This window comes from Oncorhynchus nerka, linkage group LG24 (assembly GCF_034236695.1).
Source record: "Oncorhynchus nerka isolate Pitt River linkage group LG24, Oner_Uvic_2.0, whole genome shotgun sequence".
Classification (NCBI taxonomy): Eukaryota; Metazoa; Chordata; class Actinopteri; order Salmoniformes; family Salmonidae; genus Oncorhynchus; species Oncorhynchus nerka.
In genome coordinates, this window is record NC_088419.1 from 16,773,326 (window position 1) to 16,829,004 (window position 55,679).

General features: G+C 46.8%; 2 protein-coding genes across 2 annotated transcripts in view; both read left to right on the forward strand.

Annotated features, from left to right (window-relative positions):
• The window catches only part of ppp2r5a (protein phosphatase 2, regulatory subunit B', alpha isoform), a 76,538-nt gene extending 64,798 nt beyond the window's left edge, over window positions 1-11,740 (forward strand). Inside the window, exons 5-13 of the mRNA XM_029631010.2 lie at window positions 4,917-5,047; window positions 5,775-5,834; window positions 7,480-7,588; window positions 8,302-8,355; window positions 8,668-8,718; window positions 8,868-8,987; window positions 9,330-9,457; window positions 9,862-9,963; window positions 10,269-11,740. Of these exons, the coding sequence (XP_029486870.1) occupies window positions 4,917-5,047; window positions 5,775-5,834; window positions 7,480-7,588; window positions 8,302-8,355; window positions 8,668-8,718; window positions 8,868-8,987; window positions 9,330-9,457; window positions 9,862-9,963; window positions 10,269-10,521 (1,008 nt within the window). The 3' untranslated portion in view covers window positions 10,522-11,740. The remainder of the gene's footprint in view (window positions 1-4,916; window positions 5,048-5,774; window positions 5,835-7,479; window positions 7,589-8,301; window positions 8,356-8,667; window positions 8,719-8,867; window positions 8,988-9,329; window positions 9,458-9,861; window positions 9,964-10,268) is intronic.
• Window positions 11,741-20,814: 9,074 nt separating this feature from the next.
• Window positions 20,815-53,815, forward strand: opn8c (opsin 8, group member c). Its single transcript, XM_065008476.1, has 4 exons — window positions 20,815-20,935; window positions 26,413-26,706; window positions 51,666-51,997; window positions 53,459-53,815. The coding sequence occupies exons 1-4, from the start codon at window positions 20,815-20,817 to the stop codon at window positions 53,813-53,815; spliced, it is 1,104 nt and encodes a 367-aa protein (XP_064864548.1).
• Window positions 53,816-55,679: the final 1,864 nt, after the last annotated feature.

The window sequence follows — 55,679 nt, forward strand, 5'->3', positions numbered from 1 at the left end:
TTGTGTTTGGAGGACAAAGAATGCTGAGTTGCATCCAAAGAACACCATACCTACTGTGAAGCATGGGGGTGGAAACATCATGCTTTGGGGCTGTTTTTCTGCAAAGGGACCAGGATGACCGATCCGTGTAAAGGAAATAATGAATGGGGCCATGTATCGTGATATTTTGAGTGAAAACCTCCTTCCATCAGCAAGGGCATTGAAGATTAAACGTGGCTGGGTCTTTCAGCATGACAATGATCCCAAACACACCGCCCGGGCAACGAAGGAGTGGCTTCATAAGAAACATTTCAAGGTCCTGGAGTGGCCTAGCCAGTCTCCAGATCTCAACCCCATAGAAAATCTTTGGAGGGAGTTGAAAGTCTGTGTTGCCCAGCAACAGCCCCAAAACATCACTGCTCTAGAGGAGATCTGCATGGAGGAATGGGCCAAAATACCAGCAACAGTGTGTGAAAACCTTGTCAAACGTTTTCTGTAAGTCTTCACCTCTCTCATTGCCAACAAAGGGTATATAACAAAGTATTGAGAAACTTTTGTTATTGACCTAATACTTATTTTCCACCATAATTTGATAATGAAATGAATAAATTCATTAAATCCTACAATGTGATTTTCTGGATTTATTTTTCTCATTTTGTCTGTCATAGTTGAAGTGTACCTATGATGAAAATTACAGGCCTCATCTTTTTAAGTGGGAGAACTTGCACAATTAGTGGCTGACTAAATACTTTTTTGCCCCACTGTATATGTCAATTATGTGACGATCCGACCGCATTCTGTCCCCTATCAACAATTATTTATTTTGTAATATTTGTAAAACTTTTGGCGCCATAGAGAATTACATAAGAAAGTAATCAAGACGACTAGCTTAAGCTTCCGCCATGTATATCTCACTAGGTCAGGGTATTTAAGCCTCCATATATCCACTAATTCCAATATATCCATGACATTCATGATTTCCTTAAGTACCTGAGGGTGATAGTGTGATGTCCTTTATGGGTCCATAGAGGTATTTAAAACCATATTATATTCTCCCACCATAATAATAGACTTGTGTTGCTTGTAGGGTTGATAAATTGTTATATATATTTTCAAAGAAGCGTGGATCATCATTATTTGGACCGTATAGGTTAAGAAGCCATGGTCCAATAACATTTAAAATCATCTACCTTGAGGATCTGTTTGGAAAATTTGCACAATTTAATTAATATTACTGTTAATTAATATTGTCACCCCTTTTGAGTTTCTTTGCCCATGGGAGAAATATATTTCGCCCCCTGTCCTTTTTCCACAAAACTTAATCTAAAATTGTTGAATGAGTTTCCTGTAAACCAATAGATTATATATTCCTTCTCTTTTTGCCAGGTAAATACTGATAGTATTTTCTTATTATCTGCTAAGACATTACAATTATAACTGGCTATACTTATTTCACTAATTACCATAATGAGACAAGTTTCAATTCCATTTATCATAATATATGTTTGTAAACGTACCATGATGATTGTCTATATAGCTGTACCATGATAATTGCATTGCTACTATGTAAACCTCCAATTGGTCCCAACTATTCCACCTACTAAAACCCCTCCTCATTCCGAGTTGGGTTGTCATCCCAGTGACCGGTAGACCACCCATGATCCCATGGTCCCCGAGAGACCAGGACCCCTCCTTCGAAAAGAGCACAGTGCCACCCACAAAGCATAAGCAGATCAACCGATAAAACTCGCGGGCCATGGCAGAACACTGACATTCCTGTCTTGCAGGAAATCACGCACAGAACGAGCAGTATGGCTGGTGGCATTGTCATGCTGGAGGGTCATGTCAGGATGAACCTGCAGGAAGGGTACCGCATGAGGGAGGAGGATGTCTTCCCTGTAACGCACAGTGTTGAGATTTCTTGCATTGACAACGAGCTCAGTCTGATGATGCTGTGACACATTGCCCCAGACCATGACAGACCCTCCACCTCCAAATCGATCCCGCTCCAGAGTACAGGCCTCGATGTAATGCTCATTCCTTCGATGATAAACGCGAATCAGACCATCACCCCTGGTGAGACAAAACCACGACTCGTCAGTGAAGAGCACTGTCTGATCCAGCGACGGTGGGTTTGTCCCCATCCAGCGACGGTGGGTTTGTCCCCATAGGCGACGTTGTTGCAGGTGATGTCTGGTGAGGACCTGCCTTACAACAGGCCTACAAGCCCTCAGCCTCAACTCAGCCTAATGCGGACAGTCTGATCACTGATGGAGGGAATGTGCATTCCTGGTGTAACTCGGGCAGTTGTTGCAATCCTGTACCAGTCCCGCAGGTGGGGTGTTGGGATGTCCGTATCCTGTGCAGGTGTTGTTACACGTGGTCTGCCACTGCAAGGACGATCACCTGTCCGCCCTGTCTCTCTCTCTCGGTCTTAGGCGTCTCACAGTACCAACATTGCAATTTATTGCTCTGGCCACATCTGCAGTCCTCATGCCTCCTTGCAGGCTGACTACACTGCTCACATCGCGTGCATTTAGAAATCTATGTTATTCAATTATTGCACCCACACTGCTCGCGTGCACCAATGAGCGTCTGCGATGCCAAGGGCTATCCCATCTCCTCATTGGTTAGAAGCAGGTACCCACGTGCCATCACCTCATTGGTTATACCCACGTGTGTGACTGAAAGACGAATGAGGTCAGTGGCGGTAAGCACCTAATTTATGAAAGTTGCCAATTGCAATATAAAGTCAAGAGAAGAGAAGGAGGAGAGATGACTAGGAACGATTTGGTTGACCGTTTTATGTGTGGATTAATTGTCGGAGTAGAGGACCTTGTGCATTTCAGGTAAAATAACAACTCAATGTTTATATCACAGGACAAATTAGCTAGTAACAGCAAGCTAGCTAAATGGGACAAATTAGCTAGCAATTGCAAGTTGGTTTGTTTTTATGTTTTAACCTGCGTGTCGTGATCGCGTTTGGTATGGGGGGGACAAAATACCTTTATGCACTATGGCGCATGCGCGCAGACTGTTTGGGTTCTGTGTTAGGCACGTTCACGCAGATGAGCAGGGAACCTGGACATCTTTTGGTGTTTTTCAGAGAGTAGAAAGGTCTCTCTGGTGTCCTAAATTTTGTGACCTTAATTGCCTACCGTCTGCTGTTAGTGTCTTAACAACCGTTCCACGGGTGCATATTCATGGGAAACAGTGTTTTAAACCATTTACTATGAATATCTGTGAAGATAATTCGTAAAAATCCCAATATCTTTGAAAGACAGGGTCCTGAAAAAGGGACATTCTTTTTCTGCAGAGTTTATTTGTAATAATGTAGGTAGTTTATGCAAAGGATTGTTACCTCTTACCAGTATTGTCATTACAAAAGTTACATTTTGGCAAGCAATTATTATTTTAGCCAACAATTATTGTGATTCATCCTATATTGTCCCTCACATCTTTACAACAGTTGTGGGATACACACACACACACACACTCAACCTCTTTCTCCCACAAACAACCATATGCTCAACAGTTGCACCATCCCAGAGCCCAACTCGAGAAAGGTCTTGATTTACGAACGCATATACAGTTGCAGCTGAATGAGAAGGCCTGCAAAATTGATAAAAAACGTCCAGAAATGGGGAGATTTGGTTAACCATTGTCACATCCTAGGTGATGGAGGTCAGATATACCCCTTTCCCCTGAAACACCCACACATGTTCCCCCGTAGTGACCATATTCACAAGCATCTCTGTGCAGTCAGACCTTTGATTTTGTGCCACCACATGGCCACAATAATATGCCCCCTCTCTGAATGTTCGAGTGTGACCCCCTCCCCATGGGTTACTGCAGCTAGTGTTGCCAGCACTGCCACTGCCTGGGTGGGGGCACCCCACCGGAATCCCCACCGGCTAGGTACAAGGTTCTCATTAGCAGCTTTTGAGAATTTCCTTGTATATTATGCTCTCCCATCAAGGGGCTTTTTTGCTATCTATTTGTACTGTTCGTTTCTCTAGTTCATTTTTTAAGATGAACTCTTTTGACATAAATAGTTTTTGTTTTCAAGATTAGTATTGAATTGCATGGCCTCTAAAGGCACATGTGACATACAATATGGAAATAATCTGTTGTACCTATGTAGGAAAACATTAGTTGTAAATTATTTTGTCTTGGTTAAAACAATTTGTCATCCGGTAGACTAATTAAATTTCCAATATTCTCGCCCTATAAGAGTAATGTGTTTACCAATTATTTAATGGTCCGACCATTCTGTCCTCTATCAGCACTATTTAAACGTTTGTTGCCAGCGAAAATGACAAGGCAATCAAGACGACTAGCTTGATTGAACCTGCTCCATGTAGATCTCACTAGGTCAGGGTATTTAAGCCTCCATATGTCATGTCCACTAGTTCCAATATATCCATAATATTTGTAATTTCCTTAAGCGCGTGAGGGTGATAGTTTGTAGTGTGATTTACTTTACGGTCCATTGAGGTACTTGAAACCATATTATAATCTCCCACTATAATAATTGTATTGCCTGTAAGCTCGATAAATTATTATATGTATTTCTAAAGAAGTGTGGATCATCATTATTTGGAACATGTAGATAAATTAGCAAAATCTCTTTATAGTCCAATAGCATATGTAAAAGGATCTGCCTTCCTTTCGTAACGTTGTCAGGTAACTCATCTATTGACAATTTTGGTAAGAGGGCCTGGGTATGGCTTTGCTTTAGGTGCCTTTGCACCGCGCCTGTAAAATAGAATTGAGTTGAAACACCACTGTTACCATAGAGACACAGCCCAGTCAGAAACAAAACTTTCGATTCTAGGTTTGAAATGCTTTGAAATGACACTGGGAAGCAAGGAAATGACTTTTTGCTCTCTCTCCTCGCTCTCTCTCTCTCCCCCCCTCTTCTTTGACCTTGGCAGCTCCTGGAACTGTTTGACAGCGAGGACCCCCGGGAGAGGGACTTCCTGAAGACGGTCCTGCATCGGATCTACGGGAAGTTCCTGGGGTTGCGGGCTTTCATCAGGAAGCAGATCAACAACATCTTCTTGCGGTGAGTGAATAGTGAAGTGCCCCTCTCTTGTTCACAGGAGCAAACAGCGGGGCTTCCTTCGAAGACACACAGAACCACACAGGTATCCGTCAAACTGAGTTCAACCCCCCCTCCCACCGCAGCTCGGCACCTAAAAAGTCCATGGTCGTATTCATTAGGGCTTATCGTAGCAAAACGTTTTCGACTGGAATAGAAAAGTAGCGTTCCTCGTTGGACAAGATCATGATTAACCGCAACCTTCCCTGTGTTCCTGGGAGCCCACTCCTGTCAGTTGACTTCCCCTCTTCTTTGTCTATGCCCTGGCTGAGAAGGGAACTGTCCAGCTTTCTGTCTATTCCCTGGCTGAGAAGGGGAACTGTCCAGCTTTCTGTCAATGCCCTGGTTGAGAAGGGAAACTGTCCTGCTGTGATCGTTTCCCTGGCAGGCTTTCCTAACCAGGTTCTTTCAGGCAGCAGCAGCTTGGAGACAACTGCTAGATAGATGGGACATGATCAAGCCTACGTCAGAGCCACAGTACAACTGGTGTCAGTGGCTGAACACATTTCACAGGTTTTATACATGCTATGATTCGACTCTGAACATCGATGTTAGCAGAGGGGGCCATCCTCATGCACTGTCTCTATCCCTCTCTCTCTGCTCCGTTGTGTCCTATCAGAGCCAAATGCTCCACTACTCAGTGTGTAGTCATTTGTAGTTTGATTGTGATGGTGTGTTTGTGTTCTGGTAGGTTCATCTACGAGACTGATCACTTCAACGGAGTGGCCGAACTCCTGGAGATACTGGGGAGGTGAGTCCAGAGGTGGTGTGGTGGGACGCTGGGGAGGTGGTGGGACGCTGGGGAGGTGAGGAGGGTGGGGGACGCTGGGGAGGTGGTGGGACGCTGGGGAGGTGAGTCCAGAGGTGGTGTGGTGGGACGCTGGGGAGGTGGTGGGGACGCTGGGGGAGGTGAGTCCAGAGGTGGTGGTGGTGGGACGCTGGGAGGTGGTGGGACGCTGGGGAGGTGAGTCCAGAGGTGGTGTGGTGGGACGCTGGGGAGGTGGTGGGACGCTGGGGAGGTGAGTCCAGAGGTGGGGTGGGGAGGTGGTGGGACGCTGGGGAGGTGAGTCCAGAGGTGGTGTGGTGGGACGCTGGGGAGGTGGTGGGACGCTGGGGAGGTGGTGGGACGCTGGGGAGGTGAGTCCAGAGGTGGTGTGGTGGAACGCTGGGGAGGTGGTGGGACGCTGGGGAGGTGAGTCCAGAGGTGGTGTGGTGGGACGCTGGGGAGGTGGTGGGACGCTGGGGAGGTGAGTCCAGAGGTGGTGTGGTGGGACGCTGGGGAGGTGGTGGGACGCTGGGGAGGTGAGTCCAGAGGTGGTGTGGTGGGACGCTGGGGAGGTGGTGGGGACGCTGGGGAGGTGGTGGGACGCTGGGGAGGTGGTGGGACGCTGGGGAGGGTGGTGGGACGCTGGGGAGGTGGTGGGACGCTGGGGGGGAGGGTGGTGGGACGCTGGGAGGTGGTCCAGAGGTGAGTCCAGAGGTGGTGTGGTGGGGACGCTGGGGACGCTGGGGAGGTGAGTCCAGAGGTGGTGTGGGGGACGCTGGGAGGTGGTGGGACGCTGGGGAGGTGGTGCTGGGGAGGTGGTGGGACGCTGGGGAGGTGGTGGGGTGGGGCTGGGGGACGCTGGGGGAGGTGGTGTGGTGGGGCTGGGGAGGTGAGTCCAGAGGTGGTGTGGTGGGACGCTGGGGAGGTGAGTCCAGAGGTGGTGTGGTGGGACGCTGGGGAGGTGAGGTGGTGGGACGCTGGGGAGGTGGTGTGGTGGGACGCTGGGGAGGTGGTGTGGGACGCTGGGGAGGTGGTGGGACGCTGGGGGGAGGTGGTGTGGTGGGAGTTCAAGCATGCATCAACTGCATCAACATATATTGTTATCAAGCACCTTTGACTCTAGCAGCATTGCACAGCGAGCTCAAGGAACTAGGACATGCAACCATTTACACTCGTATGCCAGAATATCTCCATTTGAGCTAATATACTCACCACTACATCAGTAGGTCCCTTTAGTGTTGTTACAGGCTTTTCTGCTGTTAGCTCCCCATCCCCACAGAATTCTGGGAAACCCAGTCACACTGCTGACCTCTGCCTTTTCCACTTTTTGAGCTAAAGGACGCAAGTGGCTCTTCCTGTTTAGTTTTATTTGTAGAAAGTGTTCTTTTGTTCCAGCAGTGAAATGTCTCTCTGGCTCTAGTTATGAATAGTCATCTCTGCTTCTCAGACCGCCTACCCTGCTCTCTGTGTCCTCAGCTATTCTGGATATGGGGGGGGTTCTGTTGGCTGCATCATCCATACTCTGTGTGTGTGTATGTGTGTGTCTCTCATGCATGTGTGTTTGCTAATGCTTGCTTCTCAAGGCAATGATTGATTGAAGTGTTGAAGTGTTGTTTTTGTCTATCTGCAGCATCATCAATGGCTTTGCACTGCCATTGAAGGCGGAACACAAGCAGTTCCTGATGAAGGTGCTCATCCCCATGCATACTGCCAAAGGACTGGCCCTGTTCCATGCACAGGTAACCAAATGTGTAACTGATGCTCAATTAAGTTATGAATCCATACGTGTTAAGAGAAGAGGTAGAACTAGGATTGGAACTGGAATGAGCATCTCCACCCTCTCTTTGAAAACTACGTGCCGAATGTCCCCTCCACTTCCAAAATTCAAAATATGCTAAATCATGATTTGTCCAGAGCACCGGAACTAATGCTGTTGGTTATCTCACGCGGTCCGTCATATCACGACAGATCTATGGTACCATTTATGTTTACGTGGTCTGTCTACGAGAGATTACCAAATTCGTAATACCAGATTAATAAATATCCCATTTGAAAGGGGTTGATTTGAAATACTCACTCTCACTAGACAACAACTCTTCTCTTTTTAGCAGCTATCTAAATCTGAGAAATGTACCTGGCATAATGTAGGTTTTAAAAGGAATTCTAGGTATAAGTTCATACAATATTATGATATGGTAATTAGCCTAGCTATCCATTTTGTTCTCAGGTCAGGCTTTGTGAACAGTAGATGACCTAGATGCCTTGTTAAGCAGAACTCTCATGAGCTGAAGTGAACTGCGCTCTGAAAAAAAGCCTTGGATAACAGTGCCATCTAGTGGCCGTATAATGAACTTGAAAGCTCTAATAGTATTGTGTACAGGACATACCACATTGGGAACGTTTCTGTTAACAGTAAGTAAATAATATCACTACCTGTTCTGTTTCCTTTTAGCTGGCCTACTGTGTCGTCCAGTTCCTGGAGAAGGACCCCACCCTCACAGAGCCGGTACTCTAACCAACTAACATTCGTCACGTTGTTCTACCCTCGGGACACTAGGTTCTGCTCTCCCTTGGAGCTGTAGAAATGTTGTTGTGTGCTAGGAATCTGTGCACCTTTCATGTAGGGGACAAACAATGTTAGCTTTCTCTAACAAGTTTGAGTCCAAAATCATGAATAGTTCATATGGTACCTAGCTAAATGGCATGTAAAATGCTGCAGCACTATCGACCTATGTACAGTACTGTAGGTTTGTTGACTAAAGACAAAAACAACTATAGGTATTTCCTTGGAACTTAGTGTCATCTGTTCAATCCTCAGGTGATTCGGGGGCTGTTGAAGTTTTGGCCCAAAACCTGTAGCCAGAAGGAGGTATGTCTGTCTGTCATGACTGGTAGATGACACCCAACACGCTAACAGATGCTGTACCTTGTATACCATAAGTGTGGTTCTGAACAGTTTACCTGGTTCTCTTGAACATATGACTTCCTCATGTGTCTGTTGTTTCCCACCTGTCCTAGGTGATGTACCTGGGGGAAATGGAGGAAATCCTGGATGTCATTGAGCCCACCCAGTTCAAGAAGATCCAAGAGCCCCTGTTCAAGCAGATCTCCAGATGTGTGGCCAACCCCCACTTCCAGGTACAGTCTTGACTTCCTTGACCTTCAACTTACTTTTAGCTCCTAGTGGAGCAAATGGCATCAATAAAAGTGCGTCTCCAGCTAACCCTGATCTGGGACGTCTTCTTGAGTTTGTTTCAGGTGGTTCCTCATACAGTACATTAAGGCTATTTCTGCTCCTCCATTTACTGCTACATGTACTTTTTTCCCTTTCGTTTTTCATAATGACCTCCAAGGAGCTTTCCTGCACTTCTCTAAATGGGTTTTCAATCTGATAGTGGAGCTGTGAAAATGACTGCCCTATACGTAACATGTTCCTGTCATTTACTGCCAGCCTGGCTCATTTCTTGTTGATCCCAACAGGTAGCGGAGAGAGCCCTCTACTTCTGGAACAACGAGTACATCCTGAGCCTGATTGAGGAGAACATCGACAAGATTCTGCCTATCATGTTTGGTAGCCTGTACAGAATCTCCAAAGAACACTGGAACCCGTACGTATGCCAGTCTCCGGTTCTCAACTCATTTTTTATTTTTTATTTGAATTTTTTTATTTTACCTTTTATTTAACTTGGCAAGTCAGTTAAGAACAAATTCTTTGCCCCTCAGGGTAAAGCATTAACAAGCCATGCTTAATACTGAACTCTCTTTCCTATATTTGGCATAGAGGTTGGGGTCTTATGTTATCCCTCTCTAACTAACTATGTACGTATGACAAAATGGTCATGTCTCCAGATATCAATGTCATGTTTCCTCCAACATCATGTCACTGAAATACCAAAGGAATGTTTTTCCAGTTATTTAATCTCAACATTGCTACTGTAGGATTGACTGAGAGCCGGTAAATATCCTCTGGATGTATTTAAGTCAGATGCCATTGTCCCCTGTGTGTTTCCAGGACGATTGTAGCTCTGGTCTACAACGTGCTGAAGACCCTGATGGAGATGAACAGCACATTATTTGACGAGCTGACAGCCTCTTACAAATCAGACAGACAGCGGTGAGTGAGCTCCAGCTCTTATATTCATTCTTGTTCTGCCGCCCGAACAGTTATAGTTCACAAACTATTACAATAACTAGTATAATTTATGAATCGTGGAAACAAAGCTGCATGGTACAACACACTGGATTACATAAGTTCTGTTAGCTAGCGTTTTTCAAGGACAGTCGGGTCTGACAGCGTCTTGTGTGTGTCCGTGTGTCCGTGCGTGACGTGTGTCCGTGCGTGACGTGTGTCCGTGCGTGACGTTGCATCCGTATGTGATGTGTGTGACGTGCGCCCGTAACGTGCTTGTGTCTCTCCAGGGAGAAGAAGAAGGAGCAGGAGAGGGAGGAGCTGTGGAAGAAACTGGATGAGCTGAAGCTGAGTGAAGCAGCGTCTCTGGTGCAGAACAACAGCCACGGGCTCCAGAACGCTGCCCAGAACAACAACAGCAACAACAACAATCACCAAGAAAACCAGGAGAAGGGCACCGCTGTCATTGCAACAGACCATGAAGACCCTGTCGTCGCCATGGATACCGCAGAGAATGTCAAGGGTGTCAAGACTGCCAAATGACACAGGACTCCATTTTGTACTCTGTAACGGTTTCTAGGCCGTCTGAGAACTGTCAGGGAGGGGCTTGGGGGTGACGCGGAGGAGGGGCATGGGGGTGACGCGGAGGATGGGCTTGGGGGTGACAGGGAGGAGGGGCTTGAGAAACTAGCCACACAAAAAAAAAAAAAAGAGATAAACCTCATCAGTATGTTAAATCTATATACAGTAAAACTACTTCAAATGCCAGAAATTCTCCTTTGGCAGAAAACGTATATTTCAACTTAAGACTATTTTGGGATGTTAAAGTGTGACCACAGTATATTGGTAAACTTTTTTTGTCTGATCAAAGAATTTATCCTTTCATATTTAGTTTCTTAACTGAGAAAAGTTTTTTTTGGGGGGGGGGTGATATTCAATGTATGAAAATATAGGAGGGGGAGAAAATGACTTGAAAATAACCTTTCTGATTGTGCTGCACTTCGAGAAGCTAAATGGCTATTTTAAGATGTCTATTTTGTATGTGCTTTCATCACTGCTGCCAACATAGGGGTGCAAACTGTAAGGAAGAGGGGTTCGGGGGTGAGCTTTGGAGGGTGGGTGGGTGGGGGGCTATGAAGAGAGGACTGTGTTAATAGTCTCTACATAGGAGACCTGAGTGAATGTCACTATCATGAGGTCTTGTGTTTTCGGGTGTTTGGTATATGTATCTGAATACATGAAGCTTAATGTTATAGCCGTTATTATAGCACATTCAAGAACTGCAGCCATACAACCTATTTACAGTAAGTATTTGAAATGAGTTTAGTTTAGAGAAACGAACGATGAAACGGGCACAGATTTAAGTAAGTATAACATATTTTTCCAGTCTGAATAGAGAATTGATTAATAGATAATGCAGATGTAGAAAAAGGTAATGAAATGAGCCATATATTTTTTTCCAGAGTATTGTTAAAGGCAGAGATGTGGATTTTTGAAGCCAGATGGTGGCAGATTGCCGATAGTCTGGTTTCTGCAGATTTAAACGTGGCTGGATGAAGTGTGTGCGTATGTGGGTCAGGGGTGTTTGCTTTAACGTGTCTGTTCTCTATTGTAGGTCCAGTCTTTTCTGATGCCTTTTCTGTCAGAGTGTACCATTCCAATCTCTGTGACATGCAACTGTGTGGGGAACCTGTTTTGTAATAACTGACCTTATCTAGGTTTTAAATAAAAATAAAGTCTACCATATGTTTGTACTCTAAAACCACAGGACTATGGCTCTTTCTTTCGTATTGAGTAGCAGCGACACGTTGTCACCAGATTGCGCCAGAATTTAATATTAATCTTCTGTGGGAATTGTAGTACGCTTATTTGAAAACCTATCTATCAAAAGTTAAATATAGGCCTTTATTCTATCAGATCAAGCATTGACCCTCATTGGCAGACATCCACATAGCAGATGTTTTGGAGGTGTAACCGGTATGAACTGACCAATAGGTGAGTGGCTGCCCGTCCTTATTGGTCCGTGCTATCCGGACCGGGATCCTTGGGACATAACCCTAACCATTGTACATTTCAACTTCAATGCGGTAGGGACGTCCCAAGGATTCCAGATAGCATTTCCATATTATCCCTACAGCGTTAAAGATCAAAGCGGCGATCGAAAGTGTAGGCTAATGCATGTTTTCATGTTAATTTGGATGGGGGATTTATTGCTTCATTATAATTGATGCGTAGACAATAGACAAGTATACATTCAAGTGATTGAACTTGTAACACGGCTGAACGGGATTTGTCAGATTATAAAGTCGGGTGGTTTCGTTGCATCCAATGGCAGTGCATAGAGCTAGATAGAGGAATTGTCTTTGTATCTGTTTCATTACTGCAGTGGTTCACAACTCCGGGCCTCAAGTATCCCCAACGATACACATTTTTATTGTTTATTTATTTTTTATTTTTTTATTTCACCTTTATTTAACCAGGTAGGCTAGTTGAGAACAAGTTCTCATTTGCAACTGCGACCTGGCCAAGATAAAGCATAGCAGTGTGAACAGACAACACAGAGTTACACATGGAGTAAACAATAAACAAGTCAATAACACAGTAGGAAAAAAAGTCTATATACATTGTGTGCAAAAGGCATGAGGAGGTAGGCGAATAATTACAATTTTGCAGATTAACACTGGAGTGATAAATGATCAGATGGTCATGTACAGGTAGAGATAGTGGTGTGCAAAAGAGCAGAAAAGTAAATAAATAAAAACAGTATGGGGATGAGGTAGGTAAAATTGGGTGGGCTATTTACCGATAGACTATGTACAGCTGCAGCGATCGGTTAGCTGCTCAGATAGCAGATGTTTGAAGTTGGTGAGGGAGGGAGATTGTAGTTCTGGAACAGCACACCTGATTAAACTTGTCAACTAATCATCAGGCCCTCAATGAGTTAAATCAGGCACTTTTGTCTGGGGCTACAACAAAAATGTGTGCTGTTGGGGGTACTCGAGGACCGGAATTTGGAACCACTGCATTATAGCCTCTGTGACAGCATGGGCAGCACCATTTAGGCTATGCCATTTTGAAGTACTCAATTTTCTTGACTATTGGCTGATCCATCCTGATGACCCAGTTGGACATGACACCAAAAGGGTCACCAGGAGGGATCAGCCAATAAAGTTGGAAGTCTCACCCAGTTGACCACATTAAAATGGTGGAAGCCCTCAATGGCGCTGCCCATGCTAATATTGCCTTTTGTCCAATAGAGGCCTCTATCATTCTCTATGCGCGGATCTGATAGAATCTTGCCAAAGTATTCAAACCCAGCACAGGTTTAACATTTGATTGCCTTAAAGTTTCCTTAATCTATTAACTTTGGATTTTTCCCCTCTGATCTTCTACATAACCGCCACATTTAAAATGAAAATACTTTTTAAATGTATTGGGGCATTCAAGTTTTATTTAGAAAAAGTTGAGGCGAGCAAGCAAATATTTGTTTTTAAATGTAGTATACCCTCTTATTAAAATACTATAGCAACCTTAGTTCAACACCAATCAAGAGATGTTAGCCTCTTAGCCTAGGCATAATCTGTGAGGAAGTTGTATCTCTTTGCTGGAAGCTTGAGGGCATTATTTTTTGCTAAATTAGAAAAGTGTCGAGGGGCATTTCATTAAATGTATACTGTATGGCCTTACAAATTGAAATCTGGGATGTCTTGATGGCAACAGAATCCTCAGTGGTTGGGATGTAATCTATAACAATTCTTTCTTTTTTTTTAAAAAAAAAGTTTTTAGAGTGAAGATTTAAAAGGGGCAATCAAGAGTTGAAACAATAACAAAGCACTCTTCCCCCAACTTTTTTTTTGTAAAAAGCAGAGGGTTCAAATCAATATCAAATCGAATGTTATTAGTCACATGTGCCGAATACAGGTGTAGACCTTACAGGGAAATGCTTACTTACGAGCCCCTAGCCAACAATGCAGTTTTTTTTTAAATAATTCAAAAATATATATATAATAGAATAAGAAATAAAAGTAACAAGTAATTAAAGAGCAGGTTGCGGCTGGAGAAATGTAACTACTCTCAAATTCATAGACAGATCTATGGATGCAAGGACTGACCATCAACATTATAGTTTTATCCATGTTTTGAGGCTGTACTGTGTTTTATTAACAAACATTGGAGATGAATAAGCTTATATTTTGGGTTCTGATGGGAGACGACACTTGAACTAAGCTCATGAGGCAAAACCTCTTCAGGATTTAACACTTTTTTTTTCCATTTTCAGCTAAAGTGACACACCTAAATCTAACTGCCTGTAGCTCAGGACCTGAAGCAAGGATATGCATATTCTACCATCTTGTGCAAGCAAGGAGGCCTACCAACCATATTCTACCATTTGAAAGGAAACACTTTGAAGTTTGTGGAAATGTTGCTTTAATGTGGGAGAATATAACACATTAGATCTGGTAAAAAAATAATACAAGAAAAAACATGTGTTTTCTATGTATTTTTTTGTTCCATCTTTGAAATGCAGGAGAAAGGACATAATATGACTTAGGAGTCTTGGCGCAATTTAGATTTTGGCCACTACATGGCAGCAGTGTATGTGCAACATTTTAGACTGATCTAATAAACCATTGCATTACTGTTCAAAATGTGCTATCAAGTCTGCCGAAATGTGCCTAATTGGTTTATTGATACATTTTCAAGTACATAACTGCACTCTCCTCAAACAATAGCATGGTATTATTTCACTGTAATAGCTACTGTAAATTGGACAGTACAGTTAGATTAACAATAATTTAAGCTTTCTGCCCATATAAGATATGTCTGTGTCCTGGGAAATGTTCTTGTTACTTACAACGTCATGCTAATCACATTAGCGCACGTTAGCTCAATAACATACAGTGCCTTCAAAAAGTATTCACACCCCTTCATTTTGTCCATATTTTTTTGTTACAGCTTGAATTGAAATGGCCTACACATAATACCCCATAATGTCTAAGTGGAATTATGTTTTTCAAAATGAAATAAAAAATGAAAAGTTGAAATGTATTGAGTCATTTTAAAATATACAACTAAAATGTTTCCATTTGTGTTCCTTTCTTGTTTGAGTACACACAAACAATATACAATATAACAACAAAATCTTAGTCTTTACACTGAAATAGGTTCTGATAGTCGTGTTTTGAATATGTCATCAGTGTGATCTCGGTTCTCACTAAGTTCAATTAATTTGATGTGTGTGTCTGTCTCATTAGTATGCAGAGTTCTATTTTGAGCAGGGAGTACATGATTTGCATTGCTGTGTTTCATTTTGCAAGATGTCTGTGGGGTTTGGGGAAATTAGCTGTTTTGTGTTTAGATTTTTGAGTAGAAAAAAACTGTTATCACGTCAGACCAACAAATATTTGTAACATCTTCCACAAAAGAGTCACAGCAAAATATTTTGTATGATCTCTTATACACTATTTGGGGCCCATACACTATTAGTCCTCTCTTTCTCTTTCCTGGATATAGCCACTATATTGTGATCACTGCATTCAATGGGCGCAGATACAGCTTTAGAACAAAGTTCTACAGTATTAGTCAAAATGTGATCGATACATGTGGATGATCTTGTTCCTGTAGTGTTTGTAAACACCCTGGTATGTTGATGAATAACCTGAACCAGATTACAGGCACTGGTTACAGTAAGAAGCTTCCTCTTGAGCAGACAGCTTGATGAAAACCAGTCAATATTCAGGTCCCCAAGAAAGTAGACCTATCTGTTAGCATCACATACATTATCAAGCATTTGACTGTTCGCAGTTGGTGGCCTATAGCAACACCGCAAAAGTATTTCGATCTTGGGGTGACAGGTAGCCTTGTGGTTAGAGCGTTGGACTAGTAACCGAAAGGTTGCTTGATTGAATCCCCGAGCTGACAAGGTAAAAATATGTCGTTCTGCCCCTGAACAAGGCAGTTAACCCACTGTTCCTAGGCCGTCGTTGTAAATAAGAATTTGTTGTTAACTGACTTGCCTACTTAAATAAAGGTTAAATTAAAATAAAGATGTGCCAAGTGAACCTGCAACCACAACACTTCAATAACACTTGACATAAGATCTTCTCTAAGCATTACAGGGATATGGCATTTCTGTCTTTTCTATAGATGTTATATCCTTGTATTGCTACTGCTGTATCATCAAATTAATTATCTAAGTGAGTCTCATAATAGTTTTAACATGATTTTATAATGACTATCTCATTTTTGTAGCCCACACATACAATTATCTGTAAGGTCCCTCAGTCGATCAGTGAATTTTAAACACAGATTTAACCACAAAGACCAAGGAGGTTTTCCATTGGTAGGTGGGTTAAACAAAACAAAAAACCAGACATTGAATATCCCTTTGCGCATTGTAAAGTGCACAATTACACTCTGGATGATGTATCAATAAACCTAGTCACTACAAAGATACAAGCGTCCTTCCTAACTCAGTTGCCGGAGAGGAAGGAAACCGCTCAAGGATTTCACTGAGGGCAATGGCGACTTTTAAACACTTACAGAGTTTAATGGCTGTGATAGGAAAAAACTGAGGATGGATCAACAACATTGTAGTTACTCCACAATTCTAACCTTATTGATAGAGTGAAAAGAAGGAAGCCTGTACAGAATAAAATATTCCAAAACATGCATCCTGTTTTCAACAAGGCACTAAAGTAACACTGCCAAAAATGTGGTAAAGAAATTAACTTTTCGTCCTGAAAACAAAGCAAATGCAATACGACACATTACTGAGTACCACTCTCCATATTGTCAAGCATAGTGGTGGTTTCATCATGTTATGGGTATGCTTTTAATCATTAAGGACTTGAGGGTTTTTCAGGATAAAAAAAAACTAATGGAGCTACGCACATTCAGAATCCTAGAGGAAAACCTGGTTCTGCCTGCTATCCACCTGACACTGGGTGATAAATTCACCTTTCAGCAGGACAATACACTGGAGTTGCTTACCAAGAAGACAGTAAATGTTCCTACAGTAAGTGGCCAAGTTTCAGTTTTGACTTAAATCTGCTGAAAATCTATGGTAAAACCTGAAAAGGGTTTTCTAGCAATGATCAACAACCAATTTGACAGAGCTTGAAGAATTTTGAAAATAATAGTGGGCAAATGTTGCACAATCCAGGTGTGGAAAGCTCTTAGACTTTCCCAGAAATGGAGTGAATCCTTACCACTGCTACACCTGGCTATCAGCAGCACCTTGTCTGGCAGTGAAACAGTTCATTCAACCTCATTTACTGACTTTTAAAAAACATACAGTTGAAGTCGGAAGTTTACATACACTTAGGTCGTTTTCCAACCAAAACTTATAGTTTTGGCACGTCTGTTAGGACATCTACTTTGTGCATGACACAAGTCATTTTTCCAACATTTGTTTACAGACATATTATTTCACTTATAATTCACTGTATCACAATTCCAGTGGGTCAGAAGTTTACATACACTAAGTTGACTGTGCCTTTAAACAGCTTGGAAAATTCCAGAAAATGATTTCATGGCTTTAGAAGATTCTGATAGCCTGTGGATGTATTTCAAGGCCTACCTTCAAACGCAGTGCCTCTTTGCTTGACATCATGGAAAAATCTAAAGAAATCAGCCAAGACCTACACAAAAAAATTGCAGACCTCCACAAGTCTGGTTCATCCTTGGGAGCAATTTCCAAATGCCTGAAGGTACCGCGTTCATCTGTACAAACAACAGTACGCAAGTAAAACACCATAGGACCACACAGCCATCATACCGCTCAGGAAGGAGACGTGTTCTGTCTCCTAGAAATGAACCTACTTTGGTGCGAAAAGTGCAAATCAATCTCAGAACGACAGAAAAGGACCTTGTGAAGATGCTGGAGGAAACAGGTCACAAAAGTATCTATATCCACAGTAAAACGAGTCCTATATCGACATAACTTGAAAGGCCACTCAGCAAGGAAGAAGCCACTGTTCCAAAACCGCCATAAAACAGCCAGACTACGGTTTGCAACTGCACATGGGGACAAAGATCGTACTTTTTGGAGAAATGTCCTCTGGTCTGATGAAACTAAAATAGAACTGTTTGCCATAATGACCATTGTTATGTTTGAAGGAAAAAGGGGGAGGCTTGCAAGCCAAAGAACATCCTCCCAACCGTGAAGTACGGGGGTGGAAGCATCATGTTGTGAGGGTGCTGCACTTCACAAAATCAATGGCATCATGAGGGAGAAAAATGATGTGGATATATTGAAGCAACATCTCAAGACATCAGTCAGGAAGTTAAAGCTTGGTCTTCCAAATGGACAATGACCCCAAGCATACTTCCAAAATTGTGGAAAAATGGCTTAAGGACAACAAAGTCAAGGTATTGGAGTGGCCATCACAAGGCCCTGACCTCAATCCTATAGAAAATTTGTGGGCAGAACTGAAAAAATCTTGTGCAAGCAAGGAGGACTACCAACCAGACGCAGTTACACAAGCTCTGTCAGGAGGAATGGGCCAAAATTCACCCAATTTATTGTGGGAAGCTTGTGGAAGGCTACCCAAAACGTTTGACCCAAGTTAAACAATTTAAATGCAATGCTACCAAATACTAATTAAGTGTATGTACATTTTTGACCCACTGGGAATGTGATGAAAGAAATAAAAGCTGAAATAAATCATTCTCTGTCACGCCCTGACCTTAGTTATCTTTGTTTTCTTTATTATTTTGGTTAGGTCAGGGTGTGACACGGGTGGTTGGTTTTGTTTTTGTATTGTCTATGTGTAGTTGCATGTCAGCACTCGTGTTATAGCTTCACGTTAATTTTGTTATTTTGTTAGTTTGTTTAGTGTTCTTCGTTTAAATAAAGAAGAATGTATTCATATCACGCTGCGCCTTGGTCTCCTCGTTATGACGAACTTGACATTCTCTCTACTATTATTCTGACATTTCACATTCTTAAAATAAAGTGGTGATCATAACTGACCTAAAACAGGGAATTTTAACTAGGATTAAATGTCAGGAATTGGGAAAAACTGAGTTTAAATGTATTTGGCTAAGGTGTATGTAAACTTCCGACTTCAACTGTAGCTGATATGGCTGACTTGCTTAAACAAATATGTTTTCTACTGACAATTGAGATATACAAACTGTGGCATAAAGGGACGACAAGCGGATATGAGGCGATCCGTAATTTCAATTAAGACATTAATGAGCGAGCTAGGACGGACATAGTCAATATAACTATTTGTTCAGCACTTTTGAAATGTACAGCAACAGGATTCAGAACATGGGCCGTTCATACAGTATTCACCTTGCACACCAAGTCAGGACATATAAACAGACAATGAAATCTCTTTTATTTTTATTTTACAAATATTAGAATTTGTTTAGATCGTTGACAAAATATTACAATTAAATGTGTGAATACCTTCTGAAGGGGCTGTATTTCCAAAAATTGATGTCGCAACTCCAGATTGACCCTTTATTACACCCAAAAATGCTTATTATAAAGTGTAAAAGGGGTAAAGGAGCTCATTTATTGTGGTAGGATGTTTATCAATTACATTTCTTGCCAAAAAAGTGAAATAAAGTAGAGTCTGAATCTGAACATGATTGATAAGCACACAGCAATTATTTATATACACGGGAAAAGTTTTCAAGTCTTCATATCAAGATAATTGGATAAAGTGCATGCTGTGCACCTGAGTAATGGGTCTACCATTCCAGTGTTTAATTGCTATATTGTAATTACTTTGCCACCACTATTTATTGCCTATCTTACCTCATTTGCACACACTGTATATAGACATTTCTACTGTATTACTGACTGTATGTTTGTTTATTTCATGTGTAACTCTGTGTTGTTGTATGTGCCGAAATGCTTTGCTTTATCTTGGCCAGGTCGCAATGAGAACTTGTTCTCAACTAGCCTACCTGGTTAAATAAAGGTGAAATATTGTTTTTTATATATATATAAAAATAATGAGTCACACACCCAAAATAGTCTGTCTTTAGCTAGAAGGTACGGTGTATCTATAGCTGTATGATTCAACACAGAGAATAAAGGCACCGTATAGAGCAGTCCAAGGTATATGGTCAGTCTGCTGCAACCTGCAGAGCATTTTGTATTATTCTGTATGTAAATCCCACGACCTCCATTTAGTATGATATGTTACATGATATGTTACGTTTCGTATGATATGTATTAATTTGTAGATGTCCATCATCCATTCCGTATGATATGTTACGAATGACAATTTGTATGATATCTTGCAAAAGATATATGTAAGAATTCCAATTTGTTGTGGCTAACGTTAGCTAGGTGGCTAGCTGGTTACGGTTAGGGGAAGCTTTAGCTAAAAGGGTATAGGTTAGGGTAAGGGATAGCTAACATGCTAAGTAGTTACAAAGTAGCTAAAAGTAAGTGAAAAGTTGCTAATTAGCTAAAATGCTAAAGTTGTCACTGATGAGATTCAAACACGCAACCTTTCGTGTTGTACGCCCACCATCCACCCAGCCTTAAGTATATCACACTAATATGATGGTCCCGGTTTTACATTTACTATGAGACCAGGCTGCAACTCCACAGGCTTCAGAGAAAACATCTGTCTGAGTTTGACCAAATAATCCCGTCATTATTGGTCTCTTCAGAGATAGCGAATAGAAGAGAATACACATGATAACTGATTGCGCGAGTGTAGGACATTTCACTTTATGCTAAACACGAGATGACTGACACGAACATGTGATCCAATGCCACGAATATTTGCTTTTGCTGGCTTTTAAATGTTGAGTCGGATTCAAAAGTGAGGTGATTTTCCTTTTCCTGAATTTGTATCCAAAATGATCTCCCTGAATTTGTCAGAACGCACAGATGTGTGTGGGAACCGGACTGCCTCTATTTTCTCCTCCAAACTCGCACCTGGTGCTGATATAGGTGTGGGATTTACAATCCTGTCAATCGGTGAGTTGGACTTCGTTATTATCACTTTCATATCTGATCATCTAGAAATAAATGTATCCTAGAATATAGACACGCTGATGTTGATGCCTAGTTGATTGAGATTTATAGCACATGTTATAAAAAATATATATTTTCGTGGTCAGGCTCTTCCTACAAATTAGATTTTAGAAGGAACCGTGCGCAATACATGATATTAACGACTTTGTGGACAATAGTAAATCATACAGATTTATGTGTAAAATATTTGAAATGTTTGTTTCACAGACTTTATTCATATTTTAAAATATTTAATGTAGCTTATTTGTGGTATGTAAGTAATCCACAGTACTATGTATAGCCACCTACATACAGTATACTGCATTCCGGAAGGATTCAGACCCATTTACTTTTTAAAAATTTTGTTACGTTACTGCCTTACTCTAAAATGTATTAAATTGTTTTTTTTTCTCTTATCAATCTACACACAATACCTCATAATGACAAAACAAAAAGAGGTAGTTTTTTTTTGTGTGCAAATGTATTAAAAAAAACTGAAATATCACATTTATTCAGACCCTTTATTAAGTACTTTGTTGCAGCATCTTTGGCAGCGATTACAGCCTCGAATCTTCTTGGGTATGAAGCTACAACTTGGCACACCTGTATTTGGGGAGTTTCTCCAATTCTTCTCTGCAGATCCTCTCAAGCTCTGTCATGTTGGATATGGAGGGTTGCTGCACAACCCTCCATATTGTCTTGGCTGTGTGCTTATAGTCGTTGTCCAGTCTGAAGTCCTGAGTGCTCTGGGGCAGGATCTCAACAAAGATCTTTCTGTACTTTGCTCAGTTCATCATCCCTCGATCCTGATTATTTATGTAAACTCCAAGCGGGCTGTCATGTGTCTTTTACTACGGGTTTGCTTCCGCCTGTCCACTCTACCATAAAGGCCTGATTGGTGGAGTGCTGCAGAGATGGTTGGCCTTCTGGAAGGTTCTCCCATCTCCACAGAGGAACTCTGGAGCTCTGTCAGAGTGACCATCGGGTTCTTGGTCACCTCCCTGACCAAGGCCCTTCTCCCCTGATTGCTCAGTTTGGCCGGGTGGCCAGCTATGGGAAGAGTCTTGGTGGTTCCAAACTTCTTCCTTTAAGAATGATGAAGCTCTACTCTACTATGCGGACAACTACAAATACCTCGGTGTCTGGTTAGACTGTAAACTCTCCTTCCAGACTCTTATTAAGCATCTCCAATCCAAAATTAAATCTAGAATCGGCTTCTTATCGACTCATATCTCCCTCACTAACTTTAAGCATCAGCTATCAGAGCAGCTTACAGATCATTGCACCTGTACATAGCCCATCTGTAAATAGCCCATCCAACTACCTCATCCCCATATTGTTATTTATTAAAAAAAAAAATTATTCTCCTTTGCACCCCAGTATCTCTACTTGCGCATTCATCTTCTGCACATCTATCACTCCAGTGTTTATTTTGCGAAATTGTCATTATTTTGCCGCTACGGCCTATTTATTGCCTCTTCTACACTGCTTTGCTTTATCTTGGCCAGGTCGCAGTTGTTAATGAGAACTTGTTCTCAACTGGTTTACCTGGTTAAATAAAGGCTAAATAAATCAAATAAAATACTGTCTCGGAGCTATACGGACAATTCGTTCGACTCCATGGCTCGGTTTTTGCTCTGACATGCACTTTCAACCGTGGGACCTTATATAGACAGGTGTGTGCCTTTCCAAATCACGTTCAATCAATTGAATTTACCACAGGTGGACTCCAATGAAGTTGTAGAAACATCTCAAGGATGATCAATGGAAACAGGATGCACCTGAGCTCAATTTTGAGTATCATAGCAAAGGGTCTGAATATTTCTGTTTTCTATTTGGAATAAATTAGCAAAAATGTATAAACCTGTTTTTGCTTTGTCATTATGGGATATTGTGTGTAGATTGATGAGAAAAATAATAATATTTCATATATTTTAGAATACGGCTGTAACGTAACAAAATGTGGATAAGTCAAGGGTCTGAATACTTTGCACTCTATATCACTACAATTGACACTTTATAGAAATATCAATATTTCATGGTATTTTTAGAACATGTCAACTGTAGTGTTATAGATGGCTATACCTAGTAAAATGTGGTCTCAACGATATTACAGTTCACTAAGTGTATTGTATTTCCTCTCACCTGAGGTTCTGTGTCCACCTGTAAAATTAAACAGACATGATGCTTGGTTTGTAAATACACTCAGGAATGGGCATAGCATTTTTTTGTGACCAAATGTTTATTTATTTTGTTACATAGTGTTTTTTAAATCCAAATGAGTCAAAATTATATTTTTGATGTGAGTGGGGCCAGTCTTTCTTTTTCCTCCAAGTCTGTTTGAGCTATCATGTCAACTCCATGTCACTCGTCATTGCAAACATGTTTGTCTTGACAATGAGAAATGGACTTAACATGATAGCACAAAGTCATCTGGGACCAGGCTAGGCTGATTTTCTTCATCTTTTCATCATCCTTTCATTTGTCTCTGTGTCAGCCACAGGAGGTTGGTAGCACCTTATTTGGGGAGGACGGTCTCATGGTAATGGCTGGAGCATGGTATCCATGTGTTTGATGCCATTCCATTCGCTCTGTTCCAGCCATTATTATGAGCTGTCCTCCCCTCAGCAGCCTCCACTGGTGTCAGGGGTGTTATTTGTACCTCTATTGGAATATCTGACAGTTTGTGATTTCTGTTTCTACAATAAGACTATCAAAGTTTTCTTCTTTTAGAGTTCAGTAGTTCATGTGTTTGTTGTACGGGCCTACTTCATTTCAGTATTGCGGACACATGTTATTGCAGACATAGGTTATTATTTTGAGTCACCTGAATGCCTTATTGCCTGGAACAGCTGCTATTTCAGGAAATCCATCACTCTCTATCCACGGTGACTTGTGGCTCAGTGGTTCCTTAGTGGTGTAATCCCTCTGTGTCCAGCAGAATTATTTCTCACACCTCCTCTGTGATGTTTACATATTGAGTGAACACACCACAGGGGGTTAGCTGTGATTGCCAGCCAAACACCTTAACAGTAGAACGGTCATCCGGTGACTGGTATCTGTCTTACAGGAACATGATACTGTAGGTCTTATATAATGTCAGGTGTAATACATGGAAGTGTTGGTTTAATATTTCAGACAGGTTATATTCAGGATCCATTCTGATCACTGCTTGAGGAAACTTTATTTTCGAAGATACCTGTGGTTCTACACTGCTTACCTGTCCTTTCACTCCCTCCTCTCTACATTTTCCTCTTCTCTCTCTGCTGCTAAAGCCACTTTCTACCACTCTAAATTCCAAGCATCTGCCTCTAACCCTAGGAAGCTCTTTGCAACCTTCTCCTCCCTCCTGAATCCTCCTCCCCCTCCCCCCCTCCTCCCTCTCTGCAGATGACTTCGTCAACCATTTTGAAAAGAAGGTCGACGACATCCGATCCTCGTTTGCTAAGTCTAACGACACCGCTGGTTCTGCTCACACTGCCCTACCCTGTGCTCTGACCTCTTTCTCCCCTCTCTCCAGATGAAATCTCGCGTCTTGTGACGGCCAGCCGCCCAACAACCTGCCCGCTTGACCCTATCCCCTCCTCTCTTCTCCAGACCATTTCCGGAGACCTTCTCCCTTACCTCACCTCGCTCATCAACTCATCCCTGACCGCTGGCTACGTCCCTTCCGTCTTCAAGAGAGCGAGAGTTGCACCCCTTCTGAAAAAACCTACACTCGATCCCTCCGATGTCAACAACTACAGACCAGTATCCCTTCTTTCTTTTCTCTCCAAAACTCTTGAACGTGCCGTCCTTGGCCAGCTCTCCCGCTATCTCTCTCAGAATGACCTTCTTGATCCAAATCAGTCAGGTTTCAAGACTAGTCATTCAACTGAGACTGCTCTTCTCTGTATCACGGAGGCGCTCCGCACTGCTAAAGCTAACTCTCTCTCCTCTGCTCTCATCCTTCTAGACCTATCGGCTGCCTTCGATACTGTGAACCATCAGATCCTCCTCTCCACCCTCTCCGAGTTGGGCATCTCCGGCGCGGCCCACGCTTGGATTGCGTCCTACCTGACAGGTCGCTCCTACCAGGTGGCGTGGCGAGAATCCGTCTCCACACCACGTGCTCTCACCACTGGTGTCCCCCAGGGCTCTGTTCTAGGCCCTCTCCTATTCTCGCTATACACCAAGTCACTTGGCTCTGTCATAACCTCACATAGTCTCTCCTATCATTGCTATGCAGACGACACACAATTCATCTTCTCCTTTCCCCCTTCTGATGACCAGGTGGCGAATCGCATCTCTGCATGTCTGGCAGACATATCAGTGTGGATGACGGATCACCACCTCAAGCTGAACCTCGGCAAGACGGAGCTGCTCTTCCTCCCGGGGAAGGACTGCCCATTCCATGATCTCGCCATCACGGTTGACAACTCCATTGTGTCCTCCTCCCAGAGCGCTAAGAACCTTGGCGTGATCCTGGACAACACCCTGTCGTTCTCAACTAACATCAAGGCGGTGGCCCGTTCCTTTAGGTTCATGCTCTACAACATCCGCAGAGTACGACCCTGCCTCACACAGGAAGCGGCGCAGGTCCTAATCCAGGCACTTGTCATCTCCCGTCTGGATTACTGCAACTCGCTGTTGGCTGGGCTCCCTGCCTGTGCCATTAAACCCCTACAACTCATCCAGAACGCCGCAGCCCGTCTGGTGTTCAACCTTCCCAAGTTCTCTCACGTCACCCCGCTCCTCCGCTCTCTCCACTGGCTTCCAGTTGAAGCTCGCATCCGCTACAAGACCATGGTGCTTGCCTACGGAGCTGTGAGGGGAACGGCACCTCAGTACCTCCAGGCTCTGATCAGGCCCTACACCCAAACAAGGGCACTGCGTTCATCCACCTCTGGCCTGCTCGCCTCCCTACCACTGAGGAAGTACAGTTCCCGCTCAGCCCAGTCAAAACTGTTCGCTGCTCTGGCCCCCCAATGGTGGAACAAACTCCCTCACGACGCCAGGACAGCGGAGTCAATCACCACCTTCCGGAGACACCTGAAACCCCACCTCTTTAAGGAATACCTAGGATAGGATAAAGTAATCCCTCTCACCCCCCTTAAAAGATTTAGATGCACTACTGTTCCACTGGATGTCATAAGGTGAATGCACCAATTTGTAAGTCGCTCTGGATAAGAGCGTCTGCTAAATGACTTAAATGTAAATGTAAATGTGGTTATTGCACCAGATCTTACAGTATATATTCGGACTACCATGAGAAATTACAATGTCAGAATGTATCAGAATGTCAGAATGTACACAACAAATGACACAATAGGAAATACACAAGAAAATGCAAAAACCATTCATGAAAAACAATCCAACGACAGACCATATCAATCATCACTCTCTTCTCCCATCTCTATAGAGATTCTTTGTTTCCTCTTTCTTGTCTCTCTTCCAACCAGTGCTTCTGTCCGTCCTCGGCAACGGCCTGGTGCTGGTCATCTCCTACCGACGGAGGAAGAAGATGGTGGGTTCAGAGCTCCTCTGCGTCAACCTGGCCGTGGTGGATTTCCTATGTTGCATCTGTTTCTACCCGCTGTCCATTCTGTCATCGTTTAATCATGCCTGGCTGGGGCACCACGTCACGTGCGTCTACTACGGTCTGGGCTGCTACATATTCGGCCTGTGCGGCATGTTCACCATCGCCGCCATCAGCGTGATCCGTTATCTGAAAACATTCTATAACCTGGTCTATGGTGAGTAGAGCCTAGTCTATTTGGAGGGGGGGCAGCCTGGTCTATGGTGAGTAGAGCCTAGTCTATTTGGGGGGACAGCCTGGTCTATGGTGAGTAGAGCCTAGTCTATTTTTGGGCGGCAGCCTGGTCTATGGTGAGTAGGGCCTAGTCTATTTGGAGGGGGTCAGCTTGGTCTATGGTGAGTAGAGCCCAGTCTATTTGGAGGGGGCAGCCTGGTCTATGGTTAGTAGAGCCTAGTCCATTTTGGGGGCAGCCTGGTCTATGGTGAGTAGAGCCTAGTCTATTGGGGTGTGGGGGGCAGCCTGGTCTATGGTGAGTAGAGCCTAGTCTATTTTTTTATGGGGGGCAGCCTGGTCTATGGTGAGTAGAGCCAGTCTATTTGGGGGGGGGCAAGCCTGGTCTATGGTGAGTAGAGCCTAGTCTATTTGGGGGGGGCAGCCTGGTTTATGGTGAGTAGAGCCTAGTCTATTTGGAGGGGGGCAGGCTGGTCTATGGTGAGTAGAGCCTAGTCTATTTTTTTATGGGGGGGCAGCCTGGTCTATGGTGAGTGGAGCCAGTCTATTTGGAGGGGGCAGGCTGGTCTATGGTGAGTAGAGCCTAGTCTATTTGGGGGCAAGCCTGGTCTATGGTGAGTAGAGCCTAGTCTATTTTTTTATGGGGGGGCAGCCTGGTCTATGGTGAGTAGAGCCTAGTCTATTTGGGGGGCAGCCTGGTCTATGGTGAGTAGAGCCTAGTCTATTTGGAGGGGGGGGCAGCCTGGTCTATGGTGAGTAGAGCCAGGGGGCAGGCTGGTCTATGGTGAGTAGAGCCTAGTCTATTTGGGGGAGGGGGGGGCAGCCTGGTTTATGGTGAGTAAAGCCAGTCTATCTTGGAGGGGGGCAGCCTGGTCTATGGTGAGTAGAGCCTAGTCTATTTTTGGGGGGGGGGCAGCCTGGTCTATGGTGAGTAGAGTCTATTTGGAGCCTAGTCTATTTTTGGGGGGGGCAGCCTGGTCTATGGTGAGTAGAGCCTAGTCTATTTTTGGGGGGCAGCCTGGTCTATGGTGAGTAGAGCCCAGTCTATTTGGGGGGGGCAGCCTGGTCTATGGTGAGTAGAGCCTAGTCTATTTGGAGGGGGCAGCCTGGTCTATGGTGAGTAGAGCCTAGTCTATTTTTTTGGGGGGGGCAGCCTGGTCTATGGTGAGTAGAGCCAGTCTATTTGGCAAGGGGGAGGCAGCCTGGTTTATGGTGAGTAGAGCCTAGTCTATTTGGAGGGGGGCAGCCTGGTCTATGGTGAGTAGAGCCTAGTCTATCAGGGGGGCAGCCTGGTCTATGGTGAGTGGAGCCAGTCTATTTGGGGGGGGCAGCCTGGTCTATGGTGAGTAGAGCCTAGTCTATTTGGGAGGGGGGCAAGTAGAGCCTAGTCTATTTTTTTATTGGGGGGCAGCCTGGTCTATGGTGAGTAGAGCCTAGTCTATTTGGGGGGGCAGCCTGGTCTATGGTGAGTAGAGCCTAGTCTATTTTTTATGGGGGCAGCCTGGTCTATGGTGAGTAGAGCCTAGGGAGGGGGGCAGCCTGGTCTATGGTGAGTAGAGCCTAGTCTATTTGGGGGAGGGGGGGCAGCCTGGTCTATGGTGAGTAGAGCCTAGTCTATTTGGGGGGGGGCAGCCTGGTCTATGGTGAGTAGAGCCTAGTCTATTTTTGGGGAGGGGGGCAGCCTGGTCTATGGTGAGTAGAGCCTAGTCTATTTGGAGGGGGGCAGCCTGGTCTATGGTGAGTAGAGCCTAGTCTATTTGGGGGGGGGTAGAGGGGGGCAGCCTGGTTTATGGTGAGTAAAGCCTAGTCTATTTGGGGGGGGGGCAGCCTGGTCTATGGTGAGTAGAGCCTAGTCTATTTGGAGGGGGGGCAGGCTGGTCTATGGTGAGTAGAGCCTAGTTTATTTGGGGGGGGGCAGCCTGGTCTATGGTGAGTAGAGCCTAGTCTATTTGGGGGGGCAGCCTGGTCTATGGTGAGTAGAGCCTAGTCTATTGGGGGGCAGCCTGGTCTATGGTGAGTAGAGCCTAGTCTATTTGGGGGGGGGCAGCCTGGTCTATGGTGAGTAGAGCCTAGTCTATTTGGAGGGGGCAGGCTGGTCTATGGTGAGTAGAGCCTTGTCTATCTGGGGGGCTGGTCTATGGTGAGTAGAGCCTAGTCTATCTGGGGGCAGCCTGGTCTATGGTGAGTAGAGCCTAGTCTATTTTTGGGGAGGGGGCAGCCTGGTCTATGGTGAGTAGAGCCTAGTCTATTTTTGGGGGGGCAGCCTGGTCTATGGTGAGTAGAGCCAGTCTATTTGGAGGGGGCAGGCTGGTCTATGGTGAGTAGAGCCTAGTCTATTTGGGGGGCAAGCCTGGTCTATGGTGAGTAGAGCCTAGTCTATTTTTTTAATGGGGGGGCAGGCTGGTCTATGGTGAGTAGAGCCTAGTCTATTTTTTATGGGGGGGGGCAGCCTGGTCTATGGTGAGTAGAGCCAGTCTATTTGGGGGGGGCAGGCTGGTCTATGGTGAGTAGAGCCTAGGCTATTTGGGGGGGGCGGGGGGCAGCCTGGTCTATGGTGAGTAGAGCCTAGTCTATCTTGGAGGGGGGCAGCCTGGTCTATGGTGAGTAGAGCCTAGTCTATTATTTGGGGAGGGGGCAGCCAGGTCTATGGTGAGTAGAGCCTAGTCTATTTTATGGGGGGCAGCCTGGTCTATGGTGAGTAGAGCCAGTCTATTTGGAGGGGGGCAGGCTGGTCTATGGTGAGTAGAGCCTAGTCTATTTGGGGGGGGGGGGGGCAGCCTGGTTTATGGTGAGTAAAGCCTAGTCTATCTTGGAGGGGGGGCAGCCAGGTCTATGGTGAGTAGAGCCTAGGCTATTTGGGGGAGGGCGGGGGCAGCCTGGTTTATGGTGAGTAAAGCCTAGTCTATCTTGGAGGGGGGCAGCCTGGTCTATGGTGAGTAGAGCCTAGTCTATTATTTGGGGAGGGGGCAGCCTGGTCTATGGTGAGTAGAGCCTAGTCTATTTTTTATGGGGGGGCAGCCTGGTCTATGGTGAGTAGAGCCAGTCTATTTGGAGGGGGGCAGGCTGGTCTATGGTGAGTAGAGCCTAGTCTATTTGGGGAGGCGGGGGGGCAGCCTGGTTTATGGTGAGTAAAGCCTAGTCTATCTTGGAGGGGGGGGCAGCCAGGTCTATGGTGAGTAGAGCCTAGTCTATTTGGGGGGGGGGGGCAGGCTGGTCTATGGTGAGTAGAGCCTAGTTTATTGGGGGCAGCCTGGTCTATGGTGAGTAGAGCCTAGTCTATTTGGGGGAGGCAGCCTGGTTTATGGTGAGTAGAGCCTAGTCTATCTGGGGGGGCAAAGCCTGGTCTATGGTGAGTAGAGCCAGTCTATTTGGAGGGGGCTGGTCTATGGTGAGTAGTGCCTAGTCTATTTGGGGGGGCAGCCTGGTCTATGGTGAGTAGAGCCTAGTCTATTTTGGGGGAGGGGGCTGCCTGGTCTATGGTGAGTAGAGCCTAGTCTATTTGGGGGGGGAGCAGGCTGGTCTATGGTGAGTAGAGCCTAGTTTATTTGGGGGACAGCCTGGTCTATGGTGAGTAGAGCCTAGTCTATTTGGGGGAGGCAGTCTGGTTTATGGTGAGTAAAGCCTAGTCTATCTTGGGGGCAGCCTGGTCTATGGTGAGTAGAGCCTAGTCTATTTGGAGTGGGGCAGCCTGGTCAGAGCCTAGTCTATCTGGGGGACAGCCTGGTCTATGGTGAGTAGAGCCTAGTTTATTTGGGGGGGGCAGCCTGGTTGGTTAGTAGAGCCTAGTCCATTTTGGGGGCAGCCTGGTCTATGGTGAGTAGAGCCTAGTCTATCTGGGGTGTGGGGGCAGCCTGGTCTATGGTGAGTAGAGCCTAGTCTATTTTTTATGGGGGGGCAGCCTGGTCTATGGTGAGTAGAGCCAGTCTATTTGGGGGGGGCAAGCCTGGTCTATGGTGAGTAGAGCCTAGTCTATTGGGGGGGGCAGCCTGGTTTATGGTGAGTAGAGCCTAGTCTATGTGGAGGGGGCAGGCTGGTCTATGGTGAGTAGAGCCTAGTCTATTTTTTTAAGGGGGGCAGCCTGGTCTATGGTGAGTGGAGCCAGTCTATTTGGGGGGGGCAGGCTGGTCTATGGTGAGTAGAGCCTAGTCTATTTGGGGGCAAGCCTGGTCTATGGTGAGTAGAGCCTAGTCTATTTTTTTATGGGGGCAGGCTGGTCTATGGTGAGTAGAGCCTAGTCTATTTGGGGGGGGGCAGCCTGGTCTATGGTGAGTAGAGCCTAGTCTATTTTTTTATGGGGGGCAGCCTGGTCTATGGTGAGTAGAGCCAGTCTATTTGGGGGGCAGGCTGGTCTATGGTGAGTAGAGCCTAGTCTATTTGGGGGGGGGGGGCAGCCTGGTTTATGGTGAGTAAAGCCTAGTCTATCTTGGAGGGGGGGGCAGCCTGGTCTATGGTGAGTAGAGCCTAGTCTATTTTTTTGGGGAGGGGGCAGCCTGGTCTATGGTGAGTAGAGCCAGTCTATTTGGAGGGGGGCAGGCTGGTCTATGGTGAGTAGAGCCTACTCTATTTTTGGGCGGCAGCCTGGTCTATGGTGAGTAGGGCCTAGTCTATTTGGAGGGGGCAGCCTGGTCTATGGTGAGTAGAGCCCAGTCTATTTGGAGGGGGCAGCCTGGTCTATGGTTAGTAGAGCCTAGTCCATTTTTGGGGGCAGCCTGGTCTATGGTGAGTAGAGCCTAGTCTATCTGGGGTGTGGGGGCAGCCTGGTCTATGGTGAGTAGAGCCTAGTCTATTTTTTATGGGGGGCAGCCTGGTCTATGGTGAGTAGAGCCAGTCTATTTGGAGGGGGGCAAGCCTGGTCTATGGTAAGTAGAGCCTAGTCTTTTTGGGGGGGCAGCCTGGTTTATGGTGAGTAGAGCCTAGTCTATGTGGAGGGGGGCAGGCTGGTCTATGGTGAGTAGAGCCTAGTCTATTTTTTGGGGGAGGGGGGCAGCCTGGTCTATGGTGAGTGGAGCCAGTCTATTTGGAGGGGGGCAGGCTGGTCTATGGTGAGTAGAGCCTAGTCTATTTGGGGGGCAAGCCTGGTCTATGGTGAGTAGAGCCTAGTCTATTTTTTTATGGGGGGGCAGGCTGGTCTATGGTGAGTAGAGCCTAGTCTATTTGGGGGGGGCAGCCTGGTCTATGGTGAGTAGAGCCTAGTCTATTTTTTTATGGGGGGCAGCCTGGTCTATGGTGAGTAGAGCCAGTCTATTTGGAGAGGGGGGCAGGCTGGTCTATGGTGAGTAGAGCCTAGTCTATTTGGGGGAGGGGGGGGGGCAGCCTGGTTTATGGTGAGTAAGCCTAGTCTATCTTGGAGGGGGGGAAGGCAGCCTGGTCTATGGTGAGTAGAGCCTAGTCTATTTTTTGGGGAGGGGGCAGCCTGGTCTATGGTGAGTAGAGCCAGTCTATTTGGAGGGGGGGCAGGCTGGTCTATGGTGAGTAGAGCCTAGTCTATTTGGGGGAGGGGGGGGCAGCCTGGTTTATGGTGAGTAAAGCCTAGTCTATCTTGGGGGGGGCAGCCTGGTCTATGGTGAGTAGAGCCTAGTCTATTTGGAGGGGGGCAGGCTGGTCTATGGTGAGTAGAGCCTAGTTTATTTGGGGGCAGCCTGGTCTATGGTGAGTAGAGCCTAGTCTATTTGGGGGAGGCAGCCTGGTTTATGGTGAGTAGAGCCTAGTCTATCTGGGGGGGGCAAAGCCTGGTCTATGGTGAGTAGAGTCTTGTCTATTTTTTATGGGGGGGGGCAGCCTGGTCTATGGTGAGTAGAGCCAGTCTATTTGGAGGGGGGGGCAGGCTGGTCTATGGTGAGTAGAGCCTTGTCTATCTGGGGGCTGGTCTATGGTGGTAGTGCCTAGTCTATCTGGGGGGCAGCCTGGTCTATGGTGAGTAGAGCCTAGTCTATTTTTGGGGAGGGGGCTGCCTGGTCTATGGTGAGTAGAGCCTAGTCTATTTTTTTTTAGGGGGGCAGCCTGGTCTATGGTGAGTAGAGCCAGTCTATTTGGAGGGGGGCAGGCTGGTCTATGGTGAGTAGAGCCTAGTCTATTTGGGGGCAAGCCTGGTCTATGGTGAGTAGAGCCTAGTCTATTTTTTTAATGGTGGGGGGGCAGGCTGGTCTATGGTGAGTAGAGCCTAGTCTATTTTTTATGGGGGGGGCAGCCTGGTCTATGGTGAGTAGAGCCAGTCTATTTGGAGGGGGGGGGCAGGCTGGTCTATGGTGAGTAGAGCCTAGGCTATTTGGGGGAGGGGCGGGGGGCAGCCTGGTTTATGGTGAGTAAAGCCTAGTCTATCTTGGAGGGGGGGCAGCCTGGTCTATGGTGAGTAGAGCCTAGTCTATTATTTGGGGAGGGGGCAGCCAGGTCTATGGTGAGTAGAGCCTAGTCTATTTTTTATGGGGGGGCAGCCTGGTCTATGGTGAGTAGAGCCAGTCTATTTGGAGGGGGGCAGGCTGGTCTATGGTGAGTAGAGCCTAGTCTATTTGGGGGAGGGCGGGGGGCAGCCTGGTTTATGGTGAGTAAAGCCTAGTCTATCTTGGAGGGGGCAGCCAGGTCTATGGTGAGTAGAGCCTAGGCTATTTGGGGAGGGCGGGGGGCAGCCTGGTTTATGGTGAGTAAAGCCTAGTCTATCTTGGAGGGGGGCAGCCTGGTCTATGGTGAGTAGAGCCTAGTCTATTATTTGGGGAGGGGGCAGCCAGGTCTATGGTGAGTAGAGCCTAGTCTATTTTTTATGGGGGGCAGCCTGGTCTATGGTGAGTAGAGCCAGTCTATTTGGAGGGGGGCAGGCTGGTCTATGGTGAGTAGAGCCTAGTCTATTTGGGGGAGGGCGGGGGGCAGCCTGGTTTATGGTGAGTAAAGCCTAGTCTATCTTGGAGGGGGGGGCAGCCAGGTCTATGGTGAGTAGAGCCTAGTCTATTTGGAGGGGGGCAGGCTGGTCTATGGTGAGTAGAGCCTAGTTTATTTGGGGGGGCAGCCTGGTCTATGGTGAGTAGAGCCTAGTCTATTTGGGGGAGGCAGCCTGGTTTATGGTGAGTAGAGCCTAGTCTATCTGGGGGGCAAAGCCTGGTCTATGGTGAGTAGAGCCAGTCTATTTGGAGGGGGGGCTGGTCTATGGTGAGTAGTGCCTAGTCTATTTGGGGGGGGCAGCCTGGTCTATGGTGAGTAGAGCCTAGTCTATTTTTGGGGGAGGGGGCTGCCTGGTCTATGGTGAGTAGAGCCTAGTCTATTTGGAGGGGGGGGAGCAGGCTGGTCTATGGTGAGTAGAGCCTAGTTTATTTGGGGGGACAGCCTGGTCTATGGTGAGTAGAGCCTAGTCTATTTGGGGGAGGCAGTCTGGTTTATGGTGAGTAAAGCCTAGTCTATCTTGGGGGGGGGGGCAGCCTGGTCTATGGTGAGTAGAGCCTAGTCTATTTGGAGTGGGGCAGCCTGGTCTATGGTGAGTAGAGCCTAGTCTATCTGGGGGACAGCCTGGTCTATGGTGAGTAGAGCCTAGTTTATTTGGGGGACAGCCTGGTCTATGGTGAGTAGATCCTAGTCTATTTGGAGGGGGTAGCCTGGTCTATGGTGAGTAGAGCCTAGTCTATCTGGGGGCGGGGGCAGCCTGGTCTATGGTGAGTAGAGCCTAGTCTATTTGGGGGAGGCAGCCTGGTTTATGGTGAGTAAAGCATAGTCTATCTTGGGGGGGCAGCCTGGTCTATGGTGAGTAGAGCCTAGTCTATTTGGAGTGGGGCAGCCTGGTCTATGGTGGTAGAGCCTAGTCTATCTGGGGGGGCCTGGTCTATGGTGAGTAGAGCCTAGTTTATTTGGGGGGGCAAGCCTGGTCTATGGTGAGTAGAGCCTAGTCTATCTGGGGGCGGGGGCAGCCTGGTCTATGGTGTGTAGAGCCTAGTCTATTTTTTTTTTTTTTGGGGGGCAATTTGGTCTATGGTGAGTAGAGCCTAGTCTATCTGGGGGGGCAGCCTGGTCTATGGTGAGTAGAGCCTAGTCAATTTTTTGGGGAGGGGGCAGCCTGGTCTATGGTGAGTAGAGCCTAGTCTATTTGGAGGGGGGTAGGCTGGTCTATGGTGAGTAGAGCCTAGTTTATTTGGGGGCAGCCTGGTCTATGGTGAGTAGAGCCTAGTCTATTTGGGGGAGGCAGCCTGGTTTATGGTGAGTAAAGCCTAGTCTATTTTTGGGGAGGGGCTGCCTGGTCTATGGTGAGTAGAGCCTAGTCTATTTGGAGGGGGGCAGGCTGGTCTATGGTGAGTAGAGCCTAGTTTATTTGGGGGACAGCCTGGTCTATGGTGAGTAGAGCCTAGTCTATTTGGGGGAGGCAGTCTGGTTTATGGTGAGTAAAGCCTAGTCTATCTTGGGGGCAGCCTGGTCTATGGTGAGTAGAGCCTAGTCTATTTGGAGTGGGGCAGCCTGGTCTATGGTGAGTAGAGCCTAGTCTATCTGGGGGTCAGCCTGGTCTATGGTGAGTAGAGCCTAGTTTATTTGGGGGACAGCCTGGTCTATGGTGAGTAGAGCCTAGTCTATTTGGAGGGGGGTAGCCTGGTCTATGGTGTGTAGAGCCTAGTCTATTTGGGGGAGGCAGCCTGGTTTATGGTGAGTAAAGCATAGTCTATCTTGGGGGGCAGCCTGGTCTATGGTGAGTAGAGCCTAGTCTATTTGGAGGGGGCAGCCTGGTCTATGGTGAGTAGAGCCTAGTCTATCTGGGGGGCAGCCTGGTCTATGGTGAGTAGAGCCTAGTTTATTTGGGGGGCAAGCCTGGTCTATGGTGGTAGAGCCTAGTCTATCTGGGGGCGGGGGCAGCCTGGTCTATGGTTGTAGAGCCTAGGGGGGGGCAATTTGGTCTATGGTGAGTAGAGCCTAGTCTATCTGGGGGGGCAGCCTGGTCTATGGTGAGTAGAGCCTAGTCAATTTTTTGGGGAGGGGGCAGCCTGGTCTATGGTGAGTAGAGCCTAGTCTATTTGGGGGGGGTAGGCTGGTCTATGGTGAGTAGAGCCTAGTTTATTTGGGGGGGACAGCCTGGTCTATGGTGAGTAGAGCCTAGTCTATTTGGGGGAGGCAGCCTGGTTTATGGTGAGTAAAGCCTAGTCTATCTTGGAGGGGGCAGCCTGGTTTATGGTGAGTAGAGCCTAGTTTATTTGGGGGACAGCCTGGTCTATGGTGAGTAGAGCCTAGTCTATTTGGAGGGGGCAGCCTTGTCTATGGTGAGTAGAGCCTAGTTTATTTGGAGGGGGGTAGCCTGGTCTATGGTGAGTAGAGCCTAGTCTATTTTTTATGGGGGGCAGCCTGGTCTATGGTGAGTAGAGCCAGTCTATTTGGAGGGGGCAGGCTGGTCTATGGTGAGTAGAGCCTAGTCTATTTGGGGGAGGGCGGGGGGCAGCCGGGTCTATGGTGAGTAGAGCCTTGTCTATCTGGGGGGGGGTGGGTGGCCTGGTCTATGGTGAGTAGAGCCTAGTCTATCTGGGGGGGGGGCAGCCTGGTTTATGGTGAGTAGAGCCTAGTCTATTTTGGGGAGGGAGGCTGCCTGGTCTATGGTGAGTAGAGCCTAGTCTATTTGGAGGGGGGCAGCCTGGTCTATGGTGAGTAGAGCCTTGTCTATCTGGGGGCAGCCTGGTTTATGGTGAGTAGAGCCTAGTCTATTTGGGGGAGGCGGGGGGTGGCCTGGTCTATGGTGAGTAGAGCCTAGTCTATTTTTGGGGGAGGGGGCTGCCTGGTCTATGGTGAGTAGAGCCTAGTCTATTTGGAGGGGGGGGGGCAGGCTGGTCTATGGTGAGTAGAGCCTAGTTTATTTGGGGGACAGCCTGGTCTATGGTGAGTAGAGCCTAGTCTATTTGGGGGAGGCAGTCTGGTTTATGGTGAGTAAAGCCTAGTCTATCTTGGGGGGCAGCCTGGTCTATGGTGAGTAGAGCCTAGTCTATGTGGAGGGGGGCAGGCTGGTCTATGGTGAGTAGAGCCTAGTCTATTTTTTAAGGGGGGGGGCAGCCTGGTCTATGGTGAGTAGAGCCAGTCTATTTGGAGGGGGCAGGCTGGTCTATGGTGAGTAGAGCCTAGTCTATTTGGGGGCAAGCCTGGTCTATGGTGAGTAGAGCCTAGTCTATTTGGGGGGGCAGCCTGGTTTATGGTGAGTAGAGCCAAGTCTATGTGGAGGGGGCAGGCTGGTCTATGGTGAGTAGAGCCAGTCTATTTGGAGGGGGGCAGGCTGGTCTATGGTGAGTAGAGCCTAGTCTATTTGGGGGCAAGCCTGGTCTATGGTGAGTAGAGAGTCTATTTGGGGGGACAGCCTGGTTTATGGTGAGTAGAGCCTAGTCTATCTGGGGGGGGCAAGCCTGGTCTATGGTGAGTAGAGCCTAGTCTATTTTTATGGGGGGCAGCCTGGTCTATGGTGAGTAGAGCCAGTCTATTTGGAGAGGGCGGGGGCAGGCTGGTCTATGGTGAGTAGAGCCTAGTCTATTTGGGGGAGGGCGGGGGCAGCCTGGTTTATGGTGAGTAAAGCCTAGTCTATCTTGGAGGGGGGGGCAGCCTGGTCTATGGTGAGTAGAGCCAGTCTATTTGGAGGGGGGCAGGCTGGTCTATGGTGAGTAGAGCCTAGTCTATTTGGGGGGCAAGCCTGGTCTATGGTGGTAGAGCCTAGTCTATTTGGGGGACAGCCTGGTTTATGGTGAGTAGAGCCTAGTCTATCTGGGGGGGGCAAGCCTGGTCTATGGTGAGTAGAGCCTAGTCTATTTTTTATGGGGGCAGCCTGGTCTATGGTGAGTAGAGCCAGTCTATTTGGGGAGGGGGGCAGGCTGGTCTATGGTGAGTAGAGCCTAGTCTATTTGGGGGAGGGGGGGGGCAGCCTGGTTTATGGTGAGTAAAGCCTAGTCTATCTTGGAGGGGGGCAGCCTGGTCTATGGTGAGTAGAGCCTAGTCTATTTGGAGGGGGGCAGGCCTGGTCTATGGTGAGTAGAGCCTAGTTTATTTGGGGGAGGCAGCCTGGTCTATGGTGAGTAGAGCCTAGTCTATTTGGGGGAGGCAGCCTGGTTTATGGTGAGTAGAGCCTAGTCTATCTGGGGAGGGCGGGGGGCAGCCGGGTCTATGGTGAGTAGAGCCTTGTCTATCTGGGGGCAGCCTGGTCTATGGTGAGTAGAGCCTAGTCTATTTTTGGGGGAGGGGGCTGCCTGGTCTATGGTGAGTAGAGCCTAGTCTATTTGGAGGGGGGGGAGCAGACTGGTCTATGGTGAGTAGAGCCTAGTTTATTTGGGGGGGACAGCCTGGTCTATGGTGAGTAGAGCCTAGTCTATTTAGGGAGGCAGTCTGGTTTATGGTGAGTAAAGCCTAGTCTATCTTGGGGGGGCAGCCTGGTCTATGGTGAGTAGAGCCTAGTCTATTTGGAGTGGGGCAGCCTGGTCTATGGTGAGTAGAGCCTAGTCTATCTGGGGGGGGGCAGCCTGGTCTATGGTGAGTAGAGCCTAGTTTATTTGGGGGACAGCCTGGTCTATGGTGAGTAGAGCCTAGTCTATTTGGAGGGGGGTAGCCTGGTCTATGGTGAGTAGAGCCTAGTCTATCTGGGGGCGGGGGCAGCCTGGTCTATGGTGTGTAGAGCCTAGTCTATTTGGGGGAGGCAGCCTGGTTTATGGTGAGTAAAGCATAGTCTATCTTGGGGGGGGGCAGCCTGGTCTATGGTGAGTAGAGCCTAGTCTATTTGGAGTGGGGCAGCCTGGTCTATGGTGAGTAGAGCCTAGTCTATCTGGGGGGCAGCCTGGTCTATGGTGAGTAGAGCCTAGTTTATTTGGGGGGCAAGCCTGGTCTATGGTGAGTAGAGCCTAGTCTATCTGGGGGGGCAATTTGGTCTATGGTGAGTAGAGCCTAGTCTATTTTGGGGGAGGGGGCTGCCTGGTCTATGGTGAGTAGAGCCTAGTCTATTTGGGGGCAGGCTGGTCTATGGTGAGTAGAGCCTAGTTTATTTGGGGGGGCAGCCTGGTCTATGGTGAGTAGAGCCTAGTCTATTTGGGGGAGGCAGTCTGGTTTATGGTGAGTAAAGCCTAGTCTATCTTGGGGGGGGCAGCCTGGTCTATGGTGAGTAGAGCCTAGTCTATGTGGGGGGGGCAGGCTGGTCTATGGTGAGTAGAGCCTAGTCTATTTTTAAGGGGGGGCAGCCTGGTCTATGGTGAGTAGAGCCAGACTATTTGGAGGGGGGCAGGCTGGTCTATGGTGAGTAGAGCCTAGTCTATTTGGGGGCAAGCCTGGTCTATGGTGAGTAGAGCGTAGTCTATTTGGGGGGGCAGCCTGGTTTATGGTGAGTAGAGCCTAGTCTATTTGGAGGGGGGGCAGGCTGGTCTATGGTGAGTAGAGCCTAGTCTATTTTTTGGGGGGGCAGCCTGGTCTATGGTGAGTAGAGCCAGTCTATTTGGAGGGGGGCAGGCTGGTCTATGGTGAGTAGAGCCTAGTCTATTTGGGGGCAAGCCTGGTCTATGGTGAGTAGAGCCTAGTCTTTTTTTATGGGGGGGGGCAGCCTGGTCTATGGTGAGTAGAGCCAGTCTATTTGGAGAGGGGGCAGGCTGGTCTATGGTGAGTACAGCCTAGTCTATTTGGGGGGACAGCCTGGTTTATGGTGAGTAGAGCCTAGTCTATCTGGGGGGGGCAAGCCTGGTCTATGGTGAGTAGAGCCTAGTCTATTTTTTATGGGGGGCAGCCTGGTCTATGGTGAGTAGAGCCAGTCTATTTGGAGAGGGGGCAGGCTGGTCTATGGTGAGTAGAGCCTAGTCTATTTTTGGGGGGGCAGCCTGGTCTATGGTGAGTAGAGCCAGTCTATTAGGAGGGGTGGGGGGGCAGGCTGGTCTATGGTGAGTAGAGCCAGTCTATTTGGAGGGGGGCAGGCTGGTCTATGGTGAGTAGAGTCTAGTTTATTTGGAGGAGGGCGGGGGCAGCCTGGTTTATGGTGAGTAAAGCCTAGTCTATCTTGGAGGGGGGCAGCCTGGTCTATGGTGAGTAGAGCCTAGTCTATTTGGAGGGGGGGGCAGGCTGGTCTATGGTGAGTAGAGCCTAGTTTATTTGGGGGTCAGCCTGGTCTATGGTGAGTAGAGCCTAGTCTATTTGGGGGAGGCAGCCTGGTTTATGGTGAGTAGAGCCTAGTCTATCTGGGGGGGGGGGCAAAGCCTGGTCTATGGTGAGTAGAGTCTAGTCTATTTTTTATGGGGGGGCAGCCTGGTCTATGGTGAGTAGAGCCAGTCTATTTGGAGGGGGGGGGCAGGCTGGTCTATGGTGAGTAGAGCCTAGTCTATTTGGGGAGGGGGGGGCAGCCTGGTCTATGGTGTAGAGCCTTGTCTATCTGGGGGGAGCCTGGTCTATGGTGAGTAGGGGGTCTATCAGCCTGGTCTATGGTGAGTAGAGCCTAGTCTATTTTTGGGGGAGGGGGCTGCCTGGTCTATGGTGAGTAGAGCCTAGTCTATTTTTTTTGGGGGGGGCAGCCTGGTCTATGGTGAGTAGAGCCAGTCTATTTGGAGGGGGGGGCAGGCTGGTCTATGGTGAGTAGAGCCTAGTCTATTTGGGGGCAAGCCTGGTCTATGGTGAGTAGAGCCTAGTCTATTTTTTTTTATGGGGGGCAGGCTGGTCTAGGTTGAGTAGAGCCTAGTCTATTTGGGGGCAGCCTGGTTTATGGTGAGTAGAGCCTAGTCTATCTGGGGGGCAGCCTGGTCTATGGTGAGTAGAGCCTAGTCTATTTGGAGGGGGGCAGCCTGGTCTATGGTGAGTAGAGCCTAGTCTATTTTTTGGGGGGGGGCAGCCTGGTCTATGGTGAGTAGAGCCTAGTCTATTTAGGGGAGGCAGTCTGGTTTATGGTGAGTAAAGCCTAGTCTATCTTGGGGGGGCAGCCTGGTCTATGGTGAGTAGAGCCTAGTCTATTTGGAGTGGGGCAGCCTGGTCTATGGTGAGTAGAGCCTAGTCTATCTGGGGGGGGCAGCCTGGTCTATGGTGAGTAGAGCCTAGTTTATTTGGGGGCAGCCTGGTCTATGGTGAGTAGAGCCTAGTCTATTTGGAGGGGGTAGCCTGGTCTATGGTGAGTAGAGCCTAGTCTATCTGGGGGCGGGGGCAGCCTGGTCTATGGTGTGTAGAGCCTAGTCTATTTGGGGGAGGCAGCCTGGTTTATGGTGAGTAAGCATAGTCTATCTTGGGGGGGGCAGCCTGGTCTATGGTGAGTAGAGCCTAGTCTATTTGGAGTGGGGCAGCCTGGTCTATGGTGAGTAGAGCCTAGTCTATCTGGGGGGGCAGCCTGGTCTATGGTGAGTAGAGCCTAGTTTATTTGGGGGGGGACAGCCTGGTCTATGGTGAGTAGAGCCTAGTCTATTTGGAGGGAGGCAGCCTGGTTTATGGTGAGTAAAGCATAGTCTATCTTGGGGGGCAGCCTGGTCTATGGTGAGTAGAGCCTAGTCTATTTGGAGTGGGGCAGCCTGGTCTATGGTGAGTAGAGCCTAGTCTATCTGGGGGGGGGCAGCCTGGTCTATGGTGAGTAGAGCCTAGTTTATTTGGGGGCAAGCCTGGTCTATGGTGAGTAGAGCCTAGTCTATCTGGGGGGGCAATTTGGTCTATGGTGAGTAGAGCCTAGTCTATTTTTGGGGAGGGGGCTGCCTGGTCTATGGTGAGTAGAGCCTAGTCTATTTGGAGGGGGGGGCAGGCTGGTCTATGGTGAGTAGAGCCTAGTTTATTTGGGGGGGCAGCCTGGTCTATGGTGAGTAGAGCCTAGTCTATTTGGGGGAGGCAGTCTGGTTTATGGTGAGTAAAGCCTAGTCTATCTTGGGGGGGCAGCCTGGTCTATGGTGAGTAGAGCCTAGTCTATGTGGAGGGGGGCAGGCTGGTCTATGGTGAGTAGAGCCTAGTCTATTTTTTAAGGGGGGCAGCCTGGTCTATGGTGAGTAGAGCCAGACTATTTGGAGGGGGGCAGGCTGGTCTATGGTGAGTAGAGCCTAGTCTATTTGGGGGCAAGCCTGGTCTATGGTGAGTAGAGCCTAGTCTATTTGGGGGGCAGCCTGGTTTATGGTGAGTAGAGCCTAGTCTATGTGGGAGGGGGGCAGGCTGGTCTATGGTGAGTAGAGCCTAGTCTATTTTTGGGGGGGCAGCCTGGTCTATGGTGAGTAGAGCCAGTCTATTTGGAGGGGGGCAGGCTGGTCTATGGTGAGTAGAGCCTAGTTTATTTGGGGGGGGACAGCCTGGTCTATGGTGAGTAGAGCCTAGTCTATTTGGAGGGGGTAGCCTGGTCTATGGTGAGTAGAGCCTAGTCTATCTGGGGGCGGGGCAGCCTGGTCTATGGTGTGTAGAGCCTAGTCTATTTGGGGGAGGCAGCCTGGTTTATGGTGAGTAAAGCATAGTCTATCTTGGGGGGCAGCCTGGTCTATGGTGAGTAGAGCCTAGTCTATTTGGAGTGGGGCAGCCTGGTCTATGGTGAGTAGAGCCTAGTCTATCTGGGGGGGCAGCCTGGTCTATGGTGAGTAGAGCCTAGTTTATTTTGGGGGGGACAGCCTGGTCTATGGTGAGTAGAGCCTAGTCTATTTGGGGGAGGCAGCCTGGTTTATGGTGAGTAAAGCATAGTCTATCTTGGGGGGCAGCCTGGTCTATGGTGAGTAGAGCCTAGTCTATTTGGAGTGGGGCAGCCTGGTCTATGGTGAGTAGAGCCTAGTCTATCTGGGGAGGGGGGGGCAGCCTGGTCTATGGTGAGTAGAGCCTAGTTTATTTGGGGGGCAAGCCTGGTCTATGGTGAGTAGAGCCTAGTCTATCTGGGGGGGGCATTTGGTCTATGGTGAGTAGAGCCTAGTCTTTTTTGGGGGAGGGGGCTGCCTGGTCTATGGTGAGTAGAGCCTAGTCTATTTGGATGGGGGGGGGCAGGCTGGTCTATGGTGAGTAGAGCCTAGTTTATTTGGGGGGCAGCCTGGTCTATGGTGAGTAGAGCCTAGTCTATTTGGGGGAGGCAGTCTGGTTTATGGTGAGTAAAGCCTAGTCTATCTTGGGGGGGCAGCCTGGTCTATGGTGAGTAGAGCCTAGTCTATTGGAGGGGGGCAGGCTGGTCTATGGTGAGTAGAGCCTAGTCTATTTTTAAGGGGGGGGCAGCCTGGTCTATGGTGAGTAGAGCCAGACTATTTGGAGGGGGGCAGGCTGGTCTATGGTGAGTAGAGCCTAGTCTATTTGGAGGGGGCAAGCCTGGTCTATGGTGAGTAGAGCCTAGTCTATTTGGGGGGGGCAGCCTGGTTTATGGTGAGTAGAGCCTAGTCTATGGAGGGGGCAGGCTGGTCTATGGTGAGTAGAGCCTAGTCTATTTTTTTTAGGGGGGGCAGCCTGGTCTATGGTGAGTAGAGCCTAGTCTATTTGGGGGGCAGGCTGGTCTATGGTGAGTAGAGCCTAGTCTATTTGGGGGCAAGCCTGGTCTATGGTGTGTAGAGCCTAGTCTATTTTTTTATGGGGGGGCAGCCTGGTCTATGGTGAGTAGAGCCAGTCTATTTGGAGGGGGGCAGGCTGGTCTATGGTGAATAGAGCCTAGTCTATTTGGGGGACAGCCTGGTTTATGGTGAGTAGAGCCTAGTCTATCTTGGGGGGGCAGCCTGGTCTATGGTGAGTAGAGCCTAGTCTATTTTATGGGGGCAGCCTGGTCTATGGTGAGTAGAGCCAGTCTATTTGGAGGGGGGGGCAGCTGGTCTATGGTGAGTAGAGCCTAGTCTATTTTAGGGGGGCAGCCTGGTCTATGGTGAGTAGAGCCTAGTCTATTAGGGGGGGTGGGGGGGCAGGCTGGTCTATGGTGAGTAGAGCCAGTCTATTTGGAGGGGGCAGGCTGGTCTATGGTGAGTAGAGCCTAGTTTATTTGGAGGAGGGCGGGGGGGCAGCCTGGTTTTGGTGAGTAAAGCCTAGTCTATCTTGGGGGGGGGCAGCCTGGTCTATGGTGAGTAGAGCCTAGTCTATTTGGAGGGGGCAGGCTGGTCTATGGTGAGTAGAGCCTAGTTTATTTGGGGGTCAGCCTGGTCTATGGTGAGTAGAGCCTAGTCTATTTGGGGAGGCAGCCTGGTTTATGGTGAGTAGAGCCTAGTCTATCTGGGGGGGGAGGGGGCAAAGCCTGGTCTATGGTGAGTAGAGTCTAGTCTATTTTTATGGGGGGGCAGCCTGGTCTATGGTGAGTAGAGCCAGTCTATTTGGAGGGGGGCAGGCTGGTCTATGGTGAGTAGAGCCTAGTCTATTTGGGGGAGGGCGGGGGCAGCCGGGTCTATGGTGAGTAGAGCCTTGTCTATCTGGGGGCCTGGTCTATGGTGAGTAGTGCCTAGTCTATCTGGAGGGGGGCAGCCTGGTCTATGGTGAGTAGAGCCTAGTCTATTTTTGGGGGAGGGGGCTGCCTGGTCTATGGTGAGTAGAGCCTAGTCTATTTTTTTAAGGGGGGCAGCCTGGTCTATGGTGAGTAGAGCCAGTCTATTTGGAGGGGGCAGGCTGGTCTATGGTGAGTAGAGCCTAGTCTATTTGGGGGCAAGCCTGGTCTATGGTGAGTAGAGCCTAGTCTATTTTTTTATGGGGGGCAGGCTGGTCTAGGTTGAGTAGAGCCTAGTCTATTTGGGGGCAGCCTGGTTTATGGTGAGTAGAGCCTAGTCTATCTGGGGGCAAGCCTGGTCTATGGTGAGTAGAGCCTAGTCTATTTGGAGGGGGCAGCCTGGTCTATGGTGAGTAGAGCCTAGTCTATTTTTTTTTTGGGGAGGGGGCAGCCTGGTCTATGGTGAGTAGAGCCTAGTCTATTTTTTATGGGGGGCAGCCTGGTCTATGGTGAGTAGAGCCAGTCTATTTGGAGGGGGGCAGGCTGGTCTATGGTGAGTAGAGCCTAGTCTATTTGGGGAGGGTGGGGGGCAGCCTGGTTTATGGTGAGTATCTTGGAGCGCAGCATGGTCTATGGTGAGTCTAGTCTATTTGGAGGGGGGCAGGCCTGGTCTATGGTGAGTAGAGCCTAGTCTATTTGGGGGAGGGGCGGGGGGGCAGCCTGGTCTATGGTGAGTAGAGCCTTGTCTATCTTTGGTGAGTAGTGCCTAGTCTATCTGGGGGCAGCCTGGTCTATGGTGAGTAGAGCCTAGTCTATTTTTGGGGGAGGGGGCTGCCTGGTCTATGGTGAGTAGAGCCTAGTCTATTTTTTTAAGGGGTGGGGCAGCCTGGTCTATGGTGAGTAGAGCCAGTCTAGTTGGAGGGAGGGGGCAGGCTGGTCTATGGTGAGTAGAGCCTAGTCTATTTGGGGGCAAGCCTGGTCTATGGTGAGTAGAGCCTAGTCTATTTTTTTATGGGGGGGGGAGCAGGCTGGTCTATGGTGAGTAGAGCCTAGTCTATTTGGGGGACAGCCTGGTTTATGGTGAGTAGAGCCTAGTCTATCTGGGGGGGCAAGCCTGGTCTATGGTGAGTAGAGCCTAGTCTATTTTTTATGGGGGAAGCCTGGTCTATGGTGAGTAGAGCCAGTCTATTTGGAGAGGGGGGCAGGCTGGTCTATGGTGAGTAGAGCCTAGTCTATTTGGGGGAGGGCGGGGGGCAGCCTGGTTTATGGTGAGTAAAGCCTAGTCTATCTTGGAGGGGGGCAGCCTGGTCTATGGTGAGTAGAGCCTAGTCTATTTGGAGGGGGGGCAGGCCTGGTCTATGGTGAGTAGAGCCTAGTTTATTTTGGGGGCAGCCTGGTCTATGGTGAGTAGAGCCTAATCTATTTGGGGGGAGGCAGCCTGGTTTATGGTGAGTAGAGCCTAGTCTCTCTGGGGAGGGGGGGGGCAGCCGGGTCTATGGTGAGTAGAGCCTTGTCTATCTGGGGGGGGCAGCCTGGTCTATGGTGAGTAGAGCCTAGTCTATTTTTGGGGGAGGGGGCTGCCTGGTCTATGGTGAGTAGAGCCTAGTCTATTTGGAGGGGGAGCAGACTGGTCTATGGTGAGTAGAGCCTAGTTTATTTGGGGGACAGCCTGGTCTATGGTGAGTAGAGCCTAGTCTATTTGGGGGAGGCAGTCTGGTTTATGGTGAGTAAAGCCTAGTCTATCTTGGGGGGGGGGGCAGCCTGGTCTATGGTGAGTAGAGCCTAGTCTATTTGGAGTGGGGCAGCCTGGTCTGTGGTGAGTAGAGCCTAGTCTATCTGGGGGGGCAGCCTGGTCTATGGTGAGTAGAGCCTAGTTTATTTGGGGGGGACAGCCTGGTCTATGGTGAGTAGAGCCTAGTCTATTTGGAGGGGGTAGCCTGGTCTATGGTGAGTAGAGCCTAGTCTATCTGGGGGCGGGGGGCAGCCTGGTCTATGGTGTGTAGAGCCTAGTCTATTTGGGGGAGGCAGCCTGGTTTATGGTGAGTAAAGCATAGTCTATCTTGGGGGGGAGCAGCCTGGTCTATGGTGAGTAGAGCCTAGTCTATTTGGAGTGGGGCAGCCTGGTCTATAGAGCCTAGTCTATCTGGGGGGCAGCCTGGTCTATGGTGAGTAGAGCCTAGTTTATTGGGGGGGCAAGCCTGGTCTATGGTGAGTAGAGCCTAGTCTATCTGGGGGCGGAGGGCAGCCTGGTCTATGGTGTGTAGAGCCTAGTCTATTTTTTTTTTTTTGGGGGGCAATTTGGTCTATGGTGAGTAGAGCCTAGTCTATCTGGGGGGGGCAGCCTGGTCTATGGTGAGTAGAGCCTAGTCAATTTTTGGGGGAGGGGGCAGCCTGGTCTATGGTGAGTAGAGCCTAGTCTATTTGGGGGAGGCAGCCTGGTTTATGGTGAGTAAAGCCTAGTCTATCTTGGAGGGGGGCAGCCTGGTCTATGGTGAGTAGAGCCTAGTTTATTTGGGGGGGTACAGCCTGGTCTATGGTGAGTAGAGCCTAGTCTATTTGGAGTGGGGCAGCCTTGTCTATGGTGAGTAGAGCCTAGTCTATCTGGGAGGGGGGCAGCCTGGTCTATGGTGAGTAGAGCCTAGTTTATTTGGGGGGACAGCCTGGTCTATGGTGAGTAGAGCCTAGTCTTTTGGAGGGGGGGTAGCCTGGTCTATGGTGAGTAGAGCCTAGTCTATTTTTTTGGGGGGGCAGCCTGGTCTATGGTGAGTAGAGCCTAGTCTATCTGGGGGGCAGCCTGGTCTATGGTGAGTAGAGCCTAGTCTATTTGGATGGGGGGGGCAGGCTGGAGTACCAGATAGTGGGGTTTGCATGTTTGGGACTATTCTATTGATTTTGTTGTAACAGGTAAAGTCAGTATTACATTTACATTTTAATAATTTAGCAGATGCTCTTATCCAGAGCGACTTATAGGAGTAATTAGGGTGAAGTTCCTTCCACAAGGGCACATCGGCAGATTTTCACTTTGTCCTGTCGGGGTTTTTGAACCAGCGAACTCTAGAAATATTTCACTAGTCTAAGTGAATGCTAGACTCCCTACAAGCTTACCCATCCTAGCTGCTGCACACTACACAAAGTACAGATACCCCCAAAACGACTTAAGTAAAAATACTTCAAAGTACTACTAAGTAATTTACACAAATGCTCCCAGCTGCTGCACAATGCACAAACAAAGTACAGATACCCCTAAAAATGACTTAAGTAGTACTTTAAAGTATTTTTACTTAAGTCATTTACAGAACTGCTCCCAGCTGCTGCACACTACACAAACAACCACTGACTCAGTGTGACATTAAGTGAACAACAACATGAATCGAATGAGCTGATATCATCTTGATATGAAAATCACACTCAGGACCATGTGTTGTTCTGTGTTGTGTTATCTGTAAGTGTTGTGTGTGTGCGCGCATGTTTAGTGTATATGTGTGTGTGTGTGTGCACGTGTGTGTGTGTGTGTCATCCTACTCCCGAAGGCACTGCATCTCAGCATCACTACAGACCCTGGTTCGATTCCAGGCTGTATCACAACCGTCCGGGATTGGGAGTCCCATAGGGCGCGCATAATTGGCCCAGCGTTGTTCTGGTTAGGGTTTGGCCAGGGGTAGGCGGTCGTTGTAAATAATAATTTTTCTTAACTGATTTGCCTCGTTAAATACATGTTATATAAAATGTAAAATATAAATCCTGTTTGTGTCCAGTGGGGTCTTTCCAGGAAGTCTCCAGGGACTAATATACAGTACCTTCAGACAGTATCCATACCACTTCACTTTTTCCACATTTTGTTCTGTTACAAAGTGAGATTAAAATGGATTTGTCATTTTTGTCAAAGATCTACAAAAAATACTCTGTAATATCAAAGTGGAAAGAAAAATCTGACATTTGTTAAACAAAAAATATGAAAAATAAAACACAAATATATCTTGATTTGTATTCAACCTCCTGAGTCAATGTTACAGTCACCTTTGACAGTGATTACAGCTGTGAGTCTTTCTGGGTAAGTCTCTAAGAGCTTTCTGCTTTCTACACCTGGATTGTGAAACATTTGCCCATTATTATTTGACCAATTCTTCAAGCTCTGTCAAATTGGTTGTTGATCATTGCTAGAGAACCATTTTCATGTCTTGCCATAGATTTTCAAGTAGATTCAAGTCAAACTGTAACTCGCCACTCAGGAACATTCACGGTCTTCTTGGTAAGCAACTCCAGTGTAGATTTGGCCTTGTGTTTTAGGTTATTGTCCTGCTGAAAGGTGAATTAATCTCCCAGTGTCTGGTGGAAAGCAGACTGAACCAGGTTATGTCAGCTATTATGCCATATTGTGACATGGTTATTACCGTGTCATAACGTGTTATGGTGCTGGATGTCAAGTAAAGTGTAACCATATTATAATATATGACAATATGACATCATCATACAAAGTGGGCAACGTCCTGCTTACAGAGATCAACAACGACAAAGTTAAAATCTGCAAAGACTACCACTACTACCACTACTGTTGATGATGATGATGATGATATTATCAGTAAACAGAAAATCACCGCTCTGTAAGTTTTTTCTCTGTGGTCTATTTATAGGCTGTATTTATAATGTATTGCATACACACTTATAGTTAGTTATACAGGCTTGATCTCTCTCTTGTTGTAGCAACAACAACTCACCATCCATAGGGTGGCTATAACAGAACGCCTGCTGCCCTGTTCTGTCCCTGATAGACATTAAAGACAATATGGGCACAATTCCACCTAGCCTATCACAGGGCAAGGTGGAGGTGCTGTAATACTACAATACCTTGGAAAACTAAATGAAGGGCCTATGATAGGGGGCTAAGGATCATTTACATTACATTTAAGTCATTTAGCAGACGCTCTTATCCAGAGCGACTTACAAATTATAGATCATTTAGGCTAAAAACAACCTGAGGATTGAATATTAACATTGTTTTACATGTTTCTATGAACTTTACGGATACAATTTGGATTTTTTTTTTTGTCTGCCTGTTGTGACTGCGTTTGAGCCTGTGGATTACTGAAGAAAATGCGAAGGTTTTCGGCTATAAAGAGACACTTTATCGAACAAAAGGAACATTTATTGAATAAATGAATGTCTTCTGAGTGCAAACATATGAAGATCATCAAAGGTAAGGAATTAATTTTATCTCTATTTCTGACTACATTTACCAGGTGCTCGCTTTTCCTGTGTGAAATTATTGCATAATCTCCAGCTGCGTGTATTTTCCATTTGCTTCCGAGGAGAAACCCAACTGCCACGAATGATTTATCATCGAATAGATATGTGAAAAACACCTTGAGGATTGATTCTAAACAACGTTTGCCATGTTTCTGTCGATATTATGGAGTTAATTTGGAAAAAAGTTTGGCGTTGTAATGACTGAATTTTCGGGGGGTTTTCTTAGCCAAACGTGATGAACAAAACGGAGCGATTTCTCCTACACAAATAATATTTTTGGAAAAACTGAACATTTGCTATCTAACTGAGAGTCTCCTCATTGAAAACATCCGAAGGTCTTCAAAGGTAAATAATTTTATTTGAATGCTTTTCTTGTTTTTGTGAAAATGTTGCCTGTTGAATGCTAGGCTTAATGCTATTGCTAGGTATCAATACTCTTACACAAATGCTTGTGTAGCTATGGTTGAAAAGCATATTTTGAAAATCTGAGATGACAGTGTTGTTAACAAAAGGCTAAGCTTGTGAGTGAATATATTTCTTTCATTTCATTTGCGATTTTCATGAATAGTTAACGTTGCGTTATGGTAATGAGCTTGAGGCTATGATTACGCTCCCGGATACGTGGATTGCTCGACGCAAGAAGTTAATGAAATAGAATATTCACATACAGTGCCTTCAGAAACTATTCACACCCCTTGAAAATGTTGCTGTGTTACAGCCTGAACTTAAAATGGAATAGATTTTGTGTCACTGGCCTACACACAATACAACATAATTTTAGAAATGTTCACAAATTAATACAAATTATAAGCTGAAATATCTTGGGTCAATAAGTATTCAACCCCTTTGTTATGGCAAGCCTAAATAAATGTGCTTAACAAGTCACATAATAAAGTTGCATGGACTCAATGTGTGTGCAATGACCGTGTTTAACATTATTTTTAAATTACTACCTCACCTCTGTACCCCACACAATTATCTGTAAGGTTGGTCCCTCAGTCAAACAGTGAATTTCAAAACAGACTTAACCACAAAGACCAGGGACGTTGTTAATGGACTGCTGAATGTATATATATCTTTTTTTAAATCTTGCTTTGTCTGCTCTTTTCAATATTATGTCTATCTCTGAAAAGCTACCCAGGAAAGGGCTGTAAATAGCCCATATTAATATGTGTAGCCTTAGAAATAAGGTTCATGAAATCAATAACTTGCTAACATCAGATAACATTAATATATTAGCCATTTGAGACTCATTTAGATAATTTGATGATACATCAGTAGCAATACAAGGATTTAACATCTATAGAAGAGACAGAAATTCTTATGGGGGAGGTGTTACTGTACATATTCAGAGCCATATTCCTGGAATACTTAGAGAAGATCTTATGTCAAGTGTTATTGAAGTGTTGTGCTTGCAGGTTCACTTGGCACATCTAAAGTCTTTCATTTTGGGGTGTTGCTATAGGCCACCAAGTGCTAACAGTCAGTACCTAGATATTGAGGATCGATTTGGATTTGAGCGTCTCCTGTCTCGCTCTCACTTTGTGTTTGTGTGTGTATGTGTGCGTGTCTGTCTGTCCGTCCGTCCGTCCGTCTGTATGCCCAGTGGCTCCTGAGTGGCACAGCAGTCTAAGGCACTGCAGTCCGTGGTTTACATCCAACTGTGATTGGAAGTCCCATTTGGCGGCGCATAATTGGCCTGACGGCGCACAATTGGCCCGGCGTCGTCCGGGTTTTGCTGTGGTAGGCCATCATTGTAATAAGAATTTGTTTTTAGCTGTCTTGCCTAGTTAATTAAAGATTACATACAAATAAAAATAAATCTCTCTCTCGCTCTCTCGCACCTCTCGCTCTCTCGCACCTCTCTCTCTCTCTCTCTCTCACTCTCTCACACACACCTCTCTATTTTTCTCTCTCCCTCTCTCTCTTTGTCTCTCCAATTAACTAGTAGCAGGGCTTTCCGCTCTCCTGTGTTAATTGTAAGAGACGAGTAGGGTGCTCAGCCCTGAGTACTGGGATCAGGTGTGGATTAGGACAGGAGATGAGGGGAATAATGCCACGGAACAGGTTAGTCATCAGTCAGTCTTTTCATCCCAGTCGGGAGCCTGTGAGATCGATTGATGTTCTCTAATTACCATCTATGTGTCAGATCAATGGAGACCACATAGCATTTCTTTTGGAGAAATGGCCTTATTTGCCCATGGACTTTACATTTATGTGCCATAACTGCAATATTTTTAAGCCAATATTCTATAAGACAGGTATTCAAGGTATTCAAGCAATAGAGAATTTGAGGTGTGGGTCTCAGTACTGGTGTGTTCTGGCCCACATCAAGCACTGATTAATCACTGAATCATCCAAACACAATGACAATCCCAGATGTCACCCTCCCTTTAAGAATATAACCAGGCGATGGGATGTCTCTTTCCTTGCAGCAGTCTGGCTGGATGGTGCCAACATCCGGCTGGTGTGCTGTGCCTCGTGGCTAATCGCCGCCGTCTGGTCCTCCTTCCCCTTGTTCGGCTGGGGCGAGTACGTCCCCGAGCCCTACGGCCTGTCCTGTACCATCGCCTGGCACAGCTACCACACCTCCTTTAAAGACGCCTTCTACGTCATCTGTTCCTTCTCTTGTTTCATGCTGGTGCCCGTCCTGCTCATCGTGATGTCCCAGATCCAGATCCTCTATAAAGTCTATCATTTCACCTACGCCTTGTCAGCCCGGGGGATCCGGACCAACCTGCGCCATGCCGAAAAACGTCTCTCCATGGTGAGAAGGGTTTTATGTCCTGCTGAAAGAGGAACCACGGCAATGTGCCTGAACCTCTCTGACTTAGCGGAGGACTGTCTGTCACAGTGCATACGTCTTTCACTCAGGGAGAGCGGATGTAGAGCTTACTGCAGCGCTAGATAGAACTTTTACCTTCTGTCACAGTGAACATAGTATCTTTATATTTGGTAGGTTTTCACATACAGTACCAGTCAAAAGTTTGGACACATCTACTCATTCCAGGGGTTTTCTTTATTTTGACTATTTTCTACATTGTAGAATAATAGTGAAGACATTAAAACTAGAAATAACACATGTAGTAACCAAAAAAAGTGTTAAACAGATCTGTTCATCCTGTCGTATGCTCTGGCATTATACAGTCTGGATGACCTCTTATGTCATATGTTATTACATGCTATGTAAGAGTCTACATACCAGCTGTTATAACAGGGTGTTATGTCATTTATCCTCTGTGTCACATTATTACATTGAATGGAATGACGTGCGTCATAACCAAGTAATATTTCCTTATAGAGTGTGCACATACACCTTAAGTAAAGTGACATTCATTTGAGGTGGTATAAAACAGTGAATAATGTGCTTATACCACGGGATGAGTTGAAAGTATCACAAAAAAAGGACACGTTATAAGAAAACACAACACAAAATAGAAAGCCCAATTATGGGCAAAAGAGCAGATTAAAAAATATATCTGAATTGGGCTGCCTGTGTCAATGCAGCCCAAGGCACGTATGCCATTTTTGGGCTGCATTTTGCTCAGTAAAGTCAGTACAGAAGTCAGTACTAGTGGTGTCATTAGGTAGGCTTGAATTAGCTCCATATACAGAGCCAACTCTAATGTTGAAAGAGTTGGCCTAAGTACATACTGTAGATTTGAATCTACCCAATGATACCAGTTATTGTATGAGAGTTTACGAGATATAGTTGGATTTAGGCCTCCCAAGTGGCGCAGCGGTGTAAGGTACTGCATCGCAGCGCTAGAGGCGTCACTACACACCTGGGTTCGATCCCAGGCTGTGTCGCAGCAGGGGTTGACCAGGAGAACCATGAGGCGACGCACAATTGGCCTAGCATCGTCTGGGTTAGGGGAGGGTTTGGCCGGCTGGGATGTCCTTGTCCCATCGTGCTCTAGTAACTCCTTGTGGCAGGCCGGGAGCCTGCACACTGACTTTGGTCGCCAGCTGTACAGTGTTTTCTCCAAAACATTGGTGCTTCTGGGTTAAGTGAGCAGTGTGTCAAGAAGCAGTGCTGCTTAGCAGGGTCGTGTTTCAGAGGACGCATGGCTCTCGACCTTCGCCTCTCCCGAGTTTGTATGGGAGTTACAACGATGGGACAAGACTGTAACTACCATTTGGGGGTAAAAAGTTAAATTTAGCAAATAATGTATGGATTTGTGTCTAGATATTGGAAACAACATAATGTCTCTGTCGTCCCACTCAGATGTTCTTCTGCATCAGCCTTGGCTTTGTGACGGCCTGGGCTCCCTACGCCGTTGTCTCCTTCCTCTTCATCTTCCACAAGGACAACCGGTACATGGCGCCTGGGGGCTTCGTGTTCCCCGCACTGTTCGCCAAGAGCTCCCACATCTACAACCCCTTCATCTACTTCTACTTCAACAAGGCCTTCCGTCAGGAGCTGCGCTGTCTTTTGCGCTCCTTCTGTCCCCGGTTAGCCAGGAACCGTGTGGGGGTCCGCTCTGCCATGGGCCAGGAGGGACTCCCCGGGGGGCCACATCCCATCCAGATCCAGCTCCAGGAGCTGGGGATGTCTGGAGGGGGAGTCCTAGGGGAGGAATAGCAGCAAGGACACGGGGAGCACACTTTGGGGCGATCTCCTGCTGAGTGTCCAAGATCAGAGTGACCCCCTTGGCTGTGGACCTTAGACCTGTCCAGTGCTTGACTTGGGCAGGAGCTCACCGGAGCTGAGCACCGGCACCTCAAATGTTCTACTGCTTGAGCTCCTGTTCCTCTTATAGAATATGAACTCAAAAGTATTGTGGAGTTCTTGAACCTAAATATGAACAGTATTGGCACCCAAAATGAGTACCTGCACCTAAGTCAAGTCAAGCACTGGCACCTGTCTAATAGTTCCTTCCCATTCCCACCTGAACACTGATTGGATGATGAGAAAGAGAGGGAAGTGGACTCTGCAATAGGTTTGCTGTAAGTTGAAAAGTGAATCGGGGTTGGTGCTCCTGAGACTGAGGCTGAATCACAAATCAGTCACTTCCCCTCAGCCCTCCATTTGCACGTGCCTCCACAATATGCACAAGTGTCTGACAGCTAAGGGAGTGAAAAGGATTGAAGGTGTAAGGGCTTATTAGCCACTTTAACTGAGCCAGCAAGTTACATGTTGCGTTTATATGTTTGTTCAGTATATATGCCATGTGCATTTTGTTTGTGTCAAATGAGTTGGGGGACAAGGTTATGTACTGTTTGTATAGTCAGTCGTGTAGGGTAAACACAAATAATTGCAGTTTACACACTTTTGAGGGGGTGGACAGTTTACTCACCTTTTGAGAAAAAAGCTTTGAAAGTATAGGGAGCTTAACCTTTTTTCACTGCCACAGGTAATCAAAGCTTACACAAAAAAATCTAAAGCTGAAATATTTATTTTGTTATAGCAAAACTAAATAATTTCAGAAGTAAAAATGTGCTAAACAAGTCAGATAATAAGTTGCATGGACTAATGGTTTTTGAACGACTACCTAATCTCTGTACGCCATGCATTGATCTGTCAGGTTCCTCATTTGAGCAGTACATTTCCAGCACAGATTCGACAACAATGAAGAGGGAGGTTTTCCAATGCCTTGCGAAGAAGGGCACCTATTGGTAGACAAAGAGATATGGCGTCCTTCCTAACTCAGTTGACGGAGAGAAAGGAAACCGCTCAGGGATTTCACCATGAGGCCAATGGTAACTTTAAAACAGTTTTTAGGATAAAAAGAAAAGGAATAGAGCTAAGCACAGGCAAAATCCCAGAGGAAAACCTGGTTCAGTCTGCTTTCAACAGACACCGGGAGACAAATCCACCTTTTAGCAGGACAATAACCTAAAACGCAAAGCCAATTATACACTGGAGTTACTTACTAAGATGACATTGAGTGGTCTAATATACAGTTTTGACTTAAATCTGCTTGATTTAATCTATGGCAAGACCTGAAACTGGGTGTCTAGCAATGATCAACCAACAACTTGACAGAGCATGAATCATTTTTTAAATAATAATGGGCAAATATTGTACAATCCAGGTTTGCAAAACTCTTAGAGACTTATCCAGAAAGACAGTGCAGCTGTAATTGCTACAGAAGGTATGTATTGACTCAGGGGGTTGAAAACATTACAGAGTATTTTGTGTAGATCGTTGACAGAAAATTAAAACTAAATCCATATTAATCCCACTTTGTAACAGAACAAAATGTGGGAAAAGGCATTTTGAACACTGTCTGAAGACATTGTACATGTTGTACCTATCTACATGTTGTACCTATCTACATGTTGTACCTATCTACATGATTGCACTGACAGGATCAATTGGAAGGATGATTTTCACACATTAAGGTTATGGGTCAAAATCAATCTTCTCTTCATTTGATTGATTTTACCATCATTTCACCGTATTATCCAGACGAGCGGTGCTTTCAAATGTGATGCCTTGATCT

Bases quoted from the DNA above. Each gene is read 5' to 3' on its own strand.
- opn8c (XM_065008476.1), top strand. From the start codon at position 20,815: ATGATCTCCCTGAATTTGTCAGAACGCACAGATGTGTGTGGGAACCGG. The intron at 20,936-26,412 runs GTGAGTTGGACT...TCTTCCAACCAG, and splicing joins ATTTACAATCCTGTCAATCG to TGCTTCTGTCCGTCCTCGGC. The intron at 26,707-51,665 runs GTGAGTAGAGCC...CTTTCCTTGCAG, and splicing joins ATTCTATAACCTGGTCTATG to CAGTCTGGCTGGATGGTGCC.